The sequence below is a fragment of the Pinus tabuliformis genome, chromosome 2_1 (genome assembly GCF_031772625.1).
Source record: "Pinus tabuliformis cultivar Carrire ecotype Pingquan chromosome 2_1, CPIR1, whole genome shotgun sequence".
In the NCBI taxonomy this organism is placed as follows: Eukaryota; Viridiplantae; Streptophyta; class Pinopsida; order Pinales; family Pinaceae; genus Pinus; species Pinus tabuliformis.
The window spans coordinates 586,751,256-586,823,344 of record NC_142299.1 but is presented as its reverse complement, the minus strand read 5'-3'; the positions used below and the strand labels follow the sequence as shown (position 1 = coordinate 586,823,344).

The 72,089-nt window shown below is 35.8% G+C and overlaps 1 protein-coding gene and 1 pseudogene across 2 annotated transcripts; one reads left to right on the top strand and one right to left on the bottom strand.

Annotated features, from left to right (window-relative positions):
* Nucleotides 1–32,363: 32,363 nt before the first annotated feature.
* LOC149201829 (WAT1-related protein At2g39510-like) lies at nucleotides 32,364–35,643 on the bottom strand. Of its 2 annotated transcripts, XM_089399834.1 has the most exons (8): nucleotides 35,357–35,637; nucleotides 35,144–35,194; nucleotides 34,820–34,879; nucleotides 34,604–34,720; nucleotides 33,836–34,070; nucleotides 33,513–33,674; nucleotides 33,230–33,381; nucleotides 32,364–33,016 (listed from the first exon to the last, which is right to left on the bottom strand). In XM_089399834.1, the coding sequence occupies exons 3-8, from the start codon at nucleotides 34,849–34,851 to the stop codon at nucleotides 32,872–32,874; spliced, it is 843 nt and encodes a 280-aa protein (XP_089255960.1). In that variant the 5' UTR covers nucleotides 34,852–34,879; nucleotides 35,144–35,194; nucleotides 35,357–35,637; the 3' UTR covers nucleotides 32,364–32,871. The 2 variants fall into 2 exon arrangements, with proteins under 2 accessions (XP_089255960.1, XP_089255958.1); XM_089399832.1 differs by having other exon boundaries at nucleotides 35,144–35,643.
* A 6,613-nt stretch (nucleotides 35,644–42,256) lies between these two features.
* On the top strand, nucleotides 42,257–43,762 carry LOC149201828 (uncharacterized; annotated as a pseudogene).
* Nucleotides 43,763–72,089: the final 28,327 nt, after the last annotated feature.

The following is a 72,089-nucleotide window of genomic DNA, read 5'->3' as shown; positions in this document are numbered from 1 at the left end:
TCCTTTGGAAAAGGAACAACAAAAACGCAAGTGTCGTTCCTTTGGAAAAGGAACAACAAGAATGAAAAGTGTCGTTCCTTTGGAAAAGGAACAGAAAAAATGAAAAGTGACGTTCTTTTGGAAAAGGAACAGCAAAAACACAAGTGTCGTTCCTTCGGAAAAGGAACAGCAAAAACGCAAGTGTTGTTCCTTTGGAAAAGGAACAACAAAAAATGAAAAGTGTCGTTCCTTTGGAAAAGGAACAGCAAAAACGCAAGTGCCGTTCCTTTGGAAAAGGAACAGCAAAAAATGAAAAGTGTCGTTCCTTTGGAAAAGGAACAGCAAAAACGCAAGTGTCGTTCCTTTGGAAAAGGAACAGAAAAAATGAAAAGTGCAGAAGTGTTGTTCCATTAGAAAAGGAACAGCAAAACGTGAAAGTGCAGAAGTGTTGTTCCATTCAGAAAGGAACAACAAAACATGAAAGTGCAGAAGTGTTGTTCCATTCAGAAAGGAACAGCAAAATGGACAATCATAAAATGCAAACATGCAAAAAAACAAATTAGTTGTTCACGGCATTGATGTTGAGGATGAGTTACACTTTGAATGAAGCAATACCTGAAACACAAAATATAAGAGAAATTAGAAAAGAAACAACATTTTATTTAAAAACAATATGTAAATTAAGTTACAACAACTATGATATTATGTAAAAAAAAATGATCTTTTTGAAAAATGTTTTGGCAGCAGTGACAAGACATGAATCTTCAAATCGAAATCAATTCTTCATTTCTTCTATTATGAATCCGTTGGGTAATGACTTGGATGAAATTCCTTTGTTTCATTAAAATTTCTTTCAAAAATCACTTGTCCATAAATTTACCTTCTTTATTTTCCCAAGACCTGCAAAAAATGAGTGTCTACCTGCAATAAAACATCAAATCATGGAAAAAGAGAGGTGATTGGGCTCCCCTAATCCAAGAATTATGCAAAAAACTAACAAGTAGTTACTATATATAACAAATCCACAGAGAAAATATCAAAGTAAAATTTATTTGTCACCTGCGGGAGAGCAGTGGTCGACCATACTAACCAGCGGTGTTTTAATCACAACTTCTTTGTTTTTCGTCCAAATTGAGTGATTCCAAAGCGAAATGAGAGCTAATTCAAAGGCGTATCTCCAATAGAAACAGGGTTTAAAAGTTCAATGATATGATATGTTAATTTTAGTTAGAACAAGCTACATAACAGAGTCATTTTCGATTACCCAGCTTAGACCAACAATTAATGTTTTAAGAATAGGTTTTTCGTTTGATGTCGGATTCAAATGATTTAAATTGGAAATGAAAGTATATTCATTTATTTATCTTCAGCAGAAACATGTTTTGAAGAAAATAATAATTGATAGGTCAAACACTGTAAGGAACATCCAGAAAGACATAGTTTTAAGGGTGCTGATTTACGATAGACAGTCAGTATTTTGATCATAACTTCCCCATACGATGTCAAAAATGAGTGATTATAATTCCATTGTAAACTAGATTCATAGGGGAATCTACCATAGAAACAGGTTTTAAAATTTCATTCATTTAGGCCTCCAAAAACTAATTGTCCCAACTCTGTTCCTAAGCTATCCGCTAGACACCCTGTCAATGTTTTGGTTCGAACTTTTTCGTCTCAAATCCAAATTGAGTGGTTCAAATTGGGTTAGAAAGTAGACATCAAGGGCTACCTAGAGTAGAAACAGATTTTAAAAATATTCACTTTTGGTCCCTCAAAACATGACTGTCCCGACTGTTTTTCCAAAAATCTCATCAAGCCCGCAAGCCAAAAAAATTGATATTCAACCATTTTTTCATATTGATGATAAAAATAAATATAAGTGTTTTTAGAATTGTTATTTATATTATAAATCATCTACATACACAAATGAATTGAAACATTTATCATCGATGTTGATTTCGATAGCGTGTTGCAACAAAAGAAACAACTAGTTTTACATAAAAAAAACAAAATGCATTTATTTATTCCCTTATTTATTTTATTTTCTACACTAACCTATTTTGATTTGAAAAATGAATATGACTATGTATAGGAGTACTTCCAATGGAACCATTTTCGATATAGGGCTTCATATATGCACATACCCAAATTTGAAAAATGCATGTTAATGGATATTAGGGTATGAGAAGCCAACTTCCCTTCAAAAAATGGTATCAAAAATTGTTGAAGCATAGAGTGATGTTGCAAACAAATGATGGAGTGAAACCAAATTTCAATGTATCCGTTACTTTCTTGATTTCTCATATCCATTAGATCATGAAGTTCTTGAGCTTTTAAAATAGCTTGTTGATACATACTATAAGAAACCTCATTTTCTTCCGTAGCTTCTACAATTTTTGAATTTGAAACATTTTGAATCTCATTGTAAGTTTTCTCTAATGGCGCATGTGAGATAGAATGGGTGGGAAGGGTGGGTAAATTTGGCAGTTCAACATTGTAAGCATGTTGTACTGGTTTATTGTGGTGAGGGTATGGAATTAGTTGAGCAGGAAAATGTGTAAGGAATGGAGCATTGTGATGATGTGGTTGGTTGGGTTGAGTGGATAAATTTGATATGCAAGCAGGATGTTGTGGAAGAGCTGGTGGAGAATATGGAGAATGTGCTTGTGCTACAAGATGAGGGAGAGTAGTCATGCAATCATAAGGTGAACCATGCCAAACTTGTAGATAAGATTGGTGGTTATATTGAAATTGACATGGCTGCCCTAACACATTACTATTCCATAATGGATTATGCAAGTACGAGAATGGAGAAAAAGTGTTTTGAACCATACCTGTAGGCCTTGTTGCAGCTTTCCCATCTCTTTGATATGCCACTTCCATCCTAGATAAGGAAGACTGAGTATCTATGAGATGCTCCTTTCGGTCATGAGGGCAAAACACTTCATCAAATTCTTCATTTTTATGAACCTGCAAAGCATTCAATTTTGAACTTAGAGAGCTAATAAAATCAACTTTAAAATGTTCAAGTAAATCATTGATTTCAGCTCTTATGTCTCCTGTTCTTGTAGCAGATTTGGAAAACAAAGAACAAATATCTCTAGGATTCTTACCAGCCTTGGAGATTCCTCTTGAATACCTTATGCACAATTCACAAACATCATCGTATGATAACTGAAAAACATCACCTTTTCCTATCAGATTTAAGAGTTCTAAAAATTCATCTTTGATTCCTTTAAGAAGGAGTGTTTTTAAGATCTCTTTTTCCAAATGCTTATGCTTTGATTTTTGAAGGTTATAATGAAATCGATCTACATAATCCTCCAAACATTCATCTTCCCCTTGTATCATACCAAAAGTATCTTCATTGGATTTGCAATAGTCTTGGTACTTCTTCAAGAATATGTTCTTCATGTCCTCCCATGTTTGGATGCAATTCCCACCTAGGCTCATGAACCATGGGAGAGCTGCTCCTTTTAGAGTAAGAGGAAACACTTTCAATCTTTGATCATTAGTACAATAATCATATCCTCTACAAAGTATTTCGAACTCAAATAAGAATGTATCTGGATCTTCATTTGTCAAGCCATGAAAATTTGGTAGAGACAATGGGGAAATTATGTGCATTTGTGTCACTCCTCCTAGATCTTTGATAGGAAATTCAAAAGTAAAAATGTGATCCATTTATTACCATAATAGAAGATGTTCTTCGTGTGTTTCTTCGAGGCCCCTTCTTCAAATGTTCCTGTCAATCGGTTAGTGAAATGGGTGGTGCTTACATCACCACTTGAGAGAAATCATGAGATTTGTTTTTCAAAATTTAGATTTTTTCTTTTAATGCATTTACACAAAAATTCAAACATCTATTTCTACCCAACAAAGCAACAACAAATCTGTTAGGAAATCGGACAGTGGAGCAGGGCTTTTACATGCTCCACACACAGGTTCTTACCTTTCATTTTTAAGATCCAACTCTTCCCTAGGAGGCACTCATCAGATTCACACTACTATTTAGAAATGGCTACACTCTCCCTGGCAACGGCGCCAAAATGTGGAGCGATAAAAAGGTATCTTTTTTAACTCCTAATTACCTTCACATTAATTATCAACCCAGGGACAACTTTTTATTTCAAGAGTGTACTCAGTCTGAGGCGGCTATTTACTCAAGAGTAATGTTTTGCAGTATAGTGCTTAAAATGCAAAAGTAAATGAAAGCTGGAAACAAAATCTAATTGGAACAACAAGAAACTGAAATGTTCTAAACTAAATCATTCACTCAAACAACCATCAATCGAGGATACAGTAGCAATAACTCATTCCTCTGGATATTGATGCAATTGAAATCAAACCGGAACAAGACAATCAATCTAGGAACGAGGAAGCAATAACCAATGTTCTCTACAGTTGACAGTCCTGCTTTAAAGAAATCAAAAGGAAATCGAAATTGAACTAAAGCTGCCTTTGAAAGTAAACTAGGAAAACTCTTTAAAAGCAAACTCTTGCAATTAATCAACCAAACTGAACAACAAATTAAATGGATAGCAAACTTATAATTAAAGGAATTAAACAACGAATCATATTTAATGAATCTGAACAGCAAACTCTGATTAGTGGAATCGAATAACCAACAATCTGAAATGAACAACGAAGCTTTACATTTGAAATGAACAGCATAACAATATAAGTTGAAAAGGATAATAATCTCTGTTATGATGGAAAAGAACAGCCACGCGATTCAATCTCAACTTGTGCAATAAAACAATTCATAAAATATTCTAATAGCACACTATAAAAACATGAAACTGTAAAATAATGCAATTCAAAAGAATAGGAAATAAATCAAACCATCACACAGCAACAATTGTAAAGATATGATACACAGCAGTAGCGTACTCCACCAGAGGCTGGGCCCTTAGCTGCCAGTGGATGCTGCTGGGCTACTTCAGATGAAAAGAATGAACAACAACTCCCAAATGAGGTATTAATCATTAAATGGTAAAATCACTACAACAACAATAGCTTTGAGACTTACAGCCTGAAACAATCCTTTCTTCCTCCTATCCTATCATGAATTCTTAATTCTAAATCTCTAATTCTAAATCCTCAATTCCATCATTTTTCCATCATTCGAATCCCCAAAATCACCCCCGTCTCTGATCTCTGTTCTGATTTAAATAAAGAGAGATCAAAGAGCAGTTACAATAAAGATAAGTACAACATGATTTCTATTACAAAATTGGATTGTTTCCAACCAATTGATAAACAAGAAGATATATTTCCATCCAGCTTTCAACAAAAGCAAGACGAATTTGGCTTTGCAGCTGAGATTTGGAGGATGGCCGCAACAACAAATATGAGAAAATCGTGCTCAAAGAACCCTACGATTCTCTCAGTAAAAGCCTAATTTGGGCAAACCGTTCTTCAATAAAGTTAATTGGGTCTGTTCTCGACAAAACCCATGTTCCGGATTTCCCAGATTCTCCTTCATTTGCTCATAATCGCAACCGCAAAACCGTCACTTCTTATTCCAGCGAATTTCTGAGTTGGCACTTTTAATGATCAAATTTTCAATCTGGAAATTATCTTGGAGGCTAAAAATGGTGAATAATGTTACAACTGATTTATTAAAACTATCATTGATAAAATCATGCATAATCATCAATTTATTAGAAATAAAGGAGAATAAATAATATTCATTCATAAAAGCTTAAATCATCATAAAATGGATTTATATAATAAATTATAATAAATGACATCATGAAGAATAATAGAAATGGGTGGAATAAGTGTTCAAAAGTGATAATAATAATGGCATATTAACAGCCCAACAAGGCATACCTGGACTGGGAAAGGGAAATACCTTCCTTGGATTGCAAGACTTGAACAGCAACAAAATAATGCAAGTGTCTTAAGTCTATCATTTCAAACTTCTTTTTAAGGCTAGACTTCACATGGTTTATAAGGTTGAGATCACTACCAATAGGGATAAGATCATCAACATAAAGAACAAGAATGATAAGAGACTTGCCCACTTTCTTGGTGTAGATAGTATTATCAAAATGACACCTAGAAAAGCAAGTTTCTAAAAGAAATCTATCCATTTTTGCATACCAAGCCCAAGGAGATTGCTTGAGACCACAAAGGGATTTCTTAAGCCGACATACAAGGCTGTAGTTTGTTTGTATATAGCTAGTAAGTTGTTCCATATAGATTTCTTCATGCAAGTCCGCATGCAAGAAGGCAGATTTAAAATCCATCTGATGGACTTCCCATTTGAAAGAGGCAGCAAGGGAAAGAACAAGGTGGATAGAGTTCATTTTAGCAACAGGGGAGAAGGTTACACTATATTAAATGCCTTAAACTTGTGAAAAACCCTTAGCAACAAGACGAGCTTTATGTTTATCAACATTTCCATCTAGTCCATACTTGGTTTGGTAAACCCATTTGCATCTAACAAGTTTTCGTCCCTTTGGTAGAGGAACAAGATCCCATGTATCATTTGCCAATAATGAATGATATTATTCATTCATAGCTACAACCCAATCTAGATGGCCTGAAGCTTATGCAAAGGTGTCAGGATCATAATTCACTGAAGCTTGAGCCAGTAAAGAAGAGGCTCTATTGAACTGAGAATGTGTACATCATTGATCTGTAGGATCACCGGAAAGAGTGCCTACTGCATCCCGAGTAGCATGGACTCATTTTAGAAGCTAAGGAGTTGAAGGAGGACCCTTAGAAGGTTTGGGAGGATTGCCATCCTCGCTTTCATCATCCGAAGAAGAAATATTTTCAAAAGCAGATGAGTAGAGAGAGGTGGCACATCCGTCGAACTAGGCTCATAGGTCGATATATTTTCAGAAAATTTTGCATCTCTTCTAATGATAATATTTTTGGACTTAAATGGAATATGTTTATATCCTTTGAAATCTTCAGAATATCCAACAAAAATACATTTTTCACTCTTAGGTTATAAACCTTTATGTTTCTCATCTGGAATATGGGCCCATGCTTCACTTCCAAAAACACGAAAGTGACTTACATCTGGTTTAATTGAGCTCCATGCTTCTTTTGGAGTGATATTCTTTAAAAACTTAGTAGGAGTGCAATTTATTATGTAATTTGCATAGTTAATTACTTCTGCCCAAAAAGTAAGACTAAGTCCTTTCGATTGAAGCATACAATTGGCCATTTCCTTTAAGGTGCGATTCTTCCTTTCAGCTACACCATTTTTTTGTGGAGTATATGGAACAGTATGTTGCATTTGAATTCCATTCTTAGTGAAAAAGTTGATGAATTTGTTGTTAACATATTCTCCGCCATTATCAGATCTCAGCTTAAGAATTTGATGTCCAGATTGTTTTTCAACAAAGGCCTTAAAGGCTAAGAACATGTTAAATACTTCACTCTTGATTTTTAAGAAGTATACCCAAGTGCATCTGGTGAAATCATCAATGAAAGTTAAGAAATACTTGTAGCCAGAGAATGAAACAGCTGGAAGTGAACCACATAAATCACTATGCACAAGTTGTAAAGGGGTTGAGGTGTGCCAAGAGGCACGTTTTTCAAAAATATCCCAATGATATTTTTCGAGTACAGATCCGGAACAAACACCATCTCTTCAAGATACCATTGGAAGACCTGTCACCGTATTTTCTTTACATAGATTCTTAAGGGAGTGATAGTTTAAGTGACCAAATCGCTCATGCCAAAGTTTTCTCACTTCATCATTATGTGCAACAAATACCGAGGGAAGATTTGATGACCCAAAGTTGTTAAACTTATACAACCTTGTAGAATCATCAGCAATGCTAGTAGCTAAAATCTGTCTAAGATCTCTTAGGTCCTTAATTACAACATCATGAGGTGAAAATTCAATGATTTTACCTTCACCTAAATGAGTTATCTGATATACAGATAGAAGGTTTCCAGATAAGGTTGGAACACATAATACATCATTAAATTGACCATTGTCTATGTCAACAGTTCCAGTCCCTATAGCACTAAGAGATCTATCATCACCAAAATTTATATTTTTGGTGTTACAATCATTTAAAGAAGAAAACATGGCTTTATTTTTGGCCATGTGATAAGAAGCTCCAGAATCAATGAGCCACTCATGAGAATTAGAAGAATAAGATGAATTTGTTTCATATCCAGACTGAGATGTTGGACAAGCACATGCAGAAAGTGTTATTCCTGAAGATGAAGTTGAAGTTGAAGAGTGCTGCAAATGTATGTTATGCTTCTTCATTGATGCTTCTAAGGCTTCTGTATTCTTAAAACATTTGGATTCTAAGTGGCCATCTCGATTACAAAAATGGCAATGTCTATCAGTCTTCTTCCATTTGTTTTTATTTGCCTTATCATTTTGTTGAAATGATTTTTCATTTTGAGGCTGAAATTCCTTAGGACCCTTGTTTGGTTTAGGACCTTTCTTTTTAGGATACGACTTCTTAGGATTCTTTGAATTTGGTTGTTGTTGGGTGGCTAAGGCTTTCTGAGAAGATTTTCCAAGATTAAGAAGACCAAGGTGTAAGAGTTTTTATTGTTCTCTTATTAAAGAATCACAAAAGGCATCAAAGGAAGGGGACTTGTAGTCTTGTCCTCGATAAATGAAGACTTCTCCTATATAATGGAAGGTGGAAAGAAACATAGAGTAGGCTGGTCCCAACTTAGTAAGAACGGAATAGATAAGGTTACCATCTTCTTTCTTAACCTTAATACCTTCCAAGAGAAGTCTAAGGGTCTTGAAATTGGACAGAAAATATTCAATGCAAGAAAAATTATTGGGGTCCAATGTAAGAAACTCATTTTTGAGTTGATGGGCTCTAAGTTAATTTTTAATTCCAAAAAAATTAGTGATATGTTTCATTGCTTCATTAGGAGTATCAAGTTCTGCAATATGGAATCTAAGGTCTGCAGAAATAGACATCCCTATCAACCCACATGCTTGATCCTGCCTATTTTCCCATTTGGCTGCCTTATCTTCATCTTTCGATTTGGTGTCTTGGCCTGAGGCTATTATGTAAAGACCTTTACTTCTAAGTAAATCCACAATGTAGGACCACCATTGGAAGTAGTTGGTGTTGTCAAGAATAACTTGGCATGGACTTTCCATTTTAATAGAAACCAAAGATGTAGATGCTGAAAAATAAGTGTTCCAATAGAAAGATCTCAAAAAAATAGGTTGATTAAAAAAAAAGGCTCTAAAAAAGGCTTTCGGATGAATAAGTTATGGCTTTTTGAAGAAAAGTTGTTGAAGATGCCGACGAAGTGCGGGAATGTGCGGAAGTGAATGATAATGTTATGTTTAAAAAAAATCTGCCCCCTTTCCAAACGTAATCTAATTAGCTCAACAAAAATACTGACTCGAACTCAAGACCTCTATTCTCATAAAGTAGCTTTGGACCAAGTGAGCTAGATTAAAAGGTTAGTAATTTTTGGAAAAAGGAAGGGTTTTTATTATTATTATTATTAATTTTTATTTATTTATAGTCATTGAAGCTTTGGGGTGTGTGCTTACTTGAGAAAGCTCTTTTATGCCTACAAAAAAAACACACAAAACCTAAGATGGACATACAAATAGAAAACAAACCTTGCAGCTTGAAGTTAGCTTTAGCCGGAAACTAAATATTTTCCTCAATGTTTCTGATTTTCCGAGATCACACTAAGGCGAGGTGGAAAAGATGATACACATGAGAAAAGTCATTCCTTTCTATTTTTGATTTTCCCATATTTCACAAAGTCGTGGGTCAAAGAGCATACACAGAAATGAAAGGTATAGATCTGGCAATAAAAAAACAAAGAGCTAAATAAACCGAAGTAAACAGAGAGAAAATAATTATAAATTGCAAATAAACATTGTATACCTCTAGATCTTAAAAATGACATAGCTAGGGCTACTGGAAACCTTTTTGCGTGAAACGAAAGGGGTTCCTCATTGGAATAGATGCTCCTAACACAATAGAGCAGTCCTCTCAGCCTAGAAGTAATCAGAAATGGTAGATCTATGAAACGGCAGTCAGATGCAATTCTACCAGATTCAGATTTGGATCACCAACAGATGCGGCCCTCACCTTGGCTCTGATACCATGTAGTAATTTACAGGGTAAGTTCCTCAGACAGAATGCCAAAGGACATTAATCACAAGTAGATCACAAATCAATACACCAATATTGTTGACGTGGTTAAAACGCTCAAAGAGGGAAACAATCCACGGCCTGAGCCAACACGGCCACTTCAGGCAATTTATTAATAAAAGAATGAAAATTTACATAAGCTTCTCTCATGAACGGTTACACTACAAATGACCCTCCATGCTCCTTAAATAGAGATCATGGACCAATCGCGTGTAAAGCCATAGATCAAGTGTTAGTAATACCAAGGAGAGAATGAATTGTCGGATCACTACAGATTGTGACCATCAGATTGTAAGTTACAAAGGTATATAGTAAAGAAACACACTTTACCTAACTCTACACTAGACCAAGTTATACTTAACTATTTCCTATGTGTCGAAATGTCCTAATACATTCCATTCTCAACCTTAATAAGAAATTGTTTCACTTTCTCCTGCACCCCCACCTAGGGGCATGGGAGGACACCATTACCTTTGTATTTCAACACCTATCCTTATGTAAAATGAAAAAGTTAACTTTTCTACAAGAACTAAATCATATGAGAATCTAGAGTCTAGTTCTTCTTCTAAGGACTTGGCCATCCCCACTATGCCCAATGGACCTATCATACTAGGTAAGCCTTCATATATAATGTTTCACTCTCCTAAGGTTCTTCTCCAAAATTCGACACATAACTCGAATGTGATGGTTTCTGGCACTATAATATTATTGAGCATTTATCCCAAGAACCTTATGCCATATATACCTTGGAGGTTTTATTAATTTTTCCTACACAATGCAGAGCCTTGTTGCATACCATCATAGGGGTTATTGTTTGATGTTGGTTCTAGTTATTTTAGGTTATCGTGTTAGGTGAATTTAAGACTTCAGTGTGCATCCATAATCAAGACACGTGTCATACTCTTATAGATGATGTATCTTCTACTTGCATCATGTCCTTGTCATGCTAGAAGGCTCTTCATTCTCTAACACCTTTTAAGTGAATTAATACCCTTTAAGTCACCAATGGTTATACTTTTCTGCGTTGGAGTGTTCTTCTAGCATTTTCCATCAAGCTGGGGGAATGACTATTATTGTGGATCTCAAATTTGTTTAAAGCCTGTTGGACTATAATCTACTCCTTATATGTATTTTATTTTATGGTATAACTATTTTTTTTTCCATTAGTTTTTTTCCTTCTTTTCTTTTTCCATGAAGACAATATCATTACTATTAATCAACTTTATTACTATATATTGTTGAAAAAATTCACTACTACGTAACCATTTTTGCATTAATTGGATATGACCATTAAGATAATAAGAATGTCAATGTAGGATCTTTTAAATGTTTGTTCCTTGTAGGGGTTGTCCTTATAACCACACCCATTATTTAGTTAACTTTTGTTTTTCCCATACACATGATCACTTCTATCACCAATGGATACCATTTCTCCTTTGACCCCTGGGTGGTGCCTTCTCCTTCAGAGATAGATCTATATAGTGAAAAAATACCTTTAATTTTGGGTGAGATTTGTTATCACTTAATCTATTTGAAATAAAATAATGTTGAGTCATGTGAAACATGTGGTGAGGAACTCAATGACTATCCTTTTTACATATGGGTTATATACCATTGAATTTTGCCATGAATTGCTTGATGACAATAATTCTATGGATGAAGCTATTATGGAGATCATTTTAATCATTGATCATCCTTGGGAAGAACTATATCATTTTTCGTCATTCCTTCCTAGAGTAAACTAGTTGGATCAGTCAACCAAAATTCTAGCTTCCTCTAGATTTGTTAAGTGTTCCCAATACCCATTGATGTTGTATGATGTTTTCATGGAAGGGAAATTGGAGAACATATTAAACAATATACCCATCACATTTCTATGAAAATGGTTTTCATGGAAAATATTATGATAGGTACAATTTTTACTCCCTAAGAAATTTATATTTACATCATCCTCTTCATATATTTGTGATTTTTTCACTTAGTATTATAAAGAAATATGTTGGATTGACCCTTATATTGTAAAACATGATATTAGGACATATGGTGGAGTGAAGCTTGTTGGGTAAAGGATTAGACTTGGGAAACCCTCATAAAGTAGTTATTTTTAAAGGTGAGGTCGAAAAATGGTCAGATGTTTTTTTTATCTATATGGTAGCATTGAGAAAGTGGATTTCTAATATTATTATAGACACCATGAAATAAGGGATAATTAGAGCTTGAGTTGATCATAGGTACATTAATTTAGCGTGCCCAAAGGATAATTAGTTGGCTCCTTTCATCAATCAAATTCTTGATTCTTGTTCTAGATGTGCTATATTCTCCTTTATGGATGGCCTTTTTTGTTATAATCAAATATAGATCAAACCCGAAGATTATAAAAGACAAATTTTATCTACCTATGGGGAACACATACTTGTCATAAGTTATATTTTGGTCTTAAAAATGTTGGTGCTACTTTTTAGTGGGCCATGTCTTACACTTTTCACAAGCCTTCTTACTATTACCTTGCTACATAGGTAATGGTAAAAAGGTTCATTTGAGGAGTAAGGTATAGCACCTCCAAATGGATATATTGATTCTCACTTTTCATGCCCTATGCCCATGTTATCAGGTTCAATACTCATCAATGATTTCCTTGCTTATTCTCTTCAAGCTAGACACTAATGTTGAGCCCTTTCACCTCAATGAAGATCATTGAGGAAATAGATTTTCTTAAAATCCAATTACAATGTTTCTTCTTTCACTATAACTATTTTTCTTGGGGCTACCACATTTCTATTGGACATTGGAGGAGAACCACTTCCACCTTCATATCTCATATCTTGAGAAAATTTAGGAGACCTGAATCCTTGAGAGCACAGATGGTGGGAGTGTGAGATAGGGATCTCATAACATCATATTGGTGCTATTTTTACTTCCATTCAATCATATTTTCTTTTTACCTACCAAAATCATATGCACATGGATTAGTACAACACTTGGCAAGACAACCCATTTTGCAAGAAAATGTTAACTTTTGTGGATTTGATGATTATCTAGGACATCACCCCTATTGTTTCTCCCATAGGGTGGTTGTCATCTTAGGTATTTTCTTCTCAGAGAACCCTTTTCTATCATTCTCACACTCAGGGCGAAAAATCTCCCTAAAATTTCAAATGAAAACCTCCAAAATGATAAGCAGGGAAAAGAAAAATACCATGCGGAAGAAAAATCTAAATCATTCCCTATATACTTCAAAATATTGACCTAAAGTTTTAGGGGGAGTGAGGCTTTCTTGCATTGGTTAATTTCTCAACTAGAAAATGAGTAAATGAGCTCTAATTTGGCCTCGTTTTACTCTATTTAGACATTCGTAACTCTGACATATTTTTATTCACTTGTAATTTTTCCCATTTTCATATCCCATAATCACTTATTCATCATTAGGATCCTATTTTTAATGCTTATTTGAAATTTATCTAATGTCTTATCAAATGGGTTGGTCATAAATTCAGAATATTATTGAAGTATTATTACCACATTAGACCTTAGGGGAATTTTTCTTGAGCTTAAAATTTATGGTTAGGTCATTCCCTTCCCTTTTTGTTTCATTATTGGTTATCATTACCATCTTCATTATGCCTTAGCTTCGATCCTATCAGGTTTCAACATTAACTAGACTATATTTACACATTGTAACATGCACCTCTTTGTAGTATCAGTGTCCATGGTACATACTTTTATTGCTTTGGAATCCATCCTTTTGACCCACGATGATTCTAAAATTGAGCCTCATTTTCTCTTCTTTTCCATTTTTTGGCTACACCCCAAAAGGATTCTACCATCATTTTCCTCACAATATTTCTTCTACACTACCTTTCTTTGTTATACACTATGATATTCCTTAATATTACTTTCATCATTGCAATCATAATACACTTGGTGATATTTATAGCCTTCAATTGGTATTCTTGTCCTTACTAGAGAGACTATTGTGATGAGTGGTTTTTCCTATCAACCTTTCTACATTACTTTTCTTAAGGAAATTTTTTCAACTCAAAACAAGTTTCTACCATTTATACCACTCATTTTTTTACGATGATATTCATTTGTATCATTCTCACACTCATTAACCAATGAAGGGTATCAAACATCATCTTGCATCTTTTTTGGGCTCGTTAAAGCCTCACAAAAAGGATACCCTATATCAAGCATAATCAAACTCGCTAAATCATGAATAAGACATCTTATCAAGTATCCTTTTATCATATTTTTAGGCTCATTAAAACTAAATGAAAAAAAAAAATTATCGCATATACTTGGCTTCTCTTTCTTGTTCGCTAAACTATGAAGGAGATACCAATAAAAATAGGATGGAAATTGATTTTCACATTCTATTAGTGAAAATGGTAGTTTGAGCTACATCACCCTTGAACATGGAAAATGTTTGCATCAGTGTCTTACATTTCGGATTTAGCTTTCCTATTAGGCATACCATACATGTGAGCCTTTTTACTTGTGTGAATAGTTACTCTTCGAGTCACTATGGAGCATATTTCAATTCCCTTTATGTTGTTGCATGGTATCATGTGGTTCTTATTAATCAATGCTCGCTAGTCACCTTTTTGTCATATATTTACATTTTCAGGGGAAGTGTATGCCTCAATTAGTCATCTTTTATCCCTCTTGAATTTTTGTGTATGATATCCCTACGTCAGTTGTACATGGTGGCTTCATCCATTTACATAATCTCTTGGCCTATTATGTGTCGATTTATGGGGAATACATTAAGGCTCTCCTTAGATGGATCATCTCTTGTCGACTTAAGTTAATTATATAAGAGTTTGTATCCTTAATGGCAGGCCTCCTTGCAATCAACAATGGGTTCGCCTTATTGATTCCTAATTGGATGGATCCATGAGTGTTCAACATCAGCACATTTATTTGCACTCTATGGTTTGTGCTAGGAACCTTGGGATCCATTTTCATCATTAGATGATTCACTCATGTATGTTAATGGTATACCACAATGACTAGTAATCAAGCAGTTTCTCCCATGCTCAACATAAACTCATCTACTCACGTGTTGTAGATTCATACCATTGGTGTTTGAGTAGATGAAATTAGTTTGGGGAAATCTCTCTCCTACATGGAACCCTACTCAGGATATGTTGGAGTTTGTAACATCTTATTTCCTTTGAGGAATACTTTGGGTAACTTCTCTTACATGTTTCCATTGTTGTGTTGTGTTTATTCTTTCCACTACTGGCCCATGTAGTTAACCGGGGGGTTAGAAGTGGGGCGGAGCACCCCCCTTCATTGCGTTGATCGTGTAGTAGGGGGGTCACAAGGGGTTTGAGGGGTGTAGGTAACCCCCTTCTATGGGGTCCAGGGTAGCGCCCCGGAAAATTTTGTTTTTTGACCCTATATTAGGTTGGGTGGAGCTAAGTATGGTTTTGTGCATGATTTTCACACATGGTTTTGGACGCGATGGTTTTTGGTCCATTTCTTTGGATGCGATGGTTTTTGGTCCACTTCTTTGGACATTATGGTTTTCGGTCCATGTTATGAAATGCTTCGACATGTATAAATATGTATTGTAACATTGAAAGGAACATAATGAAAAATAAAGCTGCTAGTCCCGATTTTGGGATCGAGGGGAAATCTCTATGTATATGTGTTTTATGTGTTATGCTATCACATTGTTTATTTTCTGTGTTTTAGAATCTGTATGCAGGTAATTTCTGTATGGGGTTAAAACATACATTTCCTATTGATGTATGTTGTGAAAAAAATCCTTGCTATATTTTCAATGGCTATGTTTTTTTCGTATCTTGGATGGATCCACTATGTATGTCTTATGGCTATGTACTAGAATTTCATGTCATGGATCCATATTGTATGGTTGGTGGTCATGTTCAATTATTATTTATGTTAAGCATGGGTATGCCCACCTTAGGGATTGACTTATTATGATTGAGAATTCATTGTGAGCGGGGCTCCAATTCAATTGCTTGGTTTCAATTCCTTTCTCACATCCTGATATGTATTTCCATAATAGATTTTGGCCATCAATTTCTCTTCTAACCTCATACATTAGGGGAATCTATTATAACCTCTTTGGCCACCTTATGCCAACTAAATAAACCTAGTGTGAACCCTTCTAAGTTGTTCTCCTAAATGTGTTTATCTTTTCCCTTATCTATGTTTTTCTAGTAGCCAACTCCCACAAGCCTAGCATCCTATCAAGCATTGCTCCATTCCATCTATGGAACTTGTCACATGGCTATAAAACATACCTTCATCTTCGGAGCAATAGAGTTTAAGAATTCTAGAACATATCCTTCACATGGAGATTACTTTGACTCATCTTATCCTAAGTTGGTTGATAGACAATTATTGGAGAAGCTTCATGAGCCTCATCATTGGGTAACTATATGGACCTTAACTCACCTCCTATCTTAGTTAAATCAAATCTTATCATTATTTATTATGTGTTTTGATTATATTTTATTTAATGAGATGAGTCAAAGTGAGATATTATGCCTAGTGGACTAATGTGCATTCAATGCATGTTTGTGAGAGAAAATCAGGGAATTTTGGCAAGATTAAGGGCTAAAAATCGAATGGTGCAAGGAAAAGAGATTGTAGGAGGTAAATCCTCCTCATTTACTCCTCCCTAATTCGAATATTCCTCCATCAATCACACTAGCTCGGAGTACATGCAACCAAGTCATGAAGATCAAAAGGCAACCGAGCAAGTGACAATCAAAGAGATAGTTTATCTTGAGTTTGGGAGCCGAGCCTCCCTAGATTTAAGGAATTCATTGGAGACTTAAGTTGTATAAATAAAGAGGCCTAGAGGCTCATTAGGATTCAAATTTTTCTGTAAAAACACTAGTTATTTTTTAGCTCCAGACTTGTGGAAGAAATTGCTATGTAATTTTCTGTTTTGATAATGAGAATGAGCTTTTTCTTGATCTAGTACTAAGTTAACTCAGAGGGTTGAAGCTCTTGGGTTAAGGCCCAACCCTCACAGAAACCTCTCCTCTTTTTGTGTCTGTATGATTACATTGATTTCATAGATTCATGGTTAAATTGTCCTTAGAGGTATTTCATTGCAAGTAATGTAGATTTGATTAGTTTGCTTATTAGTTTTCTTCCATTTGTGTTCAACTTTAGAAGTAGTCTAGAAGAGATAAGGGACAATAAAAAAGTTGTCAATAGGTGTTCTGGCCTAACTTATTCCTTCAAGGACCATGATTTGAGGAAAGGAACCCTATGCAACCCCAAAAGATAGAATTCTACTTTCTCATAGAATTTAGAGTTTTATGTACTTAAACCATCATTTGATCAATTTGAAAGAGTAGCACCTAGTCATCATTTCTTCCATATTTAGCCTTAAAGTAGATCTCATCAATGATTCCATCTTATGTTGCAAGTTTTCCTCATGCATGAAGTAGACAACTAGCTCATTAAACTATGTTTTCTTAGCTTATTGAAATTCTCCTTATTTACATGATTTTTGGGAAAATATCAACGTTTGATGCAGTGTAGGTGTTTTAGAAGTAAAGAGACATCTCATAGCTAGAAACCTCTTTCAAACTTCATCCTCCATGATCATTCCATGCTTTCACCAAGACCCTCACCAATTTCATCATTTTATGAGGAAATGTCTCTAAGCATGTTGAGCAAATCCAACCATCTCCTGACCTCGGTTTTGAGTTCTAAATGATCCTAGGCATTTTCTCACCTCATTCCATCCACCGACCACCTTCACTAAGCCTTCCATCACCTTCACCACTCATCATTTTTCTCTTGGCTGTATCTTGTAGAAATACAGGGAATCCTGTAGGTTTTTAGGACATCCTGTAGGTTTTCCTATAGTGGCCTTTTTTGAGTCCGAATTGATGGAAAAGCCTCTAGGAAGCTAGACAAGGTCACCTAAGGGTATCCAAAACCTTCAAACCATCCACCAACATTCCTAAGCTGCCCACCACATCGCCAAAAGAGATTAGCTTTCAAACTCTTCCATAAAAAAAGATAAAAAGAAAAACATATTTATTCTAGTCATTTACATGCACAATAGTAATATTTGATGTTTTGAACTTACATGCTTAGGATAGTAGAATTTAATACATGTTAACATAGAATTCTTGTTGAAGCGTAGTCTCTTAGCAGTTAGTTAGGAAGTGGTGTGTTTTAGCATTGGATTTCAGTAATTTTCCTCAGTGCATTAGACAAGTTTTCTCCTAGAGTATATTTCTCTTTCCCTCATCAGTAATAAAGCTTCTTCTGAATCCATAGAATTCTGGCTTGAAAAACCATAGTGGTCCCTCGCTAGCTAAACAATGGCAAAGGGGCAGAACCATCACTTTCACTTGTGTATAAAATACTGTCACCTCCAAGTTTGTACAAACCCCCGGTTGATAAAGTAAAGCTGGTAGCCCCAGGAGTTGCAGCATTCTTGTTGCAATACTGGTTCTCATGACTTTTTTGCACTGTTGTCGGGGAGGTGTCTGAGTAATATGTGATTAATTCTTTCTTTCTTCGATTTCTTGTTTCTGATATTTTGCTATTAGTTTCATTTCTGCAAGAGTAAATTAGTTGATTTCTTTTCCATTCTGCATTATTTTCTTTCCTTTCCATTCTTCAAGTAAGATTACATTCAGATAGTTAGTTTTCATTCAGTCAATTAATTTCATTCAGTCTGCAATTTCAATTCTGCAATCACTTTCAAAGTTTGAAAAAAAACTCAAAAAAAAAAAGAAGAAAAAAAAATTCATGCCTCGTATGAATAGGGATAACTTAGGGAAATTTTTTGCAAATACCCCCACAGCATCAAATAGCCAACCTTCCCTCCTCTTCGGTGGCTGTGAATTGAAGGAACCCTTAGGTAAGTAACCTAAAATATTTGAACCTACAGGGGGAGAAGAAGAAGAAGAACCCATTCCTACTGATCTAATGGTTGAAAATAGGAATGACAAAGGAAATAGAGAAAGAGTTGAGGGTGTCTTCCCCATCATGGAAACCAATGGGGATACTAAGATGAAGAATATAAGATCCTTTGCCTTTCCTCATTTCCATGGCCTAACCACAAAAGATCCAAACACTTTCTTATTTGAATTTTCTTTCATATGCCAAACTTATGACGACACCAATGATGAGCAGAAGTTGAAACTATTCCCATCCACTCTCAAGGATGCATCTCTGCACTGGTTCATGGGTTTACCTGGGGATGACATCACCACTTGGGCTCAGATGTAGCAAGCCTTCAACAACAAGTATCGAGACTACTGTAGGTCTAAAGACACTAAAGAGGAAATTTTTAGGATGACCTTAGGGCATGATGTATCCCTGGAGGATTATGAAGAAATATTCCAGCTCAGCTACAAAAGGGTCAGGTGCACACTTGACCTTGATTCACTAAAGCTAGTCCTACTTAGAGGAGTCAAGGAAGATATTTTGGATACCCTAAACTTATTAGTAGGAGGGGACATCTACTAGTTTCCCTATGAGGATATCAAGACTGTCTTTAGAAACCATTCTAGGGTAGCTAGGAAAAAGTGTAAGGGTAGTCAACTTATTGTTATTCAATCCTCTTCCAATCTATCCATCAAGGGTGAAATTAGAAACATGCTCGAGGATTTGAAGAGTGAGATGCTACAAACCCTTGCCCTCCAGATGGACACTATGAACATAAAGAGAAAACAAGAGGAAGCAGAGAGAACCTTAGCCATTTTATGCCCTAGATGCCCCAAGAGGCACCCTAGGAATGAATGTCCATTGAAATGTGCTCAGTCTATGAAGAAAACCACTACACAGACAAGTTCCTTTCTATACCTGGACTAAAAGTTGTATATCAAGGAGCTGAAGGGGTAACTGAAAAACTCTGCTACATAAACCAAAGTAGATCCCATGGGCCTAGGCCATACGAGCACGACATCCAAGGGTCATCCCATGCATATTACAACCCAAACTAGATGACATACATTCCCTCTTGTGGACCCCCTCCCCATCCTTCCCGGTCTACACCTCCTCCTTGGTCCTTTTCACCTTAGTATCATTCCCAGCCAACCAGCCAGCCATTTCAACCATATTCTCTGCCACAACCTCAATGGAATGCACCGCCCTAGGGGTGGAGGCCCCCATACAACAATGCCCCAACTTTATTACCTTCACCACTTGCTCAACCACATATTTTACACTCTGCTCCACCTAAAAAACCCCAGATCCCTGCCCAACCAAAACTGAACCTGAACAATAGACAGGCACAACCAGTATACAGTGCAGAGATATTGTATCCAACTTATGTTGTGGAAATTCAGGAAATCAACCTGAGATCTGGGAGAGTACTCCCAGAAAAACAACCTCTACCTCCACCTAGGGAGGTTGAGGGAGAAAGAAAGGAAAGAATGCCTAAAGTAAATCCACCATCCTTTCTTGAGAGACTAGACTTTTGGGAGAATTGAAAATTCTATGTGTCAAAATTGCACTTCTCCAAGCTATAAAAGATGTCTATTTACAACAAGTTGATCAAGGATAAGTGCTTCAAGCATCCAGGGAGCACGAAGAAGAGATGCCCCTACCATTAATGTCATTGGGTAATTGTCCAACTTAATGCTAGGGCAGGTAATCTGTCCAAATTGTTTGGACCATGGAAGCCCTGTAGTAGATGTGCACATCAGTGGGACCATTGTCCCACACAATTTGATTGATCTTGGGGCTGCCATTAATGTTATGAGCAAGGACACCGTACTCAAGCTCAACCTCGAGGATTCATTGAGAAAGACCACAACAAATCGCTCCACAGTGACCCATGAGAGCATTGTGGAGGATGTGATGGTCTCCATTGACTCTTGGGAATACCCTACGGATTTCCTAGTTTTCCAGCCTAAGGCCAAGCTTACTGGTTACCCTCACATCCTTGGGATCCCCTGGCTAGCCACTGTCAATGCCTACATTAGTTTCAGGGCTAGAAATATTACTATCAAGAATGGGCATATGTCCAAGCAGTTAGTCCTATATCCTCCTGCTCATCCATCTCTAGAACATGACTTACCTTTATGGCTGGAAGAGGAGGAAGAATATGAAGTTTATTTCACCCAACTGTAAAGCTTAGAAACAACCATGGGAGGGGGACAACCAAATGAAGATAATTTGATTGAACACATACTCCAATGTCCAACTCCCAGTACATTGTCCTTAGAAGAAGTAGTAAAGGAAACCCATAAAAACCATCAGATTGATCTATTCTTAACCGATTCCAACCCTATCTATGTCAAAACCATATAATTCTCCTTGAGAGAACTTTGAAAATCAACCCATCTCTTTCCATTCACCAAGAAGAAAAGTTGTGAAACATGCTAAAGGAACACCTAGATGCCCTTGCTTGGAGTTACGAAGAAATGAAGGGAGTTCACCCCTCGATGTGTACTCACCACATTTATATCAAAGAAGGTTTCAAACTAGTTCGGTAACCCCAAAGGAGGATGAATCCATCTCTCAAAGATATAGTCAAAGAAGAACTACAAAAGCTTCTAGATGCAGGATTCATTTACCTTATCTCTAACAATAAGTGGGTCTCTCCTTTGGCATTGGTTCCAAAGAAAAATGGTAAGTGGAGGATTTGTGTCGATTATAGAGAGTTAAACAAAGCCGCAAAGAAGGACCATTTCCCTCTACCTTTCATCGACCAAGTGCTTCATTTGTATCATCCAAGAATTGTTCATTTATGTAATGTAAAGGAGGTTGCCCCCTCGAAGAGGCTGAATTCTAAGGCGTTGATCTATCTTTTCTATCTTTTCTTGAGCTGGTTTCATAACAGCTAGATGGCCTAGTAGGGACATTTTTTTTCTCATTCCTAGATGGATTCAACCGGTGCAATCAAATCCAGATCAGCCTGGAAGACCAAGATAAAACCACCTTCACTTGTCCTTGGGGTACTTTCACCTATAGGGTCCTTCCTTTTCGCCTATGCAATGCTCCTGCCACTTTCCAGAGAGAAGTCCTAAGTATCTTTGCGAATTTATTCCATGATGCAGTAGAGATTTATATGGATGATATTACACCTTATGGAAGTGATTTCCAGGAGGCTCTGTCGAGCTTAGGTAAAGTGCTGAAAAATGTATTGAGATGAACCTGTCTCTTAGTCCCGAAAAATGTGAGTTCTTGATGATTGCAGGGACTGTGCTAGGTCATTCAATATCCCAGCAAGGAATGCAGGTGGACCCAAGAAAAATAGCTATCATCCAAAGGATCCCACCTCTACAAAAGCATAGAGATGTCAGAATTTCGTAGCGTTAGTTGGATAGTATCAAAGGTTTATAAAAGACTTCAGCAAGTTAGCTTCACCTTTATTTGGGTTGTTGGCCAACGACTATGTGTTTGTATGGTCAAAAAGTTGTTAGGAGGCCCTGGACACCCTAAAGGATAAGTTAACCATTGCACCGATTCTTCGAGTCCAAAATTGGGCCATTCCTTTTCATATACATGATGATGCCTCACACAAAGCCATAGGAGCATCTCTAGGCAAGATAGATGAAAAATTGCTTGATGCCATTTACTTTATGAGTAAATAAAGGCTGAACTGAATTACACAGTGACCGAAAAGGAACTCCTAGTTGTTGTGCATTCATTGAAAAAACTCAGGCATTACATTACAGGTTATCAAACATTTTTACATACTAACCATGCTGCAATCAAATATCTAATGAATAAACTTGATGCGAATGCTTGGATTATTAGATGGTTACTTTTATTATAGTAGTTTGATTTAACGATTTTTTATAAGCCTAGCAAGGAAAATGTTGTTGCAGATTTTTTATCCAGATTAGCTTTTCCTGTAGGTGAGGAATGAATGGTTGATGATCAGTTACCAGATGAACACGTATTCACCATTTTAGTTCTCTCTCCATGCTTTGCTGACATAGAAATCTATTTCGTATCTGCATAGTTCCCACCGAATTTGTCCTCGAAAGAGAAAAGCAAGATTATGAGGAAGACCACCCCATTCATTTGGATTGGGGGAAACCTCTTCAAACTAGGCCCGGATCAAATTCTGAGAAGATGTGTCAGGGAGGACGAAGTCTTTGACATCCTTCTAACCTATCATGCTGAGCCTTATGGAGGTCACTTTGTAGTAAAGAGGACAACATTCAAGGTGTTACAAGTTGGTTATTATTGGTCCACTCTTCATCAGGATGTGAAAAGATATACTAGTCAGTGTGATCGGTCCCAAAGGATGGGAAAGCCCTCTCCAAGGGATGAAATGCCTCTGCAACCTCAAGTGACTTTCGAGCCATTTGACAAGTGGGGCATGAATTACATTTGGCCTATTGTCCCTCCTTCCAAGCAAAAGTAGTACATCATTGTGTGCATTGAATATCTAACTAAGTAGGTTGAAACCAAGGCAATCAAGGTAGTAATAGAGGAGAAGGTGGCTAAGTTCTTAAGGGAAAATGTCTTTCACAAGTTTGGGTACCCTAGAGAATTGGCCACTGATCAAGGCAACCATTTTACATCCAACATGATTGATTACTTGTTAAGCCAGCACAAGATCAAGCATAGGACCTTCACTCCCTATCGCCCACAAGTTAATGAGGAAGCGGAGGTGACAAATAAAGCACTAAAGGGCATCGTAACCAAAGTGGTTAGCAGCAACAAAAAAGATTGGGTAGATAGACTAGTTGACGCCACCTGGGCCTACAATGCCACCTGGAATACCACCACTAGATTCACACTCTATGAATTTGTCTATGGTAAAAAGGCCCTGATGTCCATTGAATTTGAGTATAATACGTTGAGGATGGAAACCCAACTAGATCTAAATCTCAGTAGTGTGCAAAAAGAGAGATTGCTCCATTTGAATGTGTTGGAATTATGATACAGGTATGACACAAGTGTTGTCCTTGATGGAAACTCTCTCAGATGAAAGATCACAGTATAGCAAGTAAACAACAAGAATGGAGAAAGAAAGGTATATGCAGGTTCACCATTGACCAAGCCGTGTATACACGTAGGTTCTCTTTACACAAAGGTGCGTATAATGTACACATGCACTTTCACAGAAGGAAAGGTACGTACTTATTGGAAAACTAAGTTTTGGTCCGTGGTATTGACCCCAGGTATTGGGTCCAAGGTATTGGTCCTACATGGTTTTGGACCATCGTATTGAGAGAGGCCTAAACCTATATAAGGAGAAGAAGATCATTAGGCCAAAGGGAAAGTGTGCAAGTGATGAATATCTGATGAAGTGTGAGATCTAGTATGCTAGTTATGGGTTTGTGATGCTTTGCTTGATCTGAACCAAGGATGCACCTATGCGGTTGATGATGGATGATGGATCAGGATCATAAGGCTTGGAATGTATTATAATTATGTGGTTTGATCATGGATAGACTAGATCTAAATTATTGATGCATGTTTTATTGTATAAATGTTATGATCTGCGTATGATTGATGTCTGGAATAGTTGCAAAGTTATGAGTAAATATTTGCAGATCTGTACGAGGGTTCACTTTGGTAAAAGTGTGTATACACGCTAGTTCGGCTCATCGGAGTAGCGTATATGGTATGAAGTATGATATTTGAAGTTGCAGTTGGATCTGGTTGTTACAGAATTATGTGGTCTGCTCTGTGTTCTCGTGATTGTGTGTTGTTGACAAGGTTTCAGTGTTTCAGTGTTGGGTGGTTCAGAGATTGATGATGCAAGCGTAGTTGATGGGTGTATTGTAGTGGTGATTAATTTTGTGCTTCAATGTTGTTAATGGGTTTAGTATGAAAATTAGATGAAACATGGCCTTCAAGTTATGGTGATGTGCTTCAGGAGTATCCAGTAAGAAAATTTATGAAACGTGGTCCCTGGAGGAAGAGAGAAGGTCGTAGCCCTGTAGGCTGGCGCTTATGTACTGGTAAACATATCGGACAGTAGAAGATCCAGGGGGTTGGAGCTCCCTTCCAGAAGCAGCTAGAAAATGAGTGAAGGTTGGAGCCTTCAGTAGGCCTGCGCCTATGTACTAGTAAACATATTGGCTAGTACAAGAGCCAGGGGGTTGTAGCTGCCTTCCAGTAGAAACTGGATAACGAGAGAAGGTTGTAGCCTTCTACGGGTGGGTGCCTAGATACTGGTATGAGTCTGCACTAGTACAAGATTGTAAACATGTTTTTCTTATCTTAAAGAAAACAACAGTAGGTGGTTTTTGTTCCGCATTGGGTTTCCACCTTATATCATGGTGTTCATGTGTGTTTCTTATGTTTGATGATCTATTCTATTTTACTACAGCTATTTAGTGTTTATATGGTTAATGAAGTTCTGATGCACTGATTAAAGATCAACATATAATGGATTAACTAAATCATAAGTTTACTGGATATATGCTAGTTACATTAAACACAGTTGCATGTACACGCGGGTTCCCTTCACTGAAGTAGCTTTTATGAATCTGATTATGGAAATGAAAAAGTTAGTGATTTGCTAATACTGATTCACCCCCCTCCCCTCTCAGTATTATTTCCAACAGAATGGGTTAGATGAGTTCATAATGCACACCATCCGACATAGAGAGGTAACTCAAATTCAGAGGAAGATATGGCATGACAAGAACATCAAGGACAAGCAATTTCAATAATGTGATCAAGATTTGTTATATGATTCCACATATAAAGACTTTAAAGGAAAGTGAAGGACTAGATGGTTGGGGCCTTATGTCATAGAGATATGTCATGATGATGGTTCAGTGCAAATTGGAACCATAGATACAGAGGCCGTTCCTTTACTGGTTAATCGACAAAGATTGAAAGTTTACAAAAGGCCATTGTCAAAGCAAGAGTTCATTGATGGTATCAACAAAATAGTGATGGTGGTGGGGCAAGTCTCGGCTCCTACCTCATCAAGTCACTGAGAAAGAGAAAACAAAAAAAAGAAAGAAAAAGGAGACTCAAGTGAAAACCTCCATGAGGCGCTTGAGTCCCATTGTTGGGTTGAAAAATTATTGAAGCAACCCAATGGTGTCAGAACAAAAAAGGAGAGAAATAAAAAGATCTTTGGGTGAAAACCTCTATTGAGGCACCCAGGGAAAGCAGCTAGAATGAAACCCTCTTGGAGGTGGACTAGTTGTTTTTCAAAATAATATAAATTGAAAAAAAAAAAAGAATAGAAAAGAAAAATTATGAAAATATTGTTTGTAGGTCAGCAGGAGGATGATCAGAACAGTAATGGAGAATCAAAAGGGACCTACTTAGCTCATATTTTTATTTCTCCATTCATTATCCTTCATCATTCCACCATTCCTTTCATTTTTTTCACTCATTTGCCTCAGTTCGCAAGGGTTCTGTGTTTTCTATAGGATTCCCTGAAAACCTACAGGATGATCCTGTAGGAATTACATTGGATTGGGAATCCTAAAGGAAGTGACCTTAGAGAAATGAAATGGCCTGCCCATGTCAAAGAAATAAATCCCTACATCACCATCTCATTACCATACCTCTCTCCACCATGACCGCCCCCTGCATTCATAAAAAAATCAGTTTCCAAAAAATTACAGTTTTTAAAACAAAAACATAGAGAAAAAAAACATGAAGATAGAGAGCAAGCGGACAACACCTGAACGTTATTTTTCATCATTCACAAACCCCTAGACCTCCTCTCTACCAACACTAATCATCCTCACATCCTAGCAGTAGAATATGATTAAAATTTTTGAGGGAGAAGCAACTGCAGGACATCCTGTAGGAAATCCTATAGCGGCCTATACCACAAAACATAAATCATAGGTTGTAGCAAGTTTCAAGCATAGAGATACAAAGCTAGGAGAAGCTCCTCCAGAGCCTAGCAGCTACAACATCATCGTCATCATCAACACCAGGTACCTGCACATCAAGGAAAATCATCAAACGATAATATAAAAAAAAAAAAAAAGAAGAGGAGAAATCACAAGCAACCAAAACACAAGAAAATCCTCATTTCTTCAACAAACTGTAGAAAGGTATTGTTACTACAAGTAAGTATCTCGCTTCCACTCTCTCATTTACATAATGTGATAAATTTATGTAAATATTGTGAACGAGTTGGTTTATAAGCGAAAGGCGACCAGTTAACTTGGCCACCTTCGTTCAGTCAGCGAGGACAAAATAGTTAATCCTCACACACGTGGTAGAAGAAAAGGAGGAAGAGGTCAAAAGCAGTTAAGCTACGGATGCCTGCAGTGGGAGTTGATTACGAGGTGAGGAGAATGATGATGTGGTAGTGGGACCAAGGTCCAAAAATAGATATTCGTACCTCGACTACCAGCACACCACCTCACTCAAATAAACCATAAATGGAACTAAATGTTGATCCCCATGCATAGTCGCATTCACATTCTTGAGGCTCATACTAGAAAAGTACTCTTGACCCTTAAGAAGTCTACAGGGGAGGTAAATTTCATTTTTTTCCTGCGCAGGACCACCTACAGGATCCTATAGGATCCCATAGGAATCCTATAGGATACAGTCAGGTAGTCTACATGATTGGCAGTGAGAAATTTCAGAGGGAGAAAAACAGGGGTTGGCTACTTCAAGCATTGTAAGGAGGTAGGATCTACGTTTCCTCCTATTTTTCAAAGTGAAAGGAACAAAAAAAATCCTCTAATTTGTTGAAATTAAGTGTAGTTCCAAATCAAGACCCTAGCACAGAGAGGCACTATGCCATTCTAGGATTATAGATAGTTCATTGATCTTTGTGATCAAAGCACATTCAAGGATAGGGCTAAGATGTCTAAGTTCTACTTGCATAACATGGCCTTGACAGATCTGAATGTATGGGACCCTAATGCAAAACTAGGGGATTTACAATTGATGTCTTTGGCATCATGGATGAACCATGAGGAAGCAAGGGCTGCAAAGATGAAGAAGATATTGGAAAGGGAAAAAACATAGCCTCTCATGATAAGAGCTGAGTAGTCCAATCCAATGGTTTCCATCAGCACACATAATTTAATTGCAAATTATCCTCAGGTGTCTTGCTTCCTAAGAGCAAGCAGTTACACATTTTGAGGATATGTTCAGGCTATTAGGGGATGACACCATGCAATCTTGCCAAAGGAGATGGAATAATTTTCCATACAGTTTTAAAATCAAAGAGTACTATTCTCCTCGCAGAATGAGAGAAGCACTAAACAGGACACCCATGTACAAGAAAACCATCGAAAGGCTCAAAGTCAATTGGATTGGCTTGAGACTCAGTCCACCACATCTCTTGGGGATGTTAGAAGGAAGGAAGGAAGAGGAAGAAAGAAAGAAGTGGGAGGAGATAGAAAGGAAGGCAGGATTCTATGCTCAAGAAGAGGAGACCACAATAGAAGCATGAGATGTCAAGAAGGCCACTAGGGCTATGAAAAGATATGGATATTGATTGAGTTGCTCAGAGGATGAGCAACACTTTAAGTAGGGGGTGATGATGAGCCTTATCATTGGGTGACTATATGGACCTTAATTCACCTCCTAGCTTAGTCAAATCAACTCTTCTCACAATTTATTACATGTTTTGATTATATTTTGTTTAATGAGATGAGTCAAAGTGAGATATTATGCCTAGTGGACTAATGTGCTTTGAGTGCAGGTTTGTGAGATAAAATGAGGGAACTTTTGCAAGATTAATGGTTGAAACTCAAATGGGACAAGGAAGAGAGATTGTAGGTGGTAAATCCTCCTCATTTACTCCTCCCTCATTCGAATATTCCTTCATCAATCACACTAGCTCTGAGTACAAGAAGCCAAGTCATGAAGATCAAAAGGCAACCAAGCAAGTGACAATCAAAGAGTTATTTTATCTCAAGTTTGGGAGCCGAGCCTCTCGATATTTAAGGAAGTCGTTGGGGACATTAGTTATATAAATAAAGAGGCCCAAATCCTCATTAGGATTCAAGTTTTTGTTGTAAAAACAATAGTTATTTTTGAGCTCAAGACTTGTGGAAGATATTGTTATGTAATTTTTTGTTTTGATAATGAGAATGAGATTTTTCTTGATCTAGTACTGAGTTAACTCAGAGGGATAAATCTCTTGGGTTAGGGCCCGACCCTAGCAGAAAAGGATCCTCTTCTTGTATCTGCATGCTTAGATCGATTTCATAGATTCATGGTTAAATTTTCCTTAGAGGTATTTCATTGCAAGTAGTGTAGATTTGAATAGTTTGCTTCCATTTGTGGTTTACTTCAGCAATAGTTTAGAAGAGATAAAGGACTATCAAAAAGATGTCAATAGGTGTTTCGGTCTCACTTCTTCCTTCAGGAATCATAATTTCAGGAATGGACTCCTATGCAGCCCCAAAAATATAGAATTCTACTTTCTCATAGAATTTAGAGTTTTCTCTACTTAAGCCAACATTTGATCAATTTGTAAGAGTAGGTCCTAGTCATCATTTCTTCCATCTTTAGCCTTACATTAAATTTCATCAATGATTCGATCTTATGTTGCAATTTTTCCTCATGCATGAAGTAGACAGCTATCTCATTAAACTATGTTTTCTTAGCTTATTGAAATTCTCCTTGTTTACATGATTTTTCGGCAAATATCAATGTTTGATGCAGTGCAGATGTTTCAGAAGTAAAGAGAGATCTCATAGACAATAACCTCTTTCAAACTTCATCCATCCATGATCATTCCTTGTTTTCACCAAGACCCTCACCAATTTCATCATTTTACAAGGAAACTTCTCCAAGCATGTTGAGCAAATCCAACCATCTCCCAACCTTGATTTTGAGTTATGAGTGATCCTAGGCATTTTCTCAACTCATTCCATCCACCAACCACCTTCCCTAAGCCTTCCATCACCTTCAACATCCATCATTTTTCTCTCGACCCTATCTTATAGAAATACAGGGAATCCTGTAGGTTTTTAGGACATCTTGTAGGTTTTCCTGTAGTGGTTTTTTTTTAGGACGAGTTGAGGGAAAAAAGCCTCTAGGAAGCTATACAAGGTCACCTAAGGGTCTCCTAAACCTTCCAAACATCCACCAGCATTCCTAAGCCACCGCCACATCCCCAAAAGAGATTATCTTTCACACTCTTCCATAAAGAAAAAAAAAGATAGAAAAAAATAAATTTATTCTAGTCATTTACATGCACAGCAGTGATGTTTGATGTTTTGAACTTACATGCTTAGAACAATAGAATTTTATACATCTTAACTTAGCATTCTTGTTGAAGCATAGTCTCTTAGCAATTAGTTAGGAAATGTTGTGTTGTAGCATTGGACTTCAGTCTTTTTCCTTACTACAATAGACAAGTTTTTTCTTAGAGTAGATTTCCCTTTCCCTCATCAGTAATCAAGATTCTTCTGAATCCGTAGAAGTCTGGATTGAAAAACCCTAGTTGTCTCTCGCCAGCTGAATATTGACAAAAGGGCAGAACCATCACTTTTACTTGTGTATACAACACTGTCACCTCCAAGTTTGTACGAACCCCAGGTTGATAAAGTAAAGCTGGTAGCCCCAGGAGTTGCAACATTCTTGTTGCAATACTAGTGCTCATCAAAGATTTCAATATTTCCATGGCCCTATGTGTCGAAATACATCTTCCTAGATCTAGGAAAGGGCTATTTAGTGATACCCTCTTAAGGGTGAAATGGGAGGGAGAATAAGAGATAACTTAGTTATGCAAGTGTAATATCGCTAAAACAACCTTTCATTGCATGTCAAATGAGGCAAGTTTGCTTGTGAGTCAAGGGAAGAATACAATCAATGTATGGAAGGAGAGTTCCTGTTACAACTAAGGTATATTTCCTTATACATTTCTCATTATGATATGAATACACACTATTTCTGTACCTATTTTTTGTTTATCATGAAAAACTTGATCACATTATTCCATTCAATTAGTGTTATGTGCCAATCTACCTTTTGCGGAGGTAAAACGTGTCATTTTATGTTTATGCTTTTGTGTGGGATCTCAAATCTAGAAGTTGGATTGGGATCTCTAGGTAGGAGTGGGACATCCAGCTGTGAAAGTGGTATGCATAACTACTTTAGCTTGTGAGGGTTAAGGTATGGTCACACTCCCATTTGTCTTTGTCGTTCATATGATGGCTAAAATATTGCAATTCAAGATTTAGTTTAGTTGTTTCACATAGTATTTGATAGATCTTGAGGAGACATCTGTGGAGCAACATCTCCTTAGGCTCTGTGTGATTTCTAGACTAATTGTTCTTGTATTCCTTAAGGATTTCTTTTGTAACTTATCTCTCTTATTAATAAAGAAAGTGTGCTCCACGTTTGCATTGGTGTACATAGTGTGTACTTCTAGTTTTTATGTATTTGATTCATAACAACCAACCCCAAAAATTATGGCTTATGTAGGGAAACTTTTTCCTCTACATAAAGGTTTGAATGTTGTCTATGGTATCAAGAGGTTTAGAAGTATTTTTAAATTAGGAATTCTAGTCTCTTAAGTGACTCATATGGTTTGATTTAGTTTTTTTATCAATTAGAACACCTCTAAAATTTCTTATGATCTAGCTTATACAAGTGTAAGAACTTTTCTTAGTTTTCTCTTGTATAGTAACATTTCCTCTTATATTGTTGGATCTTATGAAGTCATTAGAACTATCCCTATTGGATCTTATGAAGTCATTAAAAACATTCCTAGTCCTCTTTCTGCAAATATTACACTCTTTATCATACCAAAGATTAATCATTCTAATTTTCATTTTACATAACTAGAAAACTTATCAATAAAAATATAAAAACTTGCCATAAATTTATGATAGAAGTTTTCAATATTTTTTTTATTTAATAAGAGATTTAACTAATTATTTTAATACTTTAAAAAATAATTAAAATTCTCTTCAATAAAATCTTTATGCATAATCTGAGAGAGTATAACGTTTTTGTGATGTATGTGTTTAGATGTTGAAATCCTTGTGACGAGCCGTGTAGGCCATGTATCGAGACGCTGACGGATTCATCTAGAAGTATAATAGTCTTTTTTTCAGTACGAAAAAAGCATAAATAATGGTTGCCCATATCACATGAGTATGTCTTTCAACCTTTTTCCGCTTCATAATTCTGTCGTGCCAAATTTATGCCTACACGTAGAATCTGTCTCCTGGATTAAAATTCAATTCGTTTTCTTATAAAATACAAATCTTTCCAAATGTATTTATACCAAATCCGCAAAAACAACACATTAAAGACAACTCACATTCTGGTACAGGTCATTTTCTTTTCACTGCAAAAACAGTGCCTTGGGAAAGCCATTTCATTCGAATTCGTCGTCCGTGAAAGCACCGAAAGCAATTCGAAGGTAAATTTATATTTAATATTCATGTATCAACAAATGGCATTACACTCCAGGTCAATGGCAGTAGGCGAGATTTAGGCGAGATTACGACAGAAAGGATTATAAAATAACATCAAAGGCTATAAGAAGAGAAACGCTATGTAAACGTCTGCATGTATGTGGGAAAGTTAGGTATGGTGTGTGTGACGTGTGCACGTATGTGCGTGAGAGGTGCGTGTCAGTGTGGGTTAGGGAAACTTTTTACATCATGGAAAAAAAAGGTCAAGACGGACTGTGTGTCGTCTTGTGTGACTCTTCAAGATGCCATTGATCTTTATTGACAACTTGCCCTCATGCATGGACACCCACTTAACCAGAAACATCACGCCTCTAACTTTGATGGAGACAGATGGATCACAGAAAATCCGCCCATTCATCAATAAAAAAACGAGATAACTGGTGCCACTTTTTTTTGCAGAAAATGAAAAACATGACATTCATGTCACACTTTCTATATCCTCAGGCAATCGCCTCTGCCTTTTCAAAAAGTCGAGCGAGAGAGATATTGTGGTGGGATTCCTCAGCATCTTCGACTGGCGTGTCATTCGCTTTGCCCCATAGCGCAGAATACAGGCCCACGGCGATCAAACTTGCTCCGACCACACTACACGTTTCAGTCTCACAAGAATCAGCTAGCATCTTCCAATAAAATTTTGTGTTTGTAATTACTGAAAATCAGATGACAAATTTTATATTCTCCAAGTGGGCAATGTACAACACCTTGTCCCTTCTGAACACAATTATTTAATGCCGATAGGATTGCCAAAAAAGGGCAAAATATTATGATAACTGCCGACACAGGTGGTGTTTTACATACCTCCCGACATGAAGATAAAGATGAAGAATGATGAGCTCAAAAATTGCTGTGACAATAGTCCCCACTGGATTAAAAATTGCCACGAATACAGGCCCTTTTTGGCTTATAGACCACGCTTGCAAAAACATGCCCAATGCAGAACAGATTATTCCCTGGAACATTCAATGTAACTCTCCATTGTCAGTACTGAAAATGTTGCTGTTTGTTATAATTAATGCACTGCTGTTATACTCATTCTTTTAATTTTGTACTACGAGTTTTTCTTCAACGTTCATAGGCTTACCGCGTACACAACACTGAGAAGTTCAATATTCCATCCTATCCTCCAGATTTCTGATTTCTTATGCTCGCAGATTACAGCAATTAGACCAGATTGTATTGATACAATGAGACACATGAGTGCTGTTAATGATAGCTGAGCTGGGTACTTCTTCAGAACAGGCGCCTGCATTCAATTTCACCACAATTTATCACTAGATTAATATCAGTAATCAATGGTTGACTTGAATATAATGGGCAATTTTTCTTCTAAAGTAAAACCCTAATGAAATCCAAGAATGAAGCATAACATCTGAAAAGCAAGATAACTTCATAAATGATAATCACCTGAAAAGCAAGACCTGCAGCCATAATCACAACGCTGCCAAAGACCAAGATGGAGCCCAGAACAAGGTCATTAGCCTTGGAATTGTATGTAATATGATGGCCTTTTACACCAGGTGGAAAAAATTTAATTGAAGGACCCTTGTATAAGGTCATGATCATAGCTCCACCGACACACAGAATTGTGCCAACAACCTTTGCCTGTCCTCCTAAACTTCTGATATTAACCTTCTCCAGTCTAACACAACAACCAAACCAAGCTGAATGAATATCATGAATAAATTGTTTATCCAACTTTCATACATTGAGATACATTGTAATTAGGTTATTCTGAAAATATTTGTTGGATCATTTCAGTAATATAAATATCATTTTCAGTAGTTTGAAATTACATGCACTCTTCATGTAGTAGAGTTTTTTGAAACTCTTTACAATTGGTGTATGTATTAAAAGTGTAAACTCAATCATTATAAAAAATTATGATGCCGAGTGATAATTACAATAAAATAAGTGATCATTACAATAAAAAAATCCAAACCATATAACATCTATTTTTCTTCATTATGATTCAATAACCAGTCATTAAAGCCATTATCAAAATAAAAAATAGATAGGGAGCATGGCCACTAATATTTTGTGTCCAAATATCGACATATTAAGATGCGTTGCAATTCAATAACCAATCTATAGAGCACTGAACCACAATGAATGGTTACCATTTCCAAAAATTGGCTTCCTCTGACATAGTAATATTCATTTTTCAGTTTCTACCTGAGGAATGTAGCGATTGCAAACGTTAGAACAGGTACAAGATTTAGGGCTGCTGAACCAAACGTAGAAGAGGTATAGTACAATCCTTGAAAATAGCAATTCTGAGATAGAGTGATTCTGTTACTCCATATCAATAAAATAGATTAGATATATCATATTCAACAATATGAAAGCCAATAGTCCATAACAAATCTAGTATAGATAAGAAATACTTACCCACTGGCAAGCAGGAAAATCTGAAAAAACATAACCCATGTCAAGGGTGGGCGTTGCTTTCTGCAACAAAATAAATGCAATATGCAATGTTATAAATAGGTCAGAGCAGAAACATTTTGTATGGGTTTCAGTGTTCAATTTCAGTATTCAGTGTCTTGCAGAAATTTGTGTGTGGATTGCAGTGTTCTTCTCTGTGTACAGATGCAAAATGGTTACATATTGGATACCGCTCACTTGGCCTTCAATTTATAAGGATATGAATGATATCATGAGAAAAATAAAATCTATATAAAAACATAAGGATAAGAGATCAGGAGTTCATACCTTTCTAGAAAGTAAGCGAAAGGAGCGATAAATATTGTTGCAACAACCTGTCTGTATGTCACAAAAACAAAGTGATTCATTCCATCTATCATGGACACCCTGGTTATGATGTACATGCCTGCAAACGCTACCTGAACTAGAATCTGAGAAAGGTGGGGATTGAATTCCTTAATTCTCTTAAAAGAAACCATTATACCAATGATGTTGGTCTACCTATCTGGATCCTTTAATGCAGACTGGTCTAGCAGCTTTCTTGTCACCAATATTTTAAGAAGACTGCCCTATAGCCTTCGTATTCTTAGTCACAAAGAATAAGGATTCCCAGTGAATCAATAAGATTTATAGCCTTCATATTCTTAGTGAATCAATGAGATTTATGGAACAGATTGAACAAATGAATGTTTGCTACAAAAAAAGTTTCTAAAAAGATCATTTGACCCGTATGGTTCGGTGCTTGCAGCGTTGAAAATGCCAGTGTGGTGTGTATACACGCACTCTCTTTGTAAATCACACGTCCACATGTAAAGTGGAATCCCCATAATGGGCAAGAAAGGACTACTTTCATATCAGGTTGAACTTCTTTCTTCATAAGATAAGGAGGTAGATCGTTATTGGATAATGGTAAAGTTGAGACGACGTCAATCAGTTTTAACATTTAGCCCTACTACAGCCATGCGGATACCAATTAACTTGGTTTATAATATTTCAATTTTTAAGTTGTCAGCACTCGGTAACTTTTATATTTTAATTTTTAAGTTGTTAGCATCCGGTATTTTTATTGGGTACTTTTATGTAAATGGTAGATTTAAGAATATCTTGCATAAGAGCTAAATTATTTAATATTCCAAAATATTCTTGAAACCTATCATTTATATAAATAATATAAGATAAAGAGGTAGAACATTATTGAATAATGGTAAAGTTGGGACGTTATAAATTAGTTTTAACATTTAGTACTACTCCAATAGTATGGATACTAATTAACTCTGGTTTATACTATTTTAACTTTTAAATGGTCAACATAATTTTTATATTTTAATATTTTTATTGTATACTTTTATGTAAATAGTAGATTTGACAATATCTTAAATACGATGTAAATTGCTTACTTCCTAAATAGTCATATTCCAAAATATTCTTGAAACCTACCATTTATATAAATATAAATAACAAAAAGAGTCAATAATTTGACATCTCCTAATTATTATATTTTAAAATATTTCTTAAACCTAAACTTACAATCTATATGATTTCAGCCACGAGCACCTGCTTTTCTAACATTTAGAGATTCTCTCATTTTAAAAAACAAATCCTTTATTATCGATTCACATTCGAGCCGTACAAATAATTAGAAAATATGAAATCAATAATCACATTAAATTCAATAAAATCCCTACTATCATATTCTCGTAAACATTATTATAATCATGGCTAAGTATAAATTTAATAATGTTAAATATTTAAACAATACCAAAAGTAAGCGAAGCTCAATCATGTTAATTTGTTAGTCATGAGACCTATAGCATATTGTTATCTAGTGCGTAAAGCTGAGCTGACTTGGACAAGCTTAAAATAAAAGAGAATATACTTTTAAACTTGTATATTTAGTGAGTGTTTTATAGTATTCTCATAAATATTATTATAATCATGGCTAAATATAAGTTTAATAATGTTAAATATTTAAACAATACCAAAGGTAAGTGAAGCTCATTAATGTTAATGGTGGGTGAGGCGACGTATTGGACTCGGTATAGAGAATATTGTTATCCACTGAGCGTAAAGCTTAGCTGACTTGGACAAGCTTAAAATAAAAAGCAATAGTACAATTTCATGTTAACAATTGTGTTTCAGGTAAGTTTTGAAATTATTTCACGCTTCTCTTTTATGAGTTTATGTATTTATATAATTTTGTTTGTTAGTTTATAATTTAGATGACAATATGAATTTAGAAATATAGTACAATTTCATATTAACAAATGTGTTTTATATAAGTTTATGAAATTATTTCATGTTTCTTTTTCATGAGTTTATGTATTTCTATTTTTGTTAGTTTATGAATTTAGAAATATAAAATAACTAATATTTAAAATTTCATTTATTGAGATAATTAAAATATGTCAATATTGTTTATACATTAAAAAAAATTGAAATAAAAGAAAACTAATTTTCTAAATTTTAATAGATGTTTTAATTTATAATCATTGTAAAATTTTAGAATTTTGTAAGTATTCAAAAATAATTTTACTTTAAATATTTAAAATTTTATTTGGATAAATAGAAATACTAAATACAAATTTCAAAAAATAATAGAATTTGATATTTAACATAGAAACCAAAAATCATTGAAATAAAATTAAATAGATTTAAAGTTAGGAAAAAATATTAAATCTTGTGCAATAGTGAAACTCTAATATTAAGTGAAAGTTTTACCAAATTTTTATTAGATTTGTGGTTTGAAATGAAATATTTTATCTTTAATTTTTAATTTATTATATATTTATCTATACCTCAACTTATATTTAAATATAGCATAATAAAATTTAACTCTTGAAATATCTAGTTTAAGATATTAATTTTAATATGATATTTTGAAAAGAGAATAAACAATTTTATTATTAAATATAGCATAATAAAATTTAACTCTTGAAATATCTAGTTTAAGATATTAATTTTAATATGATATTTTGAAAAGAGAATAAACAATTTTATTATTACTATAGATTAGGCTATATTATATAAAATAAAATAAAATGATGTTATTATATTTGATTGCTTTATTTTAATAAATAAAATAAAGGTTTATATTGTTAATACAAAAAAATGTTATAAAAGTTTCAAAACCATAAACATCTCCAAACTAAATTTATAGTAACATAAGGGTCATTCTTATAAAAAGATACAAAGTGACAACACCAATATTACCTAATATGCTTAGATGCATTGACCAAGAGAATCCTATTTCATTAAGGGGGATTTATTCGAACTTGAGGGGTTACTCTCACTTCCTCTTGGTATCACTCAATTTTCCTAGATGTCAAAGGAAAACTTGGAGATAACATTGAACCAATATTGGGCTAGCAACTAGCCTTCCTAACCAGAGGGGGCTCTCTCTATGAATTAGTTATGGAATGTCACTTTGTCGTGCTTGTTCATGTATTCAAACAGTGATCAAATCTTTTATCCGGCCATGTTTAAAACTATGATTGGACAAAGAAGAAAATAACCATTGGGCATGGAGTCAAAATATCTAGTGATCAATCAAAGGATTATAAAGATATTGGTTAATGAACAGTTAACTTACTGAGGCAAGAAAGATGACATTCTTTTAGACCATAAAATTGTTGTAGTTGGGAGTTGAAAAAAGAATACAATCCATTACAGTCAAAGAAATTAACATGTTGAATTCTAAATATAATTATAGAAGGAAAACTTGGGAATATTTGAATATCATGAATAAAGAGCATCTTTCTTAAATGAATTTTGAATTCATATAACTTTACATTCAAAAATGAAGATAACACATCAAATGAAAAACATAGGGAAGAATACAAATACATAAAGAAATGCAAATCCTATATAATACTAGCACAAGAATCTCTAGGCTCAAGTACTTATCATCTTAACAAGAACATTGATTAATTTCATAAAAATATTTACATGCAACACAATGATTTTCTCTTCAGATCTGAACCCTTTTTCTTTCCTTTTGATCTAATATATAGAAATATTACACAACTTTGAGATCCATAATTTCTGGAAATACTTGATTACAAAATATTTGAAAGATATATGCATATCTCTCTTCTAGACTACTTTTAACATATGCTAAAAATAAAAAAGTATTGCCTATGCTTTCAACTTTGAAATGAGATCCCTAGAATTTGAACTTGTCGTAGAGATGAATTTACGACTATGTTGTTGATATTCTTTTTGACATTCTGAAATAAAATATGAAACAATCCCTTGTTTATAGCCTGAAAATTCAAGGTTTGATTTTTGAATGATTGTTCCCCATCAATTGGTAACCCAATACGGCCTCAATGAACCAATCAAGAAGCTCGGGGTTTGATTTTAGAATTTTTGTACCTTTTTCCTCATTGTGATACAGTGACTACTCTTACCCATGATAATGGGGAATTTACTGAAATCGGGGAAAAATGAGGAAAGATAAATATATGCTAGTGAGGATCTCTACTTCAAAATAGAAATAAAATGTGATTGACCATTTCTACTCCACAAAGGTAGAAGCAATAATGATACTCATCCAATTATCTTGATCACTTAAAGTAGATTTAAAGCCTTCATGACAACTCGGCTATGATTAGATCCCTGAATTTGGGTATGCATACCTTTATTTGTTTATATCTGTAGATATTTGTTGGCAAGATTTGAAATACAAATTGACTGGTTAAAAGACACTTAAGTTTATATTGCTCCTTATGACATGATATACACCATTTGTTGTATTTTAATTTATATCATAATGATGAGCATTGTCAAATTCAAAGACTCTCTTTGTTTAAAATTGGGAAATCGATGTTGTTTTAGCATCCTAGACTGAAATGTCAAGAGAGTTGATTTCAAATGAATATTATATGTTCTAACACCTCCTTTTTATGCCTTAATGAATTGACTCATTGTGGTGTTTGAAGGGAAGAAGTTTTCTTGGAGGATCTTATGGTAGTCCATCATGTAATTCAACATTTAATTTTATTCTCTGCTATTATTCTCCAAGTTCCTTGAATGTTGAGCTATATCTTCTAGTAATGTTGTATTATTCATTATATTTAAAAATTTCAATAAACATTTAATGTTGGTATCCATAATCTAGACATGTATCAAGCTTTTCAAAAAAGTACTAATGCATTTCCAAAGAACTTCATCCATCACACATTCTGTTTTTTCATTTTTAATTTTCTCAAGGTCGTTTATCTTATTTAGGTATCCTTGTAGCATCTCAAAATGCAATGGTTATGTGGTCAATAAATGAAGCTAGAAATATCTTTACATAATTTTTGAAGAGAGGTGTTATTTGAAAGTAAATTGTTACCTATCTCCCTTGCAACTATGGTTCTTAGATTTTTCATTTTCACAACAAAGTATCACATTTATTTTTTAGAAAAATTTTAGGATATTCCAAATCTTCTCCTCTCCTCCTAAATAGGGAAACTTTTCTTTTGTAAGAAATTTTGTGAAAATGTTTACAGTTTGATCATCTATAGGGAAAAATGACACATTCAAAATGTGTTCTTGACTAATATTTCTAATGAAGTGCATTTGTAGCTCAATTTTTTTTGTTGTGTTAATTTTGAAGTAGACCTTTGGGAATATTCATGGCACTTTGATTGCCACAGTAAGTGTTACTGATGCTACTAATAGAATCTATAATTTGACATCATTTGTTGAAGCCACTACGATTCTTGACCTATAGCAACTATTTGTCATGATTCCACTTTTTCTAAAGAAAGAGAAATAGCTTGTTATTTCTTGAAAGATAAAATGGTAGGTATATAATTAGGACTAAAAGAATAACCTACAATAATATTATAAACATTAGCATCACCAATATAGTTAGAATCAATGAAACCAACCAAGAAACAAGTCTCCCATAAATTCTAATGTATCCCAAACTAATCTAGACTCTATATATATTGAAGCATCCTCTTTCATCGTTTATAATGGATTTAACTAGGTGTTTTCTATCCTAGACACTAAAATCAATAACAAATACAAATATTAGGATGGGTATGATTCAAATAAAAAAGGCTACTAGCTAATTGATTGTACAAAGGGATATCTGGTTTCGGTGTAGTATATTAGGAAATGAGTTTGTGTAACCACACCTCCCACGAGTTAGAAATAATTAATTCCTACTTGTCTATGGTTGTAATTCTCCATTTGAGGAGTTTGTTCCTACATAATAGGAATTTAGTTTCTCCTAGTTTAGTGTGTGGTTGAGAGAATCTCTCAGCCACACTACTATACGTCTAAGATAGGATTCCTATCTTGAGACTATTGATTGTATAAATATGTGTGTAATTTCCTCATTCATATAATAGAGAATATATTGCTGTGTACAATTTTATCTTGGTATTAGAGCCTGTGAGGGCCTGGCCCCTCCTGAGCATAGAGAAATAAACTACTTTTGTTTGTCCATCATCGTGGGTCGATGGAGATACCAGAGATCGCTGCCTGTCACAGTGATGAGGGCTTGTTGAACAAGATAGAGGGCGTAGCGTGGAGAGGAGAGAGTAATGAAGGCTTCCGACTGGTAGAGACCGTCAGATGCGTTTTAGCTAAAGAAATCGATCCACAGATCAAAGCCAGAATGATCTGCGTGTAGAGAAAACATTCTGCAATAGGAATCTGTCATGTTGGTTTAATATACCTGAGAGTTAGACCATAGTCCTGGTGTGGAGATCTGTTGGCGAGTGTAAAGACCTGAGCAGTGAACTGTTGCGGTGTCATGGTGCTCACAAAAACCCTGACCTTCGCAGCAGTCTTCTCGGACTTCAGGGATCCAATGTCGTGGCTTCATAAAAACGGGGCTCAACAATCGCGTTGTGTACCAGTTCGTGGCTCTCTTCGGGAGCTCATCGATAGGGTCAGGTATCCGGTCTGGTGTCTCTGATCGCGGCTCTGCTTTTTCTTTATGTGATCTACCCGCCCTTTGTCAAGAGCAGCCCCAATGCGCCAAAGCTCGCCAAGGAGAAGTTGGAGAAAATGGGGCTTCATAGCGATGGTGGGGAGCATGTGACTAGTTTTGAGAATTAAATCGGCCGACGATGGAGAGCCAATTGTGGCGCGCAGAGTGCTGCTTGTGCGTTGAGCTGCTGGAGTCGATATTACCCATCCGACTGGATCGAGGGCAAGTATGGTATCCAGGCAAGGCCCAAGGCATTTATAGCTTGGCTCTGGAAGCGATCTGGCATGAGGATTCACGGAGTTTCTTGAAAATATTTTCTTGTAATTGCAAAATCTCGAATCTGCATGGCCTTAGTTAGGTACATGGACCATGCGGCGTGTAATCTTTGAATTTTGTGCAGGTTTTTCTGTATTGGAAGATTATCGATTGGTTCTTCCATTGCTTTCTTTAAATTTTCATCCGTGCCGAGCGTAAACCCCGACAGTTTCCTCATGGTTGCAAGTCTCAATATTGTTTCCAAAGACCGCCGTCTGATGGCCGCCGGGGCGAGCTGTATGGAGAAGCTCTTGGGATTTTCCCAGCAGAATTTGAATTCTAATTCTACTGCCTCAGATGAAGGCGATTTGAATGAGCTTAAGGAGGAGGATGTCTGGGAATTTGGCCCGACGCGGGATCAAGCCCGGCACAGTACAAGACGAAGGAAGAGAATTTTCAGTCCCATCACAAGACGGACTCTAGCAGCAATGGTGGCGGCAATGGGGCCGTCGTTGAGCCTGGCAGGTCGCTGCAGAGCGGCAGCATCAGGCACTGGAAGGAAACTGGTGGACTCTCCGTTGCCTTCGAGGAATCCAACCGATCGCACCTCTCGCCTCTCACACGGAGCTCCGCCTTCTTCAGCGTGACCCCCGGGAACCGAATCTCTGTGAGGATGATCGTCGGCGTCTTCGGGGCCTGTCACTCCGAGAATGCTCCATTTCTGAATGTACCGAGCAGAACATGGCGCATTCGTTTAACATGGCATACGCGGAGGCGGATTTGCCATAAGCTATCCGCTGGCTAAATTGCTCTCAGAGATCTTGGATGACTGCATTGATCGGTATTCGAGTTTGTATGGGAGCTTTGGTTTACCAAAGAAATACGATATGCGTTGTTCGTGGGTGTGGGCCTTCAGGTATTTCAACAATTTGTGAGATTCTTTGCAGATCGAGGAAGCCAGATCTCTGTTTTTTGTTTGCAGGCCGCAATTTTTTGTTCGACAGATCTGTTGCATCATGATCTGGCATGGTTGATTCTCTGATATACGCTTGTTGGCTGACTGGTTGAGTTGATCCACTGTTTGTTGATGCTTCCATGTATTGGAATCGCTATGTGGCTTATGGATACATCCGGTAGAAGAACACTTTTGCTTACAACTATGCCTTTTTTAATTGTGTCGCTTGTGATTTTGATGGTGTCAAACTCGATTACAATGGGCACTGTGGTTAAAGCTGCTATATCATGTGTTGGTGTTGTTGCATACATTTGCCTTTTCATCATGGGCTTTGGACCAATACCAAATATCCTATGCGCAGAGATATTTCCCACCCGTGTTCGGGATGTCTGTATTGCGATATGTTCCTTGACATTTTTGGATTTGTGACATCATCGTAACTTACACTCTTCCTGTATTATTGGATTCAGTGGGTCTTAAAGGTGTATTTGGCATTTATGCAGCAGTCTGCTGCGTTGCTTGGGTGTTTGTGTTTCTAAAAGTTCCAGAAACGAAGAGAATGCCACTGGAAGTTATAACAGAGTTCTTTGCAATGTCTGCTAAGAAGGTAAATCTGCTAACACTCCGTGATAGCCACCAGCTTGTGTATTTCATTCTCAAAATCAGAATTTAATGGTCGCTATGATGTAAGTTCCCAATGGGCGAAGTGTGTGAGGAGATCAATCTGCAAAGAATTGGCGTCGATGCACAAGAACCTGCGTGACCTGAGTGATGGTCACCGAATTGAAGCATATTGGAAATCTGGTATTACAGAGTGTTGATTCTCTTGACAGGACATCTAAATGATGCAGAAACTGCACTGGATTCCCTTTCAATCTGCATGAATATTAATGGAGTCGAGGTGATGATATCGCTCGCCTTTCTCGCCAATTGGATTGGGATGGCAGTCTATTGTTGCTTATGTGAACATAGGGTGCTACTACGTAATTGGGGTTCCATTTGGAGTGGTGCTTGGCATGGTGTTTAATTCTCTGATGATGCAATATATTGATTAACTGTCATGACAATAAAACTAGTTGTAATTTAAGTGACATTAGTCTGACCAACTATTGTCACAATTCTGAATGTGTGTTGGAACTGGTCATTCCAACACTAAGCAAATTTGCAGGGAATGGTGAACACATGACAGTGAAAATGACATCAATTGGAGCTACATCAGAGATTGGAGGATGATCGAGATCGTGTTGCAGATTGTTAGCGAGCATGAGGCAGTATGCTTGAAAACAATGACTAGCCTTGATACTGTGAGTAGGAGAAGTGGCATACTGAAATGCGATGGAGGATTGGACCGTAGAGTCCTGGATTACTGTTCCTGAAGGGAAAACTGTGTTCTCTTCGTGTGGCTGTGAGTGCCTATGTTCCAGTTTCTTTATCAGTGGACCCCTCACAGATGAGGTAAAAGAGCAGCGACAATGTTTATGGTGGACAACAAAGTAGATGTTTGTTTGAATTAGTGTGGTTTGTGGAATAGACTCCCTAGCATGTTGTAATGGTCATTGTATGGACCCAGAAACTCCAAAATGTAGAATGAAATGTAAATTTTTTAAAGGCATCTGAAAGTTCGTGGTGATCTCAAAACCACTTTGTAATGATTTATGGTCAGCCTGAAACCATCCTTTGTCACTGTAAAGTGATGGTTTGTGGTGAGCTAGAAACCACATACAGAGCCTTAGTGGCTACAGGACTTGCCCGGTGGTGGCACATTTAAGTTCTGGATTTGCTGTGTACAATTTTATCTCCACATTTACCTAATGTCATTGGCCTGCTAGGGTAAACATAAGACAAAGGGATAACTATGACATGACCTAACCTCCTAGCTCCAGTTAAAGAAGTGGCACCTTCAACTGACCACCGACTGACAACTCATAACATTCCATGGAGCTAGAGGACACTCAAGGGCCAAAGAATCACCCCACATGACCAAACCATGAGTTGGGGCTCCTTTACACACACTTTAACCCCAAAATTCATGCATCAAAAGTCCTCCATGCATTTGTAGGCCTCCAACCACATGCACAAGCCTGCTTGGGTGTGGTTGTGACCCAAATTGTCCAATTTAGATGCCATGGTCTCAAAATTTGAGCCTAAATTTTAGGTCAGACTCTAAACCACTGCCTAGAACTTCCTAAGACTTCTAAAAATCATTGATGACATGAAAACAGGGCTAAACATCCAAACATGAAGACAAAACTTAACCCAGACTGCTTACAACATAGCAAACATTTCGTCAAAACCATGGAAAATATGTAAGCTACAGGTTATGAATCCATACCTGATCATAAAAGTCAGAGATTCATTTGAAAATCACTAGGAAGGCCCATTGACCTCTCCACATAGCTTCAATAACACTTATTAGTCCATAAATTTATCAACTGATCAATAGCTAAACAATTCATGACAAGAGCCATCAAAAATACACATCATATGAGCCCCAAGGGTTAGCTCAATCGGTCAAGTCAGGGCCTCGCCAGATGGGAGGTCACAGGATAAATTCCTGAAAGCTCTTGGGGTTAGGTCTTGCAATAGGCTGAGAGGTGTTAGCCCATATTCTTCTAGTGGATGTAGTGCCACCCATTGACCAAAGGTGTCCGTGAACCACGCGCACACAAAAAAAAGATACACATCATATGAACAACATATAACCAGAAAACAATGAGCATATAAATCATGGCAACTCAGTCATAATATCACCAACATAATTGCTAAAAATATACATGAATCACACTAGAGAAATAACTCTTATTAGTATATGAAAGTTCCAACCAATTTAGGGACCTCCACATACCACCTGACCATATATTGGGTTGAACCAAATCTCTCATTCATCCAATCAGCCCCGTGCTATATTACAATAATTAATATGGGATATCATGGAATAAACCAAGCAAAACCAAACCAGGGCTTCTAGAGGAAAACCACCTCAACCCTCAACCAGTGAATGCACCTTATGGATTGACATCACTAACACCAACCATATCAGTATCTACCCAAGTTGTCGAGGGCTCTAGGAACTAGTAACTCAACCTGTATCCTTCTAGGTCTCTAGAGCATTTTTCCAACTCGACTTTAGTGCTAGTAACTCAACCCACTAAGGGCTCCAAAGTATTTCTCTAGCCTAGGATCTAGGACTAGTAATTCAACCCAAGTTATTACAAGGATTCCTAAGAATTTTATCCAACTGACAGCCATAAGGAATTATGAGAACCAACCAGAAAATAACCAAGTGGAGAAAAACACAACACCATGGTTATCCATGAAATTGCAAGGAAAGGATAAAAACCATTGTCAATCTCGACAATCCTCCATGCCAATGACAACGCATAAACAAATAATCGCATGTATATACCATGCATCAATAAATCAACATGAAAATCATACATGGAACCTATTACCTGCAAAGAAAACCTAGTTATAGTTGCCGATGGCATTGCCCCCTTGTGTTATCCTACCTTCTCTTGTCTTCTTTCTCCAAATCCAATGCATGCCGAAGTGCTCCAAGAATGCTCCTATATTTCCTTAAGTGTGTAAGATTGTAAGAGAATGAGAGATCCAAAGACTGAACTAGAAAAAGTTGTGAATTGATCCTCATAAGCCTCTTTATCATTGAGGCCTCTATTTTCTTTATTTTCCTTAATTTTTCCTCCAATTTCCCTCATGCATATATTGACCTTTCATCTCCCTTCTCTCTTATGTTATATTATTTCATAAATAAATTTCCAATTAGTGCCACTTTTCCTTTGCTAATTCCCTTGCCAATATCCATAGCCATTAATTAATCATAAGTGATCCCCATCACTATTTTTTGCCCAAAATTTAGCTTGGAATACATGTCCCATGACCTTGGACTTATTTTTTTTATTTATACAGAAAATCAACTAGGGGTTGTTATAAACCCCTCCCCCTTAGGGGAACACTATCCTCAGTGTTCAATGACACATAAACCAACAAATAACGTGTTTCCCATGAAGCTTTATAACATAACTCGATGCAACATTTACATCATATCATACTGTTGAATACATAACCAACATATCATGAACACCATACCACTTATTGGATCTTTATAACACAACTCGATGTGATATTTACATACATATGCATATATATAGACATAACCAAAACACAACATCAAACACATATATCAGAATACATCCATTCAAAAAGCGAATAAAGAAGGATACATAGGGTCCATTTGATCCTCCACCTCCATGTAGCTTTATCGGGCCCAAAATGCTTCCACTACACTTTAACTTGCTCGATTGCTCGATTTCTCAGCATGAGTATCTTCATTGCAAAATGCACTGAGGTTCCGATTGGAATTTGCATTCTAGATCCACCTGCAATGAAAACCAGTTAATCACATGATCAACATATTTCACATTCTTCTTAAGATGTTATGCAATTTGTACACGAAGTTCACCAATATTGCGGATCCACGTGGTTGCAATTTCATATTTTGAAGCTTTGTTGAAAAAAATTATAGCAACAATGCCACGATGACTATTGAGTCCTGATTTTGTCCATTTTTATAATGTTCTATTGCCTTGCTCCCCCCTATTTTGAAATCCTTTTGATCCTTCATGACTCTCTTTTTTCCATACCCTATGTGTTTTAACCAAAAGGGTGTTGTGGGGTTTAAGGCATGCAAATTAGTCTAAAAAGTATCATTTCCCTTTATTCTTGAGTATTTCTGAAGTTAAATGGTACCTAATCGAATTATCTACAACTAGAAGAGTACTGATTGAATCCTATGCAGATTAACTATCTTCCAAAGCAGTTCAATGATTTCTTGCAGACAGATCATGATTTCCTGCAGACAGATCGTGATTTCTTGCAGAGTCATTGATTTCCTATAGATACACCAATTTTCTATAACTTCTCCGATTTCCGGCAATGATATTCATGGTTGAGTATGTTCTGGTCAGCGTCAAAGAGAATGAAAACATGGGTTTTTTCAAGAAATCCGTCTACATGGATGCTATTTTATTGGTTGCCTCAAAACTACCATTGAAACTGCCCAGATCTTTAGACTTCTCATGATTGACTGAAGTGGGAAGCAACTTCAGAAACTCAACGAGATCAATTTGATCCATGCTTTCAATCATGGATCAAACTCAACATGCTTATTTTTATTGTCTTTTCTAGTTATTATTAGCAGATAGTTGTAGTATTTCAGTTTTCCTAATTCAGGCAAGTTTATGCCTCTGTATTTGTATAAATACTTTCATGTCTCATTGTAAAGGAGGTTGATATATTATATGTTGATACTACTATAATAATTGTTCAGACTAATACAAAGTTCATGTTTTGTTGATCTTGTTGTGTAAAATCCTTTAGAAGTTGAAGGGGTTGTGAGTAAGGGAGGGCCCCCTTTACTCACAACTCCCATTGTTGCAGATTACGTTTCCATGAATTGATACAGTTTTTACAAAGCATTTGATTCCTATTTTCTAAATTATAGTAGCACATCTGTAATGATTAAATAGTGAATCTTATGTGATGAATATGTTTGGAGTATTTGAGTAGGCTTTAATCTTACATTGGAAATTATTGAATTGATTTAATTGTTGTTTGATTGATCTATTATATTTTTCTGATCAACATCACCAATTTTTGGAGTTTTAGAGGGATGATTAAATCCACTCCATATCCTTTTTTGCTAAGTGTTGAAGGGAAAAAGAGACATTGGAGTTGTGTGTGTATGTGATTTTGTTTAGGAAAACACTGAAAGTATTAGCCTACATATATTTTGCACAACATCTCACAAGGTTACCTATGCCTGGTTAATAATTTATGTCTGTCAAATTATAAGTTTATAATTTGCCCAAACATTTTGGTGCCTTTGTCGGGGAGATGCTAAAGGATGATACTAAAAGTGTTTAGTATGATTTATTTTTGTTTAAGTTTTTCAGGACTGGGAGAGTCAAAGTGGTAAGACATGGGGTAAGGCCTACGCACTTGTAAAGATCATAATTTGCCAAAGCCATGTCTTGATTGTTTGGTAAGTAGAAGTTTTTAATTTTTGATAAGGGCCAATATAAGTTTTCAAGTATTTTTGGTGGTGGTGTGAGAACCACTTCGTTCACTAATAAACTAGTAGGGAAAAAGAAGTTTTTAAAGAAGAAGGGGGAATTTGAACCAAGGACTAACAATTCTAAACAGGGATCAACAACTAATCCTAAGCAAAGCAATACCCCCATAGCACAGAAGAAACTTTCTGACAAAGAATCGTTTGTTGATGCTCATCAAGAATCTCCTCTTAATAGGAGGACATTGTCTTTGCTTAGTGGTTAGCCTAAAGAAAAAATAATCTTCAATCCTAGTCAAGAACCAGAGTTCCAAGCAGCTGACTTTGAAGGATCTGTAGTTTACCAGGGTCCCACTTATTTTTGGTTCAATATGGCTCATTTAGAGGGTACTGATACTACAAATGGGGACTATCATGAGAAGGAAGAGGAACCATTTACATTTGAATTTCTTGTCAAACCTTTTGTTGAGACCAGTCAGATGAAAAACATTCCTCCCTTTGCTTTTCCTAATTTTAGTAGTACCTCTAGTGACAATCCTGATGCTTTCTTATTTGAGTTTGATATATTGTGAAGGAGATACCATTACTCTTCAAATACTCAAAAGTTGAAGTTGTTTCCTGCCACATTAAAAGATGCAGCTCTCAAATGGCTCATGGGACTAACTGCAAATTCCATTTCGACATGGGATGACGTGAAGAAGGTGTTCCTAAAAAAGTACCAGGATTATTGCAAGACCAGGGTCATCAGGGAAGAAATCTTTGGCATGACCTAGAAGGAGGAAGAAAGCTAGGAAGAATTCCTAGAAATATTCCGGTATAACTTTCAAAGATCCAAGATGAACCAGTTGAACAAGGAAACCTTGAGAACAATATTACTAAGAGGAATAAGACCAGAATCTCTCGAGGATTTGAACTTGATGGGAGTAGGTGACGTATCAAAATTGAGTTACAATGATGTGTGTGAGTTGTGTCGATGATTTTCGAGGGGAAATTCTAAGGTTGGAAAAGGATCAAGAGATACCTCTTCTAGATTCACTAAATCAGTTGCAGGGGCTAAATGAGATGGGAGACTTATTTGAAGATTTTAAAACTAACATTCTTAGCCCTTTGTCTTCACAGTTAGATGTTTTACAAGCTAAGAAGAAGTAGCAGGAAATGGAGAAAGCCTTGGCTATGTTCTACTCCAAGTGTAGAAAAAAAAATCCCTTGAGGGAATGTCCTGCAGACAATATAGAGGTATGTCAAATTTGTGAGGTTGATCATTCTACTGATTAGTGTCCTTCTCTTCCAGAGATTAAAGTAGCATATCTAGAAAATTAGGAAGATGTCAATGCACTCTATGTGATGGAACCTCAAAACCAATGGAATTCACCTCCTACATGTATGTCACAAGAACATTCTCAATTTCCTTATGGCCAGAATCAAATGTGGAACATTCTGATGCCATGGCAGCCCTGACCTCCACAAAAACCTTGAAATGAGAATTTTCCTTATCCTGTTGCACTAAATTAACCCCCCAAAAAAATTTATCCACCACAACGCATGCCACAACAAATGGTTCAGCCACAACAGTAGCAACTTCAGTTACCTACCCCACCAAATCAACCATGACCCACATAACTTCCTGCCCAGCGAGTACCCAATCCCAACAATAAAGTCGTCCAATCTACTCACAATATTGGAGTGGCCACCTCTCCCACTTTTTCTACCTATTGTATTACACCACAACCTCTATAGGAAATTTATGTTCTTGTGCTGCACGAATTTCCTGTGTCGCTACAGCAAATCAAACTCAGATCAGGAAAAGTGATGACTCCATCCAAAAAAATTGAAGAGATTATAGAGGAAGATACTTTGGATACACCGGAAGTAGAAAACACACCAAAACCAATAGAAAAAACCATTCCAAAGTCACAAGGGCCTTCCTTGTCTCATACTCTCTAGCCTCCTTTTCTAGAGAGGTTGGAGATGAAAATAAAACAACCCAAGCTCGATCTTGTGTCTGAACTGAGAAATGTATGCATTAAGATCTCGTTACTGTAAGAAATTAAGCATATCCCTATTTATGCCAAAACAGTGAGGGGGCTATGTACTAATAAACGAGGGAGACATAATAAGGAATCTTCTATAATTCAAGTAGGTGGAAAACTTGCAAGTCTTATGTCCACCAGATTTGTTATTGAGAAATATGCAGACCCTAGGATCCCTTGTGGTTACAACCTTTATCAATGGGTATCCAATAAGAAACGCTCTAGAATATTTAGGTGCAACCATCAATGTGATGACCATGGAAACATTGTTTCACATAGGATCCTTTGACTTACTTCCTACTCCTACCTTATTAGAAGTGGCAAATAGGTCTAAGCTAAAGCAAGAGGCTCTATTAGAAGAAATTGTCATTTCATTGGATTCCTGGGAGTACCCTATAGATTTATATGTTCTTCAACCTAAGACCAACTTGGAAGGGCATCCTTTGATCTTGGGGAGACATTGGTTGGATACGGTTGATGCCTACATAGGGTGGTGGTCTAGAAACATGACCATCACTCATGGGGCCGAAACTAAACACATCAACCTATAACCCCTTGCCAAACCCCTCTTAAAATTAGAAAATACCTATTGGGATGATGAAGAAAATAATTCAGAAGCTATTCACCCAGTATTGACAATAGCCCAAGCCATGAGCCTTATGGAAGATTCAAAGGAAAATCTGATAAATTGTCATATTTCTAATCCTGACTTTTCACAACATTTAGTGGGGCAATCTAGTAATAATCTAGATATCATTACTAACCTACATAACTCTTATAAATATGATACAACAGTTGAATTACATTCATCCCTCTTAAGTGAATTTCCTGCATATCCAATGACTAAATGTGGAGGTAAGGTAATTGAATTTTTTTTTGGAAACACCCAAAATATCAATTCTGCCTTTACTCCTGAATAGGAGGAACAATTAATTCAGACATTGAAAGAATTTTTAGATACATTTTCTTAGGAATACATAGACATGAGGGTCATTCACCCAGATACATGCATTCATCATATCTACATAGAGGGAAATGCTAAGCCTTTGAGACAGCCACAAAGGATAATGAACCCCACTCTGAGAGAAATTGTAAAAAATGAGTTGCAGAAATTGTTAAATGTAGGGTTCATTTATCCTATTTTAGATAGTCAGTGGGTATCCCCATTGGTTACCATCCCTAAAAAGAATAGTAAATGGTGAGTGTGTGTGGATTATAAGGAAATAAAAATAGCTACATTAAAAGATCACTTTCCCTTTCCTTTTATAGACTAAGTGTTGGACACTCTAGCACGGAAGAGGTATTTTTCTTTCCTAGATGGGTTCAGTGGGTAAAACCAAATTAGGATAGATCCAGAGGACTAGGACAAGACAACATTCACATATCCCTAGGGAACCTATGCATATAAGTACTACCATTTGGTTTATACAATGCACCAACCACATTTCAAAAGGCGATACTTGGTATTTTCTTTGATCTTTTGCATGATTGTGTATAGCCTTACATTGACGATTTTACAAAAATGATTGATACTTTTGAAGAAGCTCTACATAATCTTAGGATATTTTTGCAGAGATGTAGAGAAACTAATCTTTCATTAAGTAATGAAAAATGTTTTATGATTATGACTGTGTAGGTTTTAACCTCATACATAAATTACCTGCATACAAATTCTAAAAATTGAAAATAAACAATAGCAAGAGCATAACAAATAAAACAAATACACACAGAGATTTTCCCCTGGATCGCAAAAGTGGGCTACTAGATTGATTTTTCATTATGTTCCTTTCAATGTTACAATACATATATATATACATGTTGAAGAATTCATAAACCCAATCCATTAACCCTGGATTAGAAAATAACCATAGTTCACTTGATCGGATCTACAAAATACCATCAACCAAAAACCATCGCGCCCAAAACCATGTGTGAAATCCATGCACAAAACTACAGGTAGGTCCACCCACCTAATATAAGGTCTAATTTTATTTTATTTTTTCGAGGCGCCACCTCGGATCCTGTAGAGGGGGCTATCACCCCCCTCAAACCCCCCGACAAGGGGGCTGTCCCGCCCCGTGACCCCCTCGCAGCACCTGATGCAACTAATGGTGGGCTTCACCCCCCCTCTAATCCCCTGGTTAAACTACTGGGGCTAGTCGTGGAAAGAATATGACACAACCCAACATTCTCCCACTTGTTTTTTTCTTTCCATAGGGGGCCACACGAGAGCTTAGTCATTGATCCAACCCTGCAATGCGCATTTTTTCTCTACACCAAGAGAACTTCTCAGTGCTCACACACTTTGTCAATCCATCTGCAGTATTCTTTAAAGTGTCCACATTTACCAACAACACCTTTTTGTCTTCTATCATATCCCTCACAAAGTGATATTGAACATCGGTTTTTTTTGTCTTTGAATGATAAGAAGGGTTCCTTTCTAAGAAAATTGCACTTTGGCTATCACAATCTATCCTTATAGCTCATTCTACTAACCCCATACTTGAACACAATCTCTGCAACCAAACTACTTCCTTGATTGCATGAGTGGCTACCATGTATTCTGCCTCTGAAGTTGATAGTTCCACTACAGATTGTCTCTTACTCATCCAACTGAATGCACATCCAAAAAGGTTAAACACATACACACTTGTAGATATTCTCTGATATAGATCTCTAGCCGAGTTTGCATCAAAAAGTCACAGATGTCAAAAACTCTATCCAATCCTAGCCTTCCTTGGTAGAACAAACCATAATCACTAGTGCCACACAAATACCTGAATGCCTGCTTCATTGTTTTCCAATGCTCCTTCCATGGTTTTGACATAAAAATGCTCTATACTCCCACTACATGTGCAATATCTAGTCTAGTAGAAACCATTACATACATCAGACTATCGACTGCACTTCCAAATGGAACATGAGACATGTCCTCTTCCTCTTCTTGTGTCTTGGGACACTGTTCAATAGATAAGTTTACACCTACATGAATCGGAACCTTCACCGGTTTACTATCGTGGATATTAAACTTTTGTAGTATTGTCTTGACATACTTCCTCTTGTTTAACCAGAGCTTCCTCTTTGCTTGATCTTGTTTAATTTCCATGCCCAAAATATAGTTTGCAACACCAATATCTTTCATGTCGAACTTGGAGGACAATTGGGTCTTCAAATCGTGGATAAATTCTTTGTCATTTCCAACCAACAACATATCATCCACATGCAAGACCAGATAAATAACATGGTAAGAAATTAATTTAAAATACATGCAGTGATCTTCTTTGCTTCTAGTGAAGCCAAGTCCTCATATAAATGTATCAAATTTATGATACCACATCCTTGGTGACTGTTTTAACCCATGCAAAGACTTTTTGAACTTGCATACCAATTGTTTCTTAGCCTTCACCACAAAGCCTTCAGGTTGCTTCATGTAGATCTCTTCTTCCAGATCCCCATGAAGAAATGTTGTCTTTACATCCATCTGTTCTACTTCAAAATCAAACGTAGCAGCAATAGATAAAAGCAATCTAATAGAAGCTACCTTGGCAACAGGAGAAAAAATATCACCAAAATCAATTCCTAGCACCTGGGAATAACATTTTTCTACCAACTGAGCTTTGTATTTATCCACCTTTCCTCCTGCATTTATATTCTTCTTGAACACCCACTTTCTGCCAATGGGTTTCCTTCTAGCTGACAACTCCACCAGATCCCAAGCCTCATTTTGGTGCAAAGATGTCATTTCATCAACCATGGCCTCTTTCCAGAGCTTTCCATCCTTTCAATCTACTACTTCCTTCATAGTTCTAGCATCATCATCAGTAAGAAAAAGCAAAATTTTAACAGAAAGAGGATGGAATATACCTTTCTAGCTGCCTTCTTTCTCGAACTAATATTCTCACAAATCGAGTTTGTGCCTCTTCATCTTTTGATTCCTCTTCTCATGTAGAGTTTGATTCTTCCTCCTTTAGCTCAAACTCTATCTTATCAGGTTTCTTTGGTAGGAATTCATATTAATAACATCTTTTACCTCTCTAAACACCACATCTTAGATGTACACAACCTTCCTTGCTACTGGGTTCCAAAGCTTATAACCTTTTAAACCATGCTTATTTCCAATAAATATGCACTTTTCAGATTTACTATCCAACTTTGTTATTTTCTCCTTTGGAACATGCACATATGCATCATAGCCAAATACCCTTAGATGTAACAGAGAAAGTTTCTTACTAGTCCATAGCTCTTGTTGAGCCTTATCCTCCAACATTAATGAAGGTGATCTGTTGACCAGGTAACATGCAGTCTCCACCACCTCTACCCAGAATTCCTATCCTAACCCGACACCATTGAGCATGCTTCTTTCCCTTTCCATCAACATCTTGTTCATTCTTTATGAAACTCCATTTTTCTCAGGTGTGTATGGAGTAGTCTTCTACCGTGCTATACCACACTTCTTATAGAACTCTTCAAATTCCTTCTTGCAAAACTCTCCATCATTATATGTCCTCAACACCTTTATCTTCTTCTTTGTCTGGTATTCCACCAGAGCCTTAAATTATTTAAACCTATCAAAGGCTTTAGATTTCTTCTTGAATAAATATATCCATGTATTCCTTGAGAAGTTACCTATAAATGATACATAGTACACAGACTTACCTAGTGATGGCACTGACATAGGTCCAAACACATCATTGTGCACAAGCTCTAATATTTGTTTCTCCCTCTTACCACTAGAGGGGAAACTCACATGAATTTGCTTCCCATATACACAATTTTCACAGAAATCAAAATCGAGAGATCTATTATACATACCTTCTACCATACCTTTACCATAAATTATTTGAAGGCCCTTCTCTCCAATATGTACAAGCCTTTGATGGCATAACATGGTATTTTCTCTAGAGACCACTAGATTTTCTGCTCCACTTTCAGGAACCATAGATCTGTTCCACCCATCAATAATAGTGTTAACTTGTAGCTTGTAAAAGTTTCCAATTCAAACTCCCCACATCAATACCAGTGCTCCTCGAAACATCTTTCAGGTATCTTTCTCGAACACTATTTTTACACCTGTATCATCTAGCATGCTTACAGAAATCAAATTTCTAGCTAATGCAGGAATATGCGGAACACCTAGAAGTGTTCTAATTCTTCCACCTTGCAGCTTCAACTTGAATTTTTGTGACCAATGATTCTAGTCGTCCTGTCATCTCCTAAGAACACATTACCACCATCATATTTCTCATAGTCATAGAATCTCTCTCTATGGGGAATGAAGTGAAAGGATCCACCTGATTCAATCAACCATGCCTCATGATTTACATATGTACTTGAAGAAGAAACCAAGTACACATCCCCACCTTCATTTGAGGTGGTTTTCGCATCTGCAAAAAGAGCATCATTATATCCCTTTCCTCTCTCATGAGTTTTAGGTTTATAGTCCCTTTTGTAGTTCCCTTCCTTTCCGCATTTCCAACACACCTTTACAGGTTTTCTTGGAGATTTAGATCTCACTCTAGATTTAGATCTCCCACTCGAGGACTTATTTTTGTTTCTCCTTTGGGGTCGTCCTTGTACAGACAAGGAATCACCATTCTAGCTCTCCGTACCTTTTCTGTCTCATCCCCTCTGTTAGCAAGGATGAGACTATTTCATCAAACTCCAAGGTAGTTGCGTTGCTACCTATTGCAACAACCAGACTGTCTCACGAATCTGATAGAGAACACAACAAACTGATGCACTTACCTTCATCTAAAATTTTAATATCAATAGATAATAACTAGCTTACCACAATATTAAATTCATTCAGATGCTCCGTCACGAGTCTCCATCTTTCATCCTCAGGTTATACAACATATTTCATAGGAACACTTTATTCACCAAAGACATAGATTGGTACAAAGTCCCTAGCTTGTCCCACAAAGCCTTCATCGTAGCTTCCACTAATACATTCAACAATACTGAATCTGAGACACACAATCATATTGTTCTTTTTGCCTTCCGATCCAACTTATTCCAATCTTCATCGTACGTTTTCGTTGGTTTAGTGCCCAGATCTACTACGATCCACTGATCTTTGTCCACCAATAGATCCTCCATCTTGAGTTTCCACAACTCAAAACTCTGACCATTAAATTTCTTGATCTCTATATTTCCACTACTTGCCATCTTCTTTCACCACAAGAATCTATCTCGCAAATCTCCCACTGAACAGTGTCTACCACAAGCTCGAGAAAACCCCTCAACAACAAAGGTGTCCCTTTGAAGCCAAAACAACTCTGATACCAAATGTAGGTTTTAACCCCACATAGAAATTACCTACATACAAATTCTAAAAATAGAAAATAAACAATGGTGAGAGAATAACACATAAAACAAATATACAGAGAGATTTTCCCCTGGATCCCAAAACTAGGACTACTAGATTGATTTTTCATTATGTTCCTTTCAATGTTACAATACATATATATACATGTCGAAGCATCCATAAACCCTAATCCATTAACCATAGATGAGAACATAACTTTAGTTCCCTTGACTGGATCTACAAAATAACATGAACCGAAAACCATCGCGCCAAAAACCATGTGAAATCCATCCATAAAACCATATTTAGGTCTGCCCACCCAATATAGGTTCAATGTTTTTTTCCCAGGGCATTGCCCCAGACCTTGTAAAGGGGACAAAGAAGGGCGAACTCTTCCCCCCCTCTAACCCCTGGTTTGAATACTGGGGCTAGTCATGGAATGAATATAACATAACCCAACATATTTAGGGTATTGTTTTTAGTCATCATGTTTGTGGTGCAGGAATTAAACTTGATCTGTCTAAGATCGAAGTAAATAGAAAGTTGCCCCCACCAACTAGTCAAAAGGGAGTTTGAAGTTTCCTTGGACATGCAAGCTACTACATAAGGTTTGTTGAGAATTTTACAAAGGTAGCCTCACCATTTTTTAAATTACTAGCCAAAGAATCTGAATTTCATTGGAGTGATGAGTGTTAAGCTACATTTGATACGCTCAAGGAAAAACTTTCTTCAGCACTTGTCTTGAGAGGTCGAGATTGGAAATTGCCCTTTCATATTTCCACTGATGCCTATGATTTAGCTATAGGAGCAGTATTGGGCCAAAATTAAAATCTCGTAACCATGCTATTTATTATGTTAGTAAAAATTTAACTCCTGTAGAATTGAATTACACTGTAATTGAAAAAGAGTTCCTTGTTGTAATTTATGCTATTAATAGGTTTAGACATTACATCACTGGTTATGAAGTTTTTGTACATACTGATCATTCTGTTATTCAATATCTCATGAATAAACCAGTCAATGATGGCAGGATTCCTATGCAACTTTTTCTGCTACAGGTATTTGATATCACGGTATTAGACAGGCCCAAAAAGGAAAATTAGGTAGCTAATTTCCTATCTAGGCTCAACCATGTAGGTGAGGATATTCCTGTTAATGATAAAGTTCCTGATGAGAATTTGTTTTCTATTTCTATCAAAACACCTTGGTTTGGATACATGGCCAATTACCTTACTACAGGAAAGATACCACCCTACTTCTCATCTAGTCAGAAAAAGAGAATTATTAGAAAAAGTCTTGATTACTCTTGGATAAAAGGAGACCTCTTTTGCACCAGACCTGACTTGATTATTTGTACGTGTGTTAGAGAGGATGAGATGTAGGATATCTTGAGAGCTTGTCACTATCAAACCTGTGGAGGAGATTTTACAGATAAGTGGACAAACTATAAGATCCTCTACTCAGGTTACTACTGGCAAAGTCTTTTCAAGGATGCAGAGTATGATCATAAATGTGATAGCTATTGGAGAATAGGGTGGCCTATTTAATTGGATGAAATGCCTTTGCAGCCATAAGTTCTCATAGAACCATTCGAAAGGTGGGATCTTGACTTCATAGGTCCCATCAATCCTATGTGCAAAGATAAGAAGTATATTTTAGTTTGTACTAGTTATGTTACGAAGAGGATGGAAGCGAGGGATCTACCTAGAGAAACTAAGAAGGCAGAGGTAAAATTTGTTTTTTTTTTTATATTTTTGTAAGATTTGGAATACCAAGGGAAATTTTTACTAATAAAGGTACTCAGTTTGTGTCAAATCTTGTGTAGGGAATTATAAAGAAATATTAGATTACTCATCGGAAGTCCACCCCTTACCATCCAGAGGCCAATGGGTAGGTGGAATCAACAAATAAGGTGTTGGAGACAATCCTGATAAAGACAATGCAATTACATAAGAATGATTGGTTTGATTGACTTTCTGAGGCATTATGGGCCTACAGGATCACATGGAGAAACACCACTAGCTTCTCTCCATATGAATTGGTGTATGGAAAACAAATTTTACTGCCAATTGAATTTCAGATCAAATCTTTTAATATGGTAGCAGATTTTGGCATAAACCTTGATGAAGCACAACACTAGAGAATATTGCAGCTTAATGAGTTGTATGAGATTAGGCAAGATGTTTTTCAACATATTGATCTAATCCAACAAAAATGGGCTAGATGGCATGATATATACATTACAAAAAAGAAGTTCAAACAAGGATATTGGCATTGTTGTTTGATTCGAAATTTAAGAATTTTAAGGGGAAATTTAACACACAGTGGCTTGGCCCATATGAAATTGAAAATGTTTTTGATAATGGATCTGTTTGGGTTAAAACAATTTATGATGGGAATGTTACTTTCTTGGTGAATGGGCACAGACTCAAACTATATTAGAAGGCCCAATCTAAGAAGGAGTTTGAGGAAGAGATTGTGAAGGAGTTAGAAATGGTGGAGAAGGAAGTCATTCCTTTCACTACCTCTTCTTGATTTTATTCGATAATAAACTAAGCTTACTTTGTTCCTTCTCATGCTTAGTAAACCATGAAAATAAAGCCTATTGGGTATAGGTTTATTCCTTTTTCCAACCCCAATAGAATACTTACGGAAAATGAGCCCCCTTGGAGTCTTCTTTTTCAATATTTCAGACTCTCTAAAATTCAAATTTGGTGAGCATGAACTACCCTGGGCTCATTAAAATCACATGATAGTAGATTATTTCGATCCTCAAAATAAATTCTCTCTTCAGTTACTTTTGGTTTGCTCATGTTGGACTAGTGTGGGATCTCTTAAGGCCCTCCTTCTAACAATCTTGGCCCATCAACATCACCAAATTATCTGGGTTCGAGATTAGAGACTTTTTGATGTCTTGAAACTTGTATGCCTCAATGACCTATCTCGTTATAGCAATGGGGATTCATCATGGCTCCTTGACTGCTAGATCCTACACGGGGTTCGATAACAGCTGATACATTCACACCTGATAGGATGCATCAGAAGTACCTTGGTCCTCGCTATCATTAATGGTGATGGAAGATGCATTGGTTAAAAAATTACCTTAATGGCTAGTAATCCAATGAGATTACTGCACATTCGACCTCAACACCTATATTCATGTGCAGTAAACTATACAAGAAAAGGGGAGAACATGGTTTCCTACAGAAAATTTTGGCAGTTTCATTTCCTGAAGAAAATAACTTATTTCAAAAAGAACAAATTTCCAGCATAAAATTTTTCAAAAGGAATCTGACATGTACTAATAATCTTCACTACTAGTTGAGGATATGTAATTACATGATCTGGAACATGATATGGTTTGGAACGTGGTTTATGACTCCAAAGAGAGTGCAATCATCACACAAGGTACTCGACCATTGTAAGGTAAGATCGAGTAGGTACGTTTGGCATTACAATACTTATGGTTAAAAGGTAATGATACGAAAATTTTGAATTTGAATGAATATAAGTCACGACCACCCTCGCGGAATAAGGTGGTGATGAGTCATTGTGTCATAACATGAGTCCCATTCCTGATTATTATTTTGATTAGCTTCCCAACATTTATCCTGTAGAACAGATCATGATGAAAATCATGATCACATTCAGCATTTTTTGATGTTTCCTTATTACCCTACACCTTTCTTAAAATAAATTATTCTTGTCTTTATCAGGTTTGGATTATTTTGCTTGGTCTCAAAGGCATACTAGTGAATTGATCGAACACTGCTCTCTCCCACTCCTAGCCACTATTGAAAATGTAGTCTACCATCAAGTTCGAACCTTAGGGTCCGACATTACTTGATGCTTACCCAGAGAGTAAGAAGAGGTTCGATCAGGAAGGATGTATGCCTCTATTCTTAAATTTTTGCGGGCATAATTCAGAAGTGACGCAGTATTTTTCTATAAAACTAAATGGTGACAAGGCACGTGTGGGTAAAATTACGTTCAGATTGATAGAGGAGATGGTGGCCCAAGCTTGTCAAGTTCCACATGAAGGAGAGCATTGGTTTCAAAACCAATGATTCAACAAGGATAAGTGCACGCCCTTATCCTAAAATGTATCATTTACCTTTATTCTCGAGTACTTCTCAAGTTAAATGATACCTAATCGAATTATGTACAACTGCAAGAGTACTGACTGAATCCTATGCAAATCAACTATATTTCGAAGCAGTTCCATGATTTCTTGCAAACAGACCATGATTTCCTACAGAGTCACTAATTTCTTGTAGATACACCAATTTCCTGTAAGCTCTTCGATTTCCTATAGTGATCTTGATGGTTGAGTATGTTCTGGTCAGCATCGAAGAGAACAAAAACATGGGTTTTGTCAAGAAATCTGTCTACATGGATGTTGTCCTATTGCCTGCCTCAAAAATTCCATCAAAATTACCCAAATCTTCAAACTAGTCATGAATGGCCGAAGTGGGAAACAAATTCATCAACTCAACGAGATTAGTTTGATCCATGCTTTTTTTTTATTGTATTTTCCAGTTGTTATTAGTAGATAGTTACGGTATTTTAGTTTTCCTAATTCGAGCAAGTTTATGCCTCTGTATTTCTATAAATTCTTTCATGTCTCATTATTAAAGGAGGCTGATATATCAGACATTAATTCTACCATAACACTTGTTCATATTAATACAAAGTTCATGTTCTGTTGATCCTATTGTGTAAACTCCTTTAGTAGTTGAAGGGGTTGTGTGTAAGGAAGGGCCCCCTTTACTCACAACTCCCATAGTTGCAGATTGTGTTCTTTTAATTATTTCCATGAATTGATAGAGTTTTTAGACAATTTTTAATTTCTCTTTTCTAAATTACAACAGCACAAGCGTGATAATTAAATGGTGAATCTTCTGTGATGAATATGTTTGGAGTATTTGAGTACGCTTTAATCTTACATTTCAAATTGTTGAATTAATTTAATTTCTTTTTTGATTGATCTATTATATTTTTCTAATCAGCATCAACAATTTTCAGAGCTTTGAAGAGATGATTAAATCTACTCCATAGCCTTTGCTACTAAGTGTTGATGGAAAAAAGGGACATTGGAGTTGTGTGTGTATGTGATTTTGTTTAGGAAAATATTGAAAGTATTAGCCTGCATATATTTTGCTCAACACCTCACAAGGTTACCTACCCCTAATTGGTAATTTACGTATGTCAAATTATAAGTCTATAATTTTTCGAAACAATGATATATTTGATCCAGCGAACCCATAGAATCTAAAGCTCTGATACCAAATGTTATGCAACTAGCTCATAAAAAGATATATCAAAAACTTAAAAATTATCCTCTTCAAGGGGGAAACCTCCTTTACAGTACATAGATGAAAAATTCTTGGATGATACAAATGTATATATGGTATTCTATGGGGTCACAATATAATCAAATCCTACATAAAAATATTAATGTGAGGGCACAACAATAACAATAGTGGGCTTCTATGGGGCACGAAAATAACAATATGGGGGGCTACATGGACACAAAAATAATAATAAGTGGGATAAACTAGTATTATAGGGACCTAACATGAGCAATGGCACATGGAAATAATCATGGACATTCATTGTCGAAGCTAGTGCAAGTGCGTAGGCCACTAGTCCAATACTCTCAAAATCTGAAAGCTCCACAATAGCGAGGTGCCAACTTGGCACATGACTCAATCCTCAAGGAGCTCTTCTTGATGTGCAAGTACAAATTATCCCCAACCTGAAGCTCTTTAGATACCATGTGCTATTTTGCATAACTCTTCTGTTTATCCCATGTTTCCTTTAGATTCTTCTTGATAAACCACATTTCTTATTCCACCTCTGCCAACATATTTGGTCCAATCAATACCCTGTTAACTAGATCACTCCAACTGATAAGAGTATTACAAGTCCACCCATAAAGTGCCCCAAACAGACTCATCTTCTAAGATTCTGGATACCCATTATTGTATGCAAACTTCACCAGTGGAAGATACTCTTCCCACTTTTACTATTGATGTATGACATATATTCTCAACATGTCATCTAGAATCTTGTTAACTCTCTTTGTCTATCCATCATCTATAGATGATAATTTGTACTAAAGGCCAACTTTGTCCACAAACTTGTAAACAACTATTTGCAAAACCTGGAAGTGAACTCGACATCTTTGTCTGAGACAATCTTTCTAAGAATACCGTGTAACCTCACTATCTCCCTGATGAATACCTAAGCCACAACATTAGCTGAATTCGCAGAGTTCATCAGAACGAATTGAGTTACCTTAGTCAACTTGTCAACTACCACCATAATAGAATCATGTTGTCTAGATGTCCTCAGAAAACCTGTAATGATGTCCATGGAAACGGCCTCCCATTTTTGCTCTGGAATCAGAATCAAATGCAGTAAGCCACTTGGATGCTTACGTTTAGTTTTTAGCTATTGAAAATTCAAACATCTCGCAACATACTTAGCCACTTCTTTCTTTGAGTTCGACCAATGATAAAATTTATTAATCACATTGAATGTCTTTTGACATTACAGGTGACCTGAATACGGTTTGACATGGAATTGCTACAAGATAAGATTCTTGAGCTCACTATTGTCTAGCACACAGATCCCATCCCTAAATTTGACCAAACCATCTGGCATGAGATGATAATCCACATCATGTTCACCTGTACCGTGCTACTATAACTTGTGTTTAAGATGTTGATTGATACATGTCATCCTCATGAGCACATTGTGATCACTCATCAAAATGAACCTCATGGCAAGAAGGTAGTGTCTCCACATCTTCATTGCATGAATAATTGTTGTCAACTCAAGATCATGAGTCACATAATTGTGCTAGTACTCAATAACTTCCTTAACTCCTAGGATACTACATTTCCTTCCTTTTTCAAGAATCCTCCAAATACTCTCTTGCAAGTATCAGTACCAAAAAAAAATCTTTATCTAAATCTGCAATCTTTAAAACCAGAACATTCGTAACAAATTACTTCAACTTGTCAACTTATCAAAACAACTAGATGAGTGGCCTCTGTCATTTCAAAAAGTCTAACGATAAAGTGATATTGTGGTGGGATTCCGCTGTACCCGGCCCACCCCGACCAAAGTTGCTCCAAGCACACTACACGTTTTCAGTTTCACAAGAAACAACTCACTTCTTCCAATAAAATCAGATGACAAATTTTATATTCTCCAAGTGTGTAATGTACAACACCTTTTCCATTTTTAAAACAATTATTTAAGGGTGATAGGATTGCCGAAAAGGGCAACATTTATGATAACTGTCGAGACAAGTAGTGTTTTACTTACCTCCCGACATGAAGATAAACCTGACGAATGATAAGCTCGAAAATTGTTGTCACAATAGTGTCAACTGGATTAAAAGTTGCCACGAATACAGGGCCTTTGTGGCTTATAGACCATGCTTGCAGAAACATGCCCAATGCAGAACAAATTATTCCATGGAACATTCAATGTAACTTTCCATTTTCAGTAACGAAAATATTGGCGTATGTTGTAATTAATGGGCTGTTGTTATTCTTATTTTTTTGCACTATGGGTTTTTATTCGACGTTCATATGCTTACCACGTATACAACACTGAGAAGCCCAATATTCCATCCTAACCTCCAAATTTTGGATTTCTTATGCTTGCAGACTACAACAATTAGACCAAACATATGAGTGTTGTTAATGATAACTGAGCCAGATGCTTCTTCAGAACAGGCGCTTACATTCAATTTCACAACAATTTATCACTAGGTTAATATCAATAGTCAATGGCTGGATTAAATATAATGGCCATTTTTTCTTCGAGATGGAAACCCTAATGAAATCCAAGAGTGAAGCATAACATATGAAAAGCAAGATAACTTCATAAATGATAACCACCTGAAAAGCAAGACCAACCATAATCACAACACTGCCAACGACCAAGATGGAGCCCAGAACAAGGTCAAGGTCATTAGCCTTGGAATTGTAAAATGATGGCGTCTTTCGCCAGGTCGAAAAAAAAAAATTGAAGGACTGTTGTATAGGGTTATGATCATAGCACCACTGACACAGAAAACTGTGGCAACAACCTTTGGTCGTTCTCCTAAACTTGTAATATTAACTTTCTCCGGTCTAGCACAAAAACCAAACCAAGCTGAATAAATATCAGGAATATTTTTTTTTTCCAAATTCCATACATTAAAATACATGGTAATTAACTTATTCTAAAAATATTTGTTGGCTCATTTCATTAATGTAAATATCAGTTGCAGTTGTCTGAAATTGCATACACTCTTCACGTAGTAGAGCATTTTGAAACTCTTTAAAATTTGTTTTTTGTATTAAAAGTGTAAACTCAATAATTATAAAAAAATATGTTACTAAGCGATAATTACAATCAAATAATCCGAACCGTAATTCTTCATTATAATTCAACAACCAGTGATTAAAATCATTATTCAAAATAAAAAATAGATAAGGGAGCATGGCCATTAAATTTGTAAGTCCAAACATTGTCATATTGAGATGCGTTGCAACTCAATAATCAACCTATAGGATCCTAAACCGAAATGAATGGCTACCATTTCCAAAACTTGACTTTCCTGTGAAATAGTAATATTGATTTTTGAGTTCCTACCTGAGGAATGTAGCCACCGCGAACGGGAGAACGGGTACAAGATTTAGGGCTGCCGAACCAAACGTAGAGTGATCTGTTACCCCCATATCAATGAAATAGATCACATATATCAGATTCACCAGCATGAAAGCTAATAGAGCATAACAAATCTAGTATAGGTAGCAAATACTTACCCTCTGGCAAACAGGCAAATCTGAAATAACGTAACCCATGTCAAAGGTAGACGTTTCTTTCTGCATGCAACAATATAAATGCAATATGCAATGTTATAAATAGATCAGTGCAGAAACTTTGTGTATGGGTTTCAGTGATCAATTTCAATCTTCAGTGTCTTGCAGAAATTTGTGTGTGGGTTGCAGTGTTCCTTTATGTGTACAGATGCAATATGGTTACATATCGAACATTTCTCACTTGGTTTTCAATTCAACCGTAATTGTTTATTGGATAAGTATAGATTTATTTTGACAAACCATATTATTGGGCTATAGAGTGAACCAATAAAGTGAACCTCTAGACTCGATAAGGAAAAAAAATAAAACAGAATTTCAACTTTATGACTGATAGACAGAATTACACATCCAAAAAAAACGTTATAATGGAAAAAAAAATGTACATAAAAATAAGAGATCAGGAGTTCATACCTTTCTAGAAAGTAAGCGAAATGAGAGATAGATATTGTTGCAACAATTTGTCACAGAAACAAAGTGATTCATTCCATCTATCATTGATACCTGGTTATGATGTACATGCCTGCAAACGCTACCTAAATTCTTTAATTGGGGTTTGAAAGAATTAAGGAATTCAAACATCATCTCTGCATAACTAGATCCTATAAAGCAGACTGGTCTAACAGCCTTCTTGTCACCAATATTTGAAAAAGAGTGGCCTATAGCCTCCGTATTCCTAATTCAGAAAGAATAAGGATCCCCGGTGAATCAATAAGATTTATGGAACATGTTGAACAAATGAATGTTTGCTACAAAAAGTTTCTAAAAAGATCATTTGACACGTATAGTTTGGTGCTTGCAGCGTTGAAGATGCCAATATGGGTGTGTATACACGCACTCTCTCTGTAAATCACACGTCGACATGTAAAGTGGGGTCCTCATAATGGGCAAGAAAGCACTACTGCCATATTATGTTGAACTTCTTTCCTCATAAGATAAGGAGATAGATCGTTATTGGATAATTGCAAGGTTGCAACGATGTAAATCAGTTTTAACATCTAGACTACTGCAGCCATGTCGATACCAATTAACTTAGTTTATAATATATCAATTTTTAAGTTATCAGCACTTGGCAATTTTTTATTTTAATTTTTAAGTGGTAAGTATTTCTTATTTTTATGTTGATGGAAAATTTAAGAATATCTTGAATATGATGGTTAGCAGAGCGGTAAATTGTTTGATGCTTCCGACCCTCATATTCGAAGATATTTCTGAGACTTACCATTTACATAAAAAAAACAACCCTAAACCTATACCTACAATTTATATGAGTTCAAACATTCAGAAATTAACTCTCATTTAAGAAAACAGATCATGTATTATGGATTCACATGAGAGCTGTACAAATAATTAGAAAATCTGAAATCCATAATCACAACTATAAAATCTGGAATCCATAATCACATTATAAAATCCTTAGTCATATTCTCATAAATATAATTATAATCCTGGCTAAGTACATGATTAAACAATACCAAAAGTATGTGAAGCTCAATCATGTTAATTTGTTAGTTACGAGACCCAATGGACAATTCAGTCATGAGACCCATTGGACCATTCAGTATGGAGCATATTGTTCTCCAGTGTGTAAAGCTGAGCTGACTTGGACAAGCTTAAATTAAAAGCGAAAACACTTTTGAACTTGCCTATTTAGTTAGTGTTTTTATTTATTCTCATAAATATTAATATAATCATGGGTAAATATAAGTTTTATAATGTTAAATATTAAAGCAATACCAAAAGTAAGTGAGAGTCATTCCTGTTAATGGTAGGTGAGGCAACGTATTGGACTCGGTATGGAGCATATTGTTATCCAGTGAGGGTAAAGCTTAACGGACTTGGACCACTTAAAATAATAAGGAATATACTTTTACAAATTTAAAGTGTTTTAGTTGCTAATACAATTTTATATTAACAAATGTGTTTGATATAAGTTTATGAATTTTTTTTGTTTTTTAAATGTCTTTATATAATGTGAATTGTTATTTTATAATTTATAATTATATTAAATAAATGTAAAAAAATAAATATAAATTAAGTAAATGTAAAAAGATAAATAGAATTTTAGTGATATAAAATTATTATTTATGGATCTAAAAAAGATAATTAGAATATGCTAATATTTTTTTATATATAATTATAAAATAAAAATTTAAATAAAAGAAAATTAGTTCTTTAATTTTTTATTATAAATTTAATTTTTTTCTAGAAAGCTTTTAAAACTTTGTAAGTATTTAAAAGTAATTTCACTTTAAATATTTAACATTTAGTTTACATAAATAGAATTACCCAATACAAACTTCAAAATATAATAGAATTTGATATTTAACATAAAAACAAAAAATATGAAATTAAATGGATTTTAAGTTGGAAAAATGTTAAAAATTTGCATCATGGTGAAATTCTAGTATTAAGTGAAAATTTTACTAAATTCTTAATAGATTAGATTTGTGGTTGGAAATGAAATCTCTTCACTTTAATATTAATTTGTTACATATTTGATCTACATCTCAACTTATATTTAAATATAACATAATATCTAAAATTTAACTCTTAAAATTGTAGTTTAAGATATTAAATTTAATCTGATATTATGGAAAAGGAGTAATCAATTTTATTATTGCTATAAACTAAGTATGTTACATCACATTAAATAAAATAAAATGATGTTATTATATTTATTTTATTTATTTTAATATATAAAACAAATATTTATATTGTTAATATACAAAAAAAAGTTATACAAGTTTCAAAACCTTAAACATCTCCAAACTAAATTTATTGTAACATAAGGGCCATTCATATAAAAATACACAAAGAGACAATACCAATTTTACCTAATTTTAACAATGAGCAAGATAATGTTATTTCATTAAGGGATATTTCTTCGAGCTTGATGGGTTGCTTTCACTTCCTCTTGTTATCACTCTGTAATTTTCCTGACATTGAAAGGAAAATCTGGAAGTAACATTGAACTAATCTTGGGCTAGGAACTCACATTCCTAACTAGAGAGGGCTCCCTCTATGCATCAACTACCCAATGTCACTTCGGCAGTTGGTTATGTATTTAAACAATGGCCAAACCTTTGGTAGGGTCAAGTTTAAAATTGTGGTTGGACAAAGAAGAAAATAACCATTGGCCATGGAATCAAAATATCTAGTGATCCATCAAAAGATTATAAAGATACTAGTTAATGAACAATTAACTTATAGAAGTAAAAAGTATAACATTCTCTTAAAAAATAAAATTGTTGTAGTTGGGAGTTGAAAAAATAATACAATCCATTACAATCATAGTCGTTAACATGAGGAATTGTGAATGTAACTTTAGAAGGAAGAATTGAGAATATTCGAATACGATGAATAGAGAGCATGCATCTTAGTTGGATGAATTACGAATTCATATAGCTCTACATTCAAATATGAATATACCACATCAATGAAAAAGATAGCAAAGAATACGAACAAATAAAGGAATACACAGAGTGTAGAATATTAGCACAAGAATCTATGCGAAAATTTTCTCAAGTACTTCTCATTTTAGTAAAAACTTTTATTAATTTCATAAAAGTATTTACATGTAACACTATGATTTTCTCCTTAGGTTTGAACCTTTTTTCTTTCCTTTTCATCTAATTTATAGAAATATTACACAGCTTTGAGATCCATAATTTCTGGAAATACTTGATTACAAAATATTTAAAACATATATCCATACTTCTCTTCTTGACTATTTTTACTATATACTAAAACTAAAAATGAATTTATGTTCTTTCAACTTTGAAATGTGATCCACAGATATTGAACTTGCTGTAGAGATGAATTTCTAACTGCTTTGTTGACATTTTGGAATAAAATATGGAACAATCCCCTGTTTATAGCCCCAGAAATCAAGGTAAACCTAAGTCATCTTGATTGATTTTCTCACCAAAATAAAATATGTTCTTTTATCTTTGTGTTGATTTCATCCTAGGGTTTGATTTATGAACCATCGTTCCCCATCAATTGGTAAGCCCATCAGTGAACCAATCAAGAAGATCAGGGTTGACTTCTAGAATTTCCGCACCTTCTGGCTCATTGTGACAAAGGTGAATGCTCTTACCCATGATTACGAAAAACTTAGTGAAATATTGAAAAAATAAGGAAAAATAAAAATACTTCGAAAGAGAAAGAGAAATTAAATTCGATTTACCATTTCTACTCCATGAAGGAAAAAGTAATAATGATACTTAAAAGGTAATCCTCATCCACTTACCTTGATCACCGTAAGCAAATTTAATGTCTTCATGAAATTCAACCATGATTTGATCTTTGAATTTGGATATGCATACCTCTATTTGTTCATCTTCGTAGGTCTTTGTTGGTAAGATTTGAAATCCGAATTGACCACTAAAAATACAATTACACTTAATTGTAGTATGGAAAACAAATTTTACTGCGAATTGAATTTCAGATCAAGTCTTTTAAGATGGTAGCAGATTTGGGCATAAACTTTGATGAAGCACAACACCAGAGAATCTTGCAGCTTAATGAGTTGGATAGGATTAGGCAAAATGCTTTTCAGTATACTGATCTAATCCAACAACAATGGGTTAGATGGCACGATATATACATTACAAAAAAGAAGTTCAAAGAAGGATACTGACATTGTTGTTTGATTTGAAATTTAAGAATTTTAAGGGGAAATTTAACACACAGTGGCTTGGCAAAATGAAAATGTTTTTGATAATGGATTTGTTTGGGTTAAAACAATTTATGATGGGAATGTTACCTTCTTGGTGAATGGGCACAGACTCAAACTATATTAGAAAGCCCAATCTAAGAAGGAATTTGAGGAAGAGATTGTGAAGAAGAAGGAGTTGGAAATGGTGGAGAAGGAAGTCATTCCTTTCACTACCTCTTCTTGATTTTATTCGCTAATAAACTAAGCTTACTTTGTTCCTTCTCATGCTTAGTAAACCATGAAAAGAAAGTCTATTGGGTGTAGGTTTATTCCTTTTTCCAACCCCAATAGAATAATTGCGGAAAATGAGCCCCTTTGGAGTCTTCTTTTTCATTATTTCAAACTCTCTAAAATTTAAATCTAGCGAGCATGAACTACCCTAGGCTCGTTAAAATCACATGATAGTAGATTGTTTGGATCCTCAAAATAAATTTTGTCTTTAGTTACTTTTTGGTTTGCTCATGTTGGACTAGTGTGGGATCTCTTAAGGCCCTCCTTCTAACAATCTTGGCCCATCAACATCACCAAATTGTCTGGATTCGAGATTAGAGACTTTTTGATGTCTTGAAACTTGTATACCTCAATGACAGGCTATCTCGTTATAGCAATGGCGATTCATCATGGCTCCTTGACTGCTAGATCCTACATGGGGTTCGATAACAACTGATACATTCACACCTGATAGGATGCATCAGAAGTACCTTGGTCGTCGCTATCATTAATGGTGATTGAAGACACGTTAGTTAAAAAATTAACTTAATGGCTAGTAATCCAATGAGATTACTGCACATTTGCACTCAACACCTATATTCATGTGTAGTAAACAGTACAAGAAAAGGGGAGAACATGGTTTCCTATAGAAAATTTTGGCAGTTGCATTTCCTGAAGAAAATAACCTATTTCAAAAAGAACAAATTTCTAGCATAATTTTTTTTAAAAGGAATCTAGCAAGTACTAATAATCTACACTACTAGTTGAGCATATGTAATTACATGATCTGGAACATGATATGGTTTCGAAGGTGGTTTATGACTCCAAAGAGAGTGCAATCATCACC

What these genes read in the sequence shown, in the direction of transcription:
- LOC149201829 (XM_089399832.1), bottom strand. Translation starts at nt 35,334, where the DNA reads ATGGTTTCTTTTAAGAGAATTAAGGAATTCAATCCCCACCTTTCTCAG. An exon ending in CTGCAGGTCTTGCTTTTCAG is followed by an intron (nt 33,675 to 33,835) that starts GTGATTATCATT and finishes AATTGAATGCAG; the next exon opens with GCGCCTGTTCTGAAGAAGTA. An exon ending in CTTTATCTTCATGTCGGGAG is followed by an intron (nt 33,017 to 33,229) that starts GTATGTAAAACA and finishes TGAAACGTGTAG; the next exon opens with TGTGGTCGGAGCAAGTTTGA.